This window comes from Aedes albopictus, chromosome 2, assembly GCF_035046485.1.
Source record: "Aedes albopictus strain Foshan chromosome 2, AalbF5, whole genome shotgun sequence".
NCBI lineage: Eukaryota > Metazoa > Arthropoda > Insecta > Diptera > Culicidae > Aedes > Aedes albopictus.
The window spans coordinates 391,957,429-392,029,517 of NC_085137.1; the positions used below are offsets into that span (position 1 = coordinate 391,957,429).

At 37.4% G+C, this 72,089-nt stretch overlaps 1 protein-coding gene across 1 annotated transcript; it reads right to left on the reverse strand.

The window, feature by feature from the left end:
• Window positions 1–32,353: 32,353 nt before the first annotated feature.
• Window positions 32,354–44,250, reverse strand: LOC115257872 (uncharacterized). The gene is made up of 4 exons (XM_062853209.1): window positions 38,929–44,250; window positions 38,659–38,872; window positions 33,477–33,980; window positions 32,354–33,407 (listed from the first exon to the last, which is right to left on the reverse strand). The coding sequence occupies exons 1-4, from the start codon at window positions 39,037–39,039 to the stop codon at window positions 32,440–32,442; spliced, it is 1,797 nt and encodes a 598-aa protein (XP_062709193.1). The 5' UTR covers window positions 39,040–44,250; the 3' UTR covers window positions 32,354–32,439.
• Between the last annotated feature and the right edge of the window lie 27,839 nt (window positions 44,251–72,089).

The window sequence follows — 72,089 nt, forward strand, 5'->3', positions numbered from 1 at the left end:
ATACCTGGTGATCAGGTCCAGACGAGACTTACAAATTCATGCCGAGGAGTGTGCACGGTACACCTCCTCTTAAATTTCGTGGCAATTGATTGCCAAAAATGATTGCCTCGTTTGTAGCCACAAAAACTATTGGACATAAGAGTTGTGAGAAATTATTTGTTAAGCAAAAGAACTAGTAGACTTGCCCAATTGGCTTCAATTGGTAGGTAATTGCTTAAGCCACTAGGTACAGCAGATATATTTATTGACGAATTCACATTTAAACATCGTATTCCAATATGCAGGGCCCATGGCGCAGTAGTCACACGTTCGCTTCATAGGCGGATCAGGTATCAGAAGGCCGGCTCGAGAGGCACGTTATCCTCCATTTGGGACATTTGCGCCATTGCCAAAATAATAGCCTATTTCATCATCTACCTGAGGGAAAAGGAAGGAAATAAGGACTGTTCATTAAAGAAAGTGGACACCTGTTTTTCAATAGAAAATATTTATTTTCGAATAAATTCATAAGTTTATTTTTTATTTAATACAATCAACATACATGTGGCCGAATTCACGAGAGTTTGAACATTTACTTCGTATTTCTGAAGAACGCTCGGACTTTCCTCTTGATACCTCCCATTAGATTCTGCACAACTCCCTCCGTAACATTTCGTTGTGCCGCAGACCAAATTTTCTTGAAGTAATCAACAGAGCTTACTTCTCTTCCATCTTTCTTGAGATGCCGCTTAATTATTGTCCAGTATCTTTTCACAGGACGCAGTTCAGGGAAGTTTGGTGGATTTTGCCATTTTTCGACAAAATCGACTTTTTCCGTCTTGAGCATCTCTAGTGTAGAAGAAACGTAATGAGCGGATGCCAGATCCGGCCAAAACAATGGAGGATCCGTATGTTTTCGATAGATGTGTAGAAGTCGTTTTTTGATGCATTCCTTTATGTTATTTTCACCGTTGATTGTTCCTGTTGTGAAGTACAAAGAACTGTTTAAGTCGCATGAACAACTGACTTGCCACACCTAAAACTTTTTTTCAAATTTTTGGTTCTGATGTACCCTACATCATCCAGCACATCTGTTCCCTGCTCAGCGTTGAAAAATTGCAGTACCGGAAGTGTAATAGTATGCCAATTCTCAAAACGACAACTTTTTGGAACACCATTTGTGCAGAATTTATCTGCTAGTCGCTATGCTAATCCAACCTATCGCTCAAAATTTCTCACTTTTTTCGTTTTCTCTGAATGTGATGCCGAAGTAAACAATGTTTTTACACACTGAGCAAAAATTCACAATTTTTTGTTTAGTTTTAACTCTAAACTATTGGTAAACAGATGTCCACTTTCTTTAATGAACAGTCCTTAAGGATAGGGATGGATATAAGGACAGGTAGGGAAATAGAAAAAGTATCCTGGAAGAGGATACTAACGCATAAGCGTACCACAATAATGGGTTCAAACAGCGCCCTGAAAAGGGCAGTGTAATAACGCATAAAGCGAAAGAGAGCCTATATCTCTTTACCACAGCGGGTTGAGAACAACAGAATATCCTGAATATTCAGGTTTCTGAAGTCAGTTTCACTTAATAAGTGTTTACCGAATACTCGGAAACGCAGTTGCGCGAAAACTGGACAGTTACATATCAAATGATACGAAGTTCCATAATCGGATTCACAGCTATCACAGGCAAATGAATCAGCTTGCTGAATATTTGCCATGTGATAGCTGAGTCGGCAGTGGCCAGTCAATGCTTTGACTAGAATGTTGCAATTCTGCTTTGACAGATTTGTTAGATACTTTGCCACCACTGGAGATGGCTCAGTACAATACAATTTGGTTTGACGACATGACTCCAATCTATTCCAGTATTGTCTGTGTTGAGTAGCAGCCCAGGTGTGAATCTGAAGCTTTACCCAACAAATCGATATCGGGATAGCTGGCTCAGGGCCAATGAAGTCATGTGATGCTCCAGTGCGAGCTAACTCATCAGCCAATTCATTTTTAGAGATGGAAGAATGGTCAGGTACCCATACAAGGTGAACAGCGTTTGCTGAATTCAGCTCCTCGATTTGAGTTCGAAAAACGATAACTATCTTCGAGCTGGAGTTGGCCGAAGCAAGTGCTTTAATAGCAGCCTGGCTATCTGAACAGAACCCAGCATACGCGCCAACTTGTAACGTAGTTGGGGGGGCGAGGCCTCTCAAAATCAACCAAATTCGTAAAAATTCGACGCAGTTCATCTAGTTTAGGCATATTTACGTGAAAACTAGCGCATTGAGCTGAAAAAAGTTGAATTTTGTCCAATTTTGGGGAGCTTCGCCCCCCCCCCCCCCCCCCCCCAACTACGTCAAAAGTTGGCGCCTATGGAACCCAGCCAGCAATTTGGTTGCTATATCGAAATTGCAACTGAAATAGTCACACTTATATAGCACCAAAGAAATCGTATGCAATGCACGAAACCGGCATAAACATACTAAAGTGGAGGCCATATCGAAACATATATACGATTACTGCGATTCCATCCAACATGATTTACGATTTCTCGAAAAACTTCTACGATTTCGCTGTTTTTATCCGTCTAAATATACGATTTGCATGATCTTATTACGATTGAATGTACCGATATACGACTCAAGATTTTCAAATAAAAAAACAAACCGTGTTCGATGGGAATCGAACTTAGGTCCTTTGATTGAGAACTGCGCGTTGTTGTGCATTGGGTGGCAAGTGGTGCCGTGCAAGAGGCCCGGAATTCACATCGTTGTTGGAATCTATACATCACTTATTGTAAGTCATCTGCTAATATGAATGGTTGGAATGTGTCAACAACAACAAAAATACAAATTTGTGATAAATACCATTTTTTTTTTCTCCATCATACAAATATGTAAACAAAACCATTTACGATTTCCGAGATTAAGATTTGACTATTAAAAGTGCAGTAACAATCATATGCGACTGTAAAAATGAATATACGATTTCAACGATTTCATTCATTTCGTATACGACGCAAGTGTGACGCAAACGATCAATATACAACATTGTTATAGTTGTATACGATTTCACCGATTTCCATCATACCTTTAGGTAGCAAGCTCGATTTAGCGGATTCATATACGATTTGAAGCGACGATTCCCACGATTCAAAGAAATCATGTATACGATGCTAGCGAACTTGCAGCTTGACACTAAGAATGTATGTTTTTTCACGATTCTATCCGATTCTGTGCGATCCTACCGATAGTATCTCGCACCTTTTATGATCGGAGACGACTATATGAAACAAAATCGCAATTGAAATTTAATTTGGCATGGAATGCGATTTTACGCAATCATTGTCAACAGATATACATCTATATATATAAAAATGCAGTGGCATACGTGGGACCGCGCATAACTTGCGAACGGATAGTCCGATTCGGGTCGTCTTAGTTTTGTTCTGTTAGTTTTCACCCAAGGAAGGTTTATGAGGCAAAAAACATGGAAAAAGTGAGAGTTTTTGAATACTGATCTTCCACACATTTTGGCCGGGGGTTTGGTCTTGGCTCGAAACTTGAAACGTCAAAAAACGCAGTAGGCAAGACAAAGTTTGCCGGGTACAGCTAGTATTATTATACAATTCTGATTAAATATATGAAAATATACGATTTTTTCCACACAATGATTTACGATATGTGGTTGGCTGGGCCTTTGCTCACGAGAATAAACACCAGCACCTGCTCGACCTTCGAGAAGGGAGTTATCAGTGTAACATACGATGCCGTCTGTGATACTTCTTTCCAGATATCCAGTTGCCCACTCTTCCCGGGAAGGGAATTTCGTGGAAAATGTCCTATATGGAAAATTACAAGCATTTAAGATCACTTGGAGCAAGGACAATTTTGTCCCAATTCACCAAAAGTGGAAACAACGAGGTGTGTGTTGATGTGCGATGTGCGGCTCACAGAAGTTTACTCTAGTAGACCGAGTACCCGTAGACGGTAAGTGCAAGAAAGTGCTTCTTGTTTGAGATGAATGTGTAGTGGAGCAATGTCAAAGAGAACTTCGAGCGCTGCCGTGGGAGTTAAAGAGAACGCTCCAGACATCGCCATTAAGAATATCCTTTGGAGATGGCCTAACTTTGATTGGACCGTTTTTATTTCGCCCTTTTGCCACCACACAAGACATCCATAGGCCAATATTGGCTGAACAACAGTTGTGTAGATCCATTTGATATACTTGGGTTTTAGACCCCAAGTTGTACCAAAGGTTCGCCGGCATTGCCCGAAGGCCATACAAGCTTTCTTGATTCTGAACTCAATGTGAGGTGCCCAGGAAAGCTTGGAATCAAGAATGACTCCAACGTACTTTACCTGTCCAGTCACATCAATTTCAGAATCAAAGAGACGCAAAGGTCGAACGCCATTATGGTTTCGCTTTTCCGTAAAAAGCACAATAGATGTTTTACTCGGATTAACCGAAAGGCCATATTGGCGACACCAACCCTCAACTACCTGAAGAGCGTTTTGCATCAGGTCGAAAAGGGTGCTGATGCACATACCGACTAACAATGTTAGATAGTCGTCGGCAAAACCATAAGTAGGAGACCCGCTATTATTGAGTTGCCTCAATAGCGTATCTGCTACGAGATTCCACAAAAGTGGTGATAAGACTTCCCCTTGGAGGCATCCACAAACACTCCACTTCCAAATCGCTGCTTTACGTAATGCCGGATTTTGAGCATTTTGTGAATCACTGAAGAGATACCTATTATATGACTCCATGCGGCTTCTCCTAAGACATCGAAAGGCACGTTGTCAAAAGAACCTTTGATATCTAAGAAAACACCCAAACCAGATTGCTTTTGAGTGAATGCTTTCTCGATATCGTAAACAACTTAGTGTAAAAGAGTCCCAGTGGACTTACCAGATTAGTAGGAATGTTGATTCACATGAAGAGGCATGTTAGCCGAATGCGTTCTAAGCGTTTTAGAAGAAAAGAGGTCAAACTGCTAGGCCTGGAACTCTATGAAAGGTCAAAATAACTGATATTGATTATAGAGTTATGATCTGTCAAACCGAAGGCATTTCATTATCCTAAAACAAACCAATAAATGTAGTAGAATAGGTCATCCGATAAGTGTTGCAACGGAAGATTTAAGATTATAATTTTATGAGTATTTAAATCAGATCATAAATCAACCGTGCCATACTAACCTACCTCTCGCAGGTACTCGCCACAGTTCTGCATTTTTAATTCACGCTCAGTTCGGTCGTTGCGAGAGTCGGCGAGTGCCATGCTTTCAGCACCACTAAGCAAATCTCTCATTCCGAAATCAAATCGACTACCATATGCATCGGCGTCTACTACGCGTACTAGAGAGGTGGATGTAAGTCACTCATTCGACTAAAAGTTTGGCCGCGCGGAGTCTATCACTCTGCTTCCCCTCCCTGCTCCGACGACAACGTGAGTGGCCCAGGAGGCGAATCGGATCGCGTGGAGAAACGCAACCGAAAATAAATTATACACGCAGTATACCTACCAAACCAACAAACGCTCGCTATAGTAGAGACACCACTGCAAACAACAATCCATGGAAGAAAAGCAGAACGGCCAACAAAACGAAGCCACCTCGCTTCGCAGTCAGCCCGTCAGCCCTCTCTCACTCGCCTAGGCCAGGCCCGAGGCCCGACCGACGATTGCGCAATCTCTATAGAGAGTGAAAATTGGCCAAGTGCAGTAGGACAGCGAGCAGCCCGACCGCCACCACCACCGGCGACGGCAGCCCGTCCCGGCGCGGCCACGCGGCGCGCGTTGTCAGTCCGATTGGTTGCGCCGCGCCGCCGCGCGTCTCCACGCCGCGAGCGCGAGTGAGTGCGATGTGAACCAACAACCACTCTGTCCGCGCGCCGGTGGTGGAACACCCCGCGAATCAACCCAGTCAGGGTAGGTTCGGCCGCATTCGGCGGCATACCTACCACGACACCGACGAAGATCGAAAGTGGGTCGCACACATGCGAGCTGGCACGGTCTTCATAGTAGTCGTCGTCGTCGTTGTGGATGTTGGATGTTGCTGGTAAGCGCGTGTTGAAGTGATGATGGGGTAAGATTGCGCGGGGTACTTCCAACAGACGTGGACCGAATCGTCATTATCATAAAGGTGACGCGATTGCCAGTTTTTTATTTTATCTGGAAGAAATTGAAAGCGGATTAACTGCAGAATTGTATGATATACTGTAAAAAATATTCGAAGAAGCATAATTCCAGAATAAGATGTGTTATTAGCGATAGTTTTTCTCTTGACAATTACTAACTCATGATAGAGGATAGACTTTATTATTACTACATCGTTTATTAACAAAAGGACAACCAATAATGTGGAACAAAGAGGAGTAAGTCACAAAATCCTACCTTCAAATAAATGATGTTTAAAGTTTTTCACCAATTTTGCATCCCATATATTGCGGATTTTTAGAAAATTTTCCACTCTGCGGTAGCCGCCAAGTTCTACCGCAGCTGTCAAAGTCCTACCGCAGCCATGAAAATGATCGTATCATTGAAAAGTTTGGTCAAATCAAAGCATGCTTGCAAAGTGAAATGTTCTGAAAAGCAACAACAAACAATGATCATCGGCGTCGTATCCAAGGCTCGATCTAAGGTATCCTTGGACTGATTGATGATGAATTGGTGAAAATCATCAGTCTGACAGCTGCGGTAGCTTTTCAATCTTCCGTAAAGTGGAAAATTTTCTCCAAATTAGCAATAAATGTAAAAAAAGCGCAATCTTGAATTTTCAGCCACCATTTTCGATTTAAGTCCGCCATCTTGGAAATTCTGATCACCATTTTTGGACTCCAGATGTCTTCCCCAGACCCTTGAACAGCCGCCATCTTGGATGTTGGACCACCATCTTGGTTATTCTGGTTGTTATTTTTGGACTCCAGAACCCAGGTAACAATGTGATGCTGTACAAACGTTTCTTCAACTCTTTTTAATCAGCCTTCAACAAAAGCTGAGCACAAGAGGTACAATCCTTTATTCAGCTCCTAAACATCTAACTTTGAAGATTTTATTCAACCTTTAGCTGATTTCAGGTTCAATGGAAGGCTGATTTAGGGCTTAATATTTAAGGCTTAAAATGAAAACACTTTCGTGAGCCTATGTTGACCATTAGCTGCGTCTATTTCCAGAAAAGATATTAGAAATGTATAAAATAATCTGTGGGAAAACTGGGAATTGAACTCGAACCTCCTGATTTATAGTCACTCACCTTATCACCTACACCACACACAATTACATATGTATACAATTCATCGAAAGCAAGAGCATTACAGGTTGTATCTGAATAGACAAAAACATAAGTTGAACTAAGCCTGTATTGAAGCTGAAGAAGCGATGTGGACTTCACGAAAACCATGAAATTGTTTCATTAAAGGTTGAACAACAGATGATTAATTTTGCTGGTGTATGTTTTAAAGCTGGTTCCCCAGATGAAAAATATTCTATTCAACTTGATATTCAGCCATCTATGTATTGCTGATTAAAGAGGCTGAACGTGCCATAATTCAGACCAATATTCAGCTATCGTTGTTTTCAGCCATTAACACCATTACCCAGCTATTGTTCAGCTAATATTCTCACTGTTCAGCATTCATGTTACTTGGGAAATCCTTCTTATATCAAATATAAGCCACCATCTTGATTTTTAGAACGCCATCTTAGATTTTGGATCACCATCTTGGATATTCCGGCCGCCATTTTTGGACATAATGCATGATTCTAGAGCCTAAAACTCCAATAAACAGACGCCATCTTGAATTTGGAATCGCCATCTTGAATTTATACCACCATATTTGATATTCTGGTCACCATTTTTAGACTCCGGACAACTTCCCCATACCAAATATACCCCATATTGACTAACACTCTAATAACACTCTAATAAACAGCCGGCATCTTGAATTTTGAGCCGCTATCTTGAGTATTGGGCCGCCATCTGGAATTTCGGGTCTCCAGTGTTGATCTTCGCACAAAGTCCGTCAACCATGTTAAAGGTTACAAAAATCTCCGCAGTTTGATGTGTCGCATGATGGGGCTTGGTTCAGTTTTATATACGGCCAGTTCTACCGGTGCTGGTTCGGATCACTGAAATGGCAATAACTCCGGAAAGCCTTGACCGATGCGGACCACTTTTAATAGCAAATAATAAGGTAAAATTCCGGTTAGATTCGTGCTAAAATCCGAAAAATAGGATTATGGGAAGAGCCATATGATATTTTTCAAAAGAATATTTTGGAAAATTTAACATGGATTGGTTCAGATATTTCTGAATAAATTTCTTTGAGAAATTGCTTCATAAATTTATCGAAAGAATTATTTATAAAACCATCCTCCGATATATTCAGAAACTCCTCCATGTATTTAAGAAAAAAAATCTATTACCAGAGAAACTACTCCGCCGGTTTCAACAGACACCGACCAAGGAATATTTGAGAAATTTCGCCAGGAATGCCCTCGGAGATTTTTTCTAGGAATTTCTTTAGAAACTCTTCCAAGGTTTCGTTTACTGAATTCATAGTTTCCTCTCAAATTTTCTTCAGAGTTTTGTAGAGATTATTCCTCAAACTAATTTGAGAATTCCATTTCAAAGCCTTCCTTGGATTCCTCTAGAAATTGCTCCATGGATTTCTTTAGAAATTTCTTCAGGAACTCCTTTCACAATGTCTTACACGGATTTTTTCAAAGTTCTTTTAAAACACCTTACATGGACTCCTTAAGAAAATTCTTTAAAATTTATTTTTTATAACATCTAGATGGGTTATCCAAGAATTCCCCTATTCGTCTAAGAGTATCCTAAGTTTCCTCCTCTATAAATTCATTCAGAAATCCGTACGAGAATTAGTTTTGTAAATCATGACACGGGTTTCTTCAAAAATTCTAAAGTTCAGAATTTCTCAAGTAGTTACTTCTAGAATTTATTTAGAGAATTAGATTGTTTTTCCTGAAGATTCCAAATAACAAATTCTGCATGAAAATCATGTATGTTTTTTTTCCAAAATTGCTCCATGAAATTCTTCAGAAATTACTCCAGTAATTTGATCCTTAAATCTACCACGGCTTTTTAAGAAACTCCTTCGACAGTTTCTTCGGACAGAAATACTTCCAGGGAATTTTAAAGATCAAATCGAATTTCCAAGAAATTTCCTTCAAGAACTCTTTTGAAAAGGTTTCCATGGGTTCCTTCTAAAATTTCACCGGGGATTTCTTTTGAAATTATTTTTGTGATTCGTTTTAAAAAATCTTCTGATAATTCTCCAAAATTTTCTCCTGTGTTCTTTCAAAGAGTTCTTTCTGCAAGAACTCTTTAAGAAATATGTTTACAGGTCGCTACTTCCATAAAATCCTCCAATAATTGTATCAAAAGATTTCGATTCGTGCTAAAATCCGAAAAATCGGCCTATGGGAAGTGCCTCTAATATTTTTCAAAAGATTTTTTTTTTATTTAGTTAACATCAAATTCATGATAACACTGAATCAACAATTAGCCGCCATACTACTCGATTTGCAGCTGCAGCTCTCCAACGTCGGTCACGCCCAACACTCGCCAGATCACGCTCCACCTGGTCCGCCCATCGTGCTCTCTGCGCTCCACGCCTTCTTGTACCAACCGGATGGTTAGCAAACACCAACTTTGCAGGGTTGTTGTCCGGCATTCTTGCAACATGCCCTGCCCACCGTATCCTTCCAGCTTTGGCCACTTTCTGGATACTGTGTTCGCCGTAAAGTGCAGCGAGCTCGTGGTTCATCCTTCTCCGCCACACACCGTTCTCCTGCACACCGCCGAAGATCGTTCTTAGCACCCGTCGCTCGAAAACTCCGAGTGCTTGCTGGTCCTCCTCGAGCATCGTCCATGTCTCGTGTCCGTAGAGAACCACCGGTCTTATTAACGTCTTGTACATGGTACATTTGGTGCGGGGGTGAATCTTTTTTGACCGCAGTTTCTTCTGTAGCCCATAGTAGGCACGACTTCCACTGATGATGCGCCTTCGTATTTCACGGCTCACGTTATTGTCAGCCGTTAGCAAGGAACCGAGGTAGACGAATTCTTCTACCACCTCGAAAGTATCCCCGTCTATCGTAACATTGCTGCCAAAGCTTGACCTGTCTCGCTCAGTCCCACCTACCAGCATGTACTTTGTCTTAGCCGCATTCACCACCAGTCCGACCTTTGCTGCTTCACGTTTCAGGCGGGTGTACTGTTCTGCCACCGTTCCAAATGTTCTGGCAATAATATCCATGTCATCCGCAAAACAGACAAATTGGCTGGATTTCGTGAAGATCCTACCCCGGCTGTTGAGCCCGGCTCGTCGCATAACACCTTCCAGGGCGATGTTGAATAGTAGGCAGGAAAGTCCATCACCTTGTCGTAGTCCCCGTCGAGATTCAAATGAACTGGATAGTTCACCCGAAATCCTTACGCTGTTCTGCACACCGTCCATCGTTGCTCTTATCAGTCTAGTCAGCTTCCCGGAAAAGCTGTTCTCGTCCATAATTTTCCATAGCTCTGTGCGGTCGATACTGTCGTATGCCGCTTTGAAGTCGATGAACAGGTGGAGCGTTGGGACCTGGTATTCACGGCATTTCTGGAGGATTTGCCGTACGGTGGAGATCTGGTCCGTTGTCGACCGGCCGTCGATGAAACCGGCTTGGTAACTTCCCACGAACTCATTTACTTTAGGTGAAAGACGACGGAAGATGATCTGGGATAGCACTTTGTAGGCGGCATTCAAAACGGCGATCGCTCGAAAGTTCTCACACATTAACTTGTCGCCTTTCTTGTGGATGGGACAGATTATCCCTTCCTTCCACTCCTCTGGTAGCTGTTCGGTTTCCCAGATCTTGACTACTAACTGGTGCAGACAGGTGGCCAACTTTTCCGGGCCCATCTTGATGAGTTCTGCTGCGATACCGTCCTTACCAGCCGCTTTGTTGTTTTTGAGCTGGTGGATGGCATCCTTAACTTCCCTCAGCGTGGGAGTTGGTTCGTTCCCGTCCTCTGCTGCACCAACATAGTCATTTTCTCCGCTGCCTTGGTCCTCCGTGCCTACATTCTCTTCGCCATTCAGGTGTTCGTCGAAGTGCTGCTTCCACCTTTCGATCACCTCACGTTTGTCCGTCAGGAGGCTCCCTTCCTTATCCCTGCATATTTTGGCTTGCGGCACGTAGCCTTTGCGGGATGCGTTGAGCTTCTGGTAGAACTTGCGTGTTTCCTGTGAACGGCACAGCAGTTCCATTTCCTCGCACTCCGCTTCTTCCAGGCGGCGCTTTTTCTCCCGGAAGAGACGGGTCTGCTGCTTCCGCTTCTGTGTGTATCGCTCCACATTCTGTCGGGTTCCATGCTGCAGCATTACCACCCGCGCTGCATCCTTCTCCTCCAGAACCGCTCTGCACTCCTCGTCGAACCAATCGTTTCGTCGACTCCGTTCTACGTACCCGATAGTGCTCTCGGCTGCGTTGTTGATGGCTGCTTTCACATCGAGCACACCCTCGTCCGGCAACGCTGCCTCGAGATTCTGCGCGTATGCGGTGGCGACATCCGGTTGCTTCAGTCACTCTAGATCGTACCGGGGCGGCCGCCGGTAATGTACATTGTTAATAACGGAGAGTTTTGGGCGCAGTTTAACCATCACCAGGTAGTGATCCGAGTCGATATTAGCGCCACGATAGGTCCTGACGTCGATAATGACGGAGAAGTGCCGTCCATCAATCAGAACGTGGTCGATTTGCGATACGGGAGGCTGTGCTGGAAGAAGGTGCTACGAATGGCCATGTTCTTGGAGGCGGCGAAATCAATGAGGCGTAGGCCATTTTCGTTCGTCAGCTGGTGGGCGCTGAACTTTCCAATCGTCGGTCTGAATTCCTCCTCCTGGCCTACCTGAGCGTTTAGATCCCCTATGATGATCTTGACGTCGTGGTTTGGGCAGCTGTCGTACTCGCGTTCGAGCTGCGCGTAAAATGCGTCTTTGTCATCATCAGTGCTTCCGGAGTGAGGGCTGTGCACGTTTATTATGCTAATGTTGAAGAATCGGCCCTTGATTCTCAACCTGCACATTCTTTCGTCGATCGGCCACCAACCGATCACGCGCCTCTGCATGTCGCCCATCACTATAAAAGCTGTTCCCAGCTCACGTGTGTTGCCGCAACTCTGGTAGATGGTATGATTACCTCTAAACGTTCGCACCATAGATCCTGTCCAACATACCTCCTGCAGCGCTACGATTCCGAATCCGCGGTCCTTCAGCATATCGGCGAGTATACGGGTGCTCCCGATGAAGTTGAGAGATCTGCAGTTCCACGTACCGAGCTTCCAATCGCAAGTTCCTTTTCGTCGCTGTGGTCGTCGCCATTGGTATCGGTTCGCATTCTTCTCTTGTTGATTTTCCGGTGCTAGTCTTTTTTACGGCTGTCTCGCAGGGCCTGACACCAACCCACTAACCCAGGGAGCTGGGCTTACCTTCCCGGAAGCTACGGGTTCTGCATTGGCATTTCCTCCAACTACAGTGCTAAATAGCTAGGCTCGAGCGCCAGTCTTCGCCGGGCGTGGTGTTTTTAATGGGCGCCCAGGAGATAATATTTTACCTGAGCTTCCACCCCTCGTCAACCATGTTAAAGGTTACAAAAACCGCCGCAGTGATGTGCGCATGATGGGGCTTGGTTCAGTTTTATATACGGCCAGTTCTACCGGTGTTGGTCCGGATCACTGGAATTGCCTTACCTCCGGAACGCCTTGACCGATCTGGACCATTTTTAATAGCAAACAATAAGGTAAAATTCCGGTTCGATTCGTGCTAAAATCCGAAAAATAGGATTATGGGAAGCGCCATATGATATTTTTTAAAAGAATATTTTGGAAAATTTAACATGGATTGGTTTAGATATTACTGAATCAATCTTCCTGAGAAATTGCTCCACAAATTAATCGAAAGAATTATTTAGAAAACCATCCTTCGAAATCATCAGAAATTCCTCCATGGATTTCATTTAAAAAAATCTATTTTCTAAGAAACTCCTCCTGCAGTTTCAACAGAAATCTGCCAGGGAAAATTCAAGAAATTTCGCCTGGAATGCCTTCGAAGATTTCTCTAAAAAAATCCTTTAGGAACTCCTTCAAGGTTTCGTTTGCCAAATTCCTAGTTTCCTTTGATTTTTTTTTCAGAGTTTTCTAGGAATTATTCCTAAAAATACTTCAAGAACTCCATCATAAAGCCTTCCTTGGATTCCTCCTGAAATTGCTGCATGGATTACTTTAGAATTTTAGAAAATCTTACACGGATTCCTTTTGAAGTTGTTTTAAAACATCTTCCATGGATTTCGTAAGAAATTCTTTAAAAATTTCTTTTAGAATATCCTCTAGATAATTTAAACAAGAATTTCACTGAAAAAGCATCAATAGATTTCCTCAGAAGATCCTCTAAAGATTCATTCAGAAATCCGTACGACAATTTGTTTTGGAAATCATCCACGAGTTTCTTCTGTAAATCTGAAGTTCAGAATTTCTCAAGAAGTTGCTTCAGCAATTAAGATAGAGAATTTGAAATTTTCCTGAAAATTCTTTCGCAATTTCTTCATAAAATCTCTCTCAATAAATTTGTCCAGGACTTCTCTAAGACATCTTGTATGCTTTTTTTTCAAAATTGCTCGATGAATTCCTTTAGAAATTACTCCTGGAATTCGGTCTTGAAATCCACCAAGGTTCCATTAAAAAATCTTTCAGTGGTTTCTTCAGAAATACTTCCAGGGAATTTTAAAGAAACTTCTCCGGCGCGTTTTTCAATTCGAACTTCCAAGAAATTTCCTTTGGATACTCTTTTGGGAAGATTTCCTTTGGTTCATTCTAAAAATTCACCAGGGATTACATATTATTATTATTATTAGCTCTTTATTATGGGGAAATTCAGCCCGAGGCTGGTTCATCCCCCCCGGAGATTACTTTTGAAATTCTTTTATAAAAATTCGTTTATAAAAATCTTCGGAAACTTCTTAAAAATTTCCCCATTAAGGTGAATCGGGACGCTGTGTTATTTTTCCTATCTTCCCTCTTTTTCTAACAATTTGCCTCGCGATTTTGAAGATGGTAATCTCGATTTCTATCGCACAGATGAGGCTGAAAAACAATCAGCATATGAACTGCAAGTGAGCATACACAATGATAGATTTTTGTTCCATTATATGAAGTAGAATCTGAGATTACCATCTTAGAAGAAACAGAGCAATGGCGGATATTTCCTCGACCGTCCCGTCCGCCCTTAATTCATTCGAAGAAGACTGTATCAGAAATTTCTTCAAGAAGTCCACCAGAGATTTGATCAAAAATTACTTCACAGATTCTAACGAAAATTGTTGCAAGAATGTGCCTAGAAATTTCTTCAGGGAATCATCAAAAAATACTGCAGGAATTCCTCCAGAGATTCTTGCATTATCATTTTCAGTGATTTAGGCAGGAATTTCTCAATATGTCCTTCAAATGTCCCTCCATGTATTCACCAGATTCTCCGACATTTCTTCTAAGGATAACTCCACGAATTCTTCAAGGAATTTATTCAGATATATTTCCTTTGAATTTCGTCAAGAATTCTGATTTTTTTTAGGAACATCTCAAAAGTATTTTTGAGGGATCTTTACAGAAGCAAACCTAGGCATTTCTACAAGAAATTCTGCAGGAACTCTTTTATGAATACGTCTTCAGATCGCTCTAGGAATACTTTCACGAAATCCTCCTAAAATTCTATCAAAAGATTTTTTTTATGATTTTTTCCTAAAAATTCCACAATAAACTTTTCTGGAAATTCCACCTACGTTTTCTCACGAAGTTTCATCATAAAGTTCTATGAAAATTCCTCCTGGGATTTCTTCAGATCTTCTTCTTCTTCCTCTTCTTTTATGGCTCGACGTCCCCACTGGGACTTGGCCTGCCTCGCTTCTACTTAGTGTCCTTTGAGCACTTCCACAGTTATTAATTGAAGGGCTTTCTTTGCCAGCCATTGCATGAATTTGTATATTGTGAGGCAAGTACAATGATACACTATGCACAGGGAGTCGAGAAAATTTTCCCGACCGGAACGGGGAATCGAACCCACTGTCTCCAAATTGGCGATTCATAGCCAGTGTTTTACCAGAACGGTTCTAACTTCGCGAAAAATTATTCAATCGAGCCCAAATTTGTAGCAATGATGCACATATAACAGGTTGATAAACAGTGGCCATCCCCTGTATCTACGAATGGGTATTTTTCTGGGAATTTCTTCAGAAATTCATTCAGAGATTTTTTTTCAGAAATTATAGGAATTTTAGGATTTTTCAGAACTTTTCAAAAGTTTTTCCATGTAGGTTATTTGTTCAGAAATATATCTTAACGTTAAAAAATCTGCAGAGGTTGCTTCGCTAAATCTTCAAATAGTTCCAAGGTTCCGTCAGAAATATATTCTGGGATTCCATCAAGGGTTCATGCAAGAATTGTTTCAGATATTGAACCAGGGTTTTTTTTTTTGAAAATTTTCCAAAAAAATGCACATGAAATCCCTGAAGTTATGCCTTTGAAGATTTCCTGAAACAGTTCTTGAAATTTATCTAGAGAGGTTGGACGATAATTCCTAAAAAAAACTTGCAAATGTAAGCTCTGGATGAATTTCTGGGTGAATGCCTGAGAGAATAGATTCCTAAAGATATCCGCAGATGAGTTCATTTCAAATATGTCTACAGAAATACCAGGCAAAGGTACTTGCGAAATTCCTAAAGAAATTTCTTTCTGAGGATTTTATTTTATCTCGTGAAGATACCTCTGGAGGATTTTAAATATAATTTATTAGAATTTCTAACGTAATTTCTGAATAAGAATTTTCCTTAATAATTAAAAAAACAAATACCTAATAAAATATCTGATCATATGTAGTAATACTCGAACGAATCTCTGAAGAAATTCTAACAATAATTTCTGGAAGAGTTCCTTAAAAAATTTGGATTTCTGAAGCAAAGTTTCTCAAAAAATCCTAATTTCCATGAAAAAAATCTCCAAAAATTTCGATGTTTGAAGAAATGTTTGTCAATTTTTTTAGAAAATGAATTTGTAAAAGAACTCCGGGAGAATTCCCGAAAAAAAAAACTATTGATAATATTTCCGAAGGAAAGCCTTCAAAAATGTTTGAAAAAATACATGCACTAACTTTTGTAGTAATCCTTGAAGTAAATTCCTATAAAATCACTGAAGGAACCTCAGGAAGATTATTTTTTTTAGAAACCCGTGGACTAGTTTCAGAATTAAAACTTTTAAAAAAATTCTTCAAAAATTCCTGAAGAACCTGAAATATTTATGGAGGAATTCCAGGAGAAATTTTCAAAGAAATACATGGGTGAGAATGTATTCTTAAGGAATACCTGGAGGAATTTCTGAAACAATTCTCACTGAAATTATTCTAGGAATTCCTCCAAGAATTACTTTTCTATAAAAATTCTTGAAAAAATTGATAAACCCTTAAAGAATTCCTGAAGTAATCTATACCAGTGTCCCTGGAGATTACCGAGTAGGAAATCTTGAAGAACTACATGAGAAGGAATACATTTAAAAGTATTCTCAGGGTAATCTTCAGATGGATGCTTACAAAAATCATAAAAAGAATATATGCAAGATAGTTAGAAAAATTTAGTGCTAAACTATTTCATGGTTTTCATGGAGGTGTTTTTCAGGAATAAATCTTAATATGGCGCAATATTGAAGTCACTTCCAGCGAAGTCACTGCCAGTATAATGGCGCTGAAATTTGTAAACCTTGAGTAACAAGCTCTAATCTTACCATGACAGTACTGCGTATGATCCTAAACGATTTCACCGGTGAACCATTAACAAGCTCAATTCTTTTTAATATATCGTACGCTGTTCTGAAATCAATTGTCTTGGTGGTTCTGTAAATAATACTCCTGGATTTAGTCTACAATTATCCGCTGGGTAACATCTGACCCATCCTTGATCAAACCTCACGAAAATGGCAGCATGGTCTTTGCCGATTAAGGATTCCTTAAGAGGTCTTAATCTGTTGAATATGACACGCTGCACTATTTTGTATGCCGAATTTAGATGGGTAATTTTACTGTACACTGGAATCTCTTTTTATGTCATGAACTGGGGGTGCATAAATTAAAAAAGGCATGAAAACGAAAATTCTGTTCTTAAATTAAGCTTTAATGAAAAGCATATCTTGTTCTTGGGAATAGATCATGAGATGGGACCAGGAAATTCCCAGGTAGGGATGGGAAAAGTCTTAAGAATGTAATTTTATTATTTGTTTATCTCTCTGTCTATAGTAAGAAAGGTTTATCGATGTCATTATTGACTTTCCATAACTATCCACTATTATGTATTGATTATGTCAACGGAAATTTCCGGTGGTGGAAATATTAATAAGCTCTGACATTTTTTTCAGAGCTTAAGGAAAGCTTAAAGAAAGAGGAATCCTAGAATTTAGGAAAATTTCATGGGGAGTCTCAGGTGCCTTACGTTAATTTAAATACACATTAATACAAATACATATATATAAAAGCGTTACAATAGATTTTAGGAGCGTTTCAAGGCATTTCAGAGAATTTAAGGGGGTTTCAGAAGCGTTTCAATGACGTTCCAAGAAGTTAAGGGAGCGTTTGAAAGCATTTTAGGAACACCCGGGAACCATCTCAAAAGCCCCGAGGACTCCTTGAAACGCCCCTGAGACCTCCTGGTACCATCGGAACCTCTTGAAACCCTGAAACCTCCGGGATTTCCCCTCAGTCTCTCTTGGACTTCCTGAAACTCCCCCTATGACCTCTAGGAACCCTGAAACCCCCTGGAATCCTCTGAAACTCTCTTGAGACTGAGTGAAGAAAAATCTATATGTAGTTAAAATTCACAAATCGATAGAAATTTAGAAAAAAAAACCTGAGAAATCTGTATCCTATACAAAAAAAAATAAAAATCTCTATGAAAATGCTTCTGAGACCACTTTAAGCGCGTTTGAGACCTCCTGGAGCCCCATGAAACCCCCTGAGACGACCCTGTGATTTCCTTAAACGCTTTTTAAGTCCTCCTGGCACCCCTGAAACACCTTGGGAGCCCCTGATTTGCCCTTGCAACCTCGCTTTGCATGGGTTTATTGAAGCTGTTGAAGGCTTTCGCACCCTAGTTCGCGCCTTATTAGTTCGACTGGGATCTTGGCATTTCTATTTTTTTTTTTTTTTGTTTTTCAGCTCACTTGGGGCCTTTTCAACCTAATCCGGTGTTGCTAGTCTCACTGCTTGATCGTCATTAGCTTTGTTAATTCTCTCCTAGGTAGTGATACATATAGGGTCGAATTGAAAGATATCCTCTCCATCATGGGTTTGATATAAAAAAATCTGTGGGTTTCCTTAAGTGTTCTCCATTATTTCTGTTGAGTGTTCTCCACTGATACACAGCAAATTTCACTTGCGTACAGCAGCACAGTTTTCACGTTCGAGTTTAAAATTCGGATTTTGGTGCCTCGACTAATCTGTTTGTTTTTCCATACATTTCTTGAACTCGCAAAAGCAGTCCTCGCCTTCTTGAGGCGCTTGAGGGCTCCCCACATGTTACCATAATTGAGACGATCGAAAGCTTTTTCGTAATCAATGAATACCAGGTAGAGAGACTCTTGGAATCCATTGATTTGCTCCAGGATGATACGGAGCGTGACAATATGGTCCACACAGGGTTGTCCGGCACGGAATCCTGCTTGCTGCCATCGTTGAAGAGTTGCGTCAATCTATTCTTGTATCTGGATAAGGATCACTTTGCAGAGGGCTTGAAATTTTAAGAAAACGTTTACATTGTACGGTTACGTTTACTGCTAGCAGTAGAAAAATTCGAGAATTACAATGTCTCCATAACAAGTAAATACAGGTTACAGCCAACATGTCACGAACGAACCCAAAAAAGCAAGCTCCAAAATGCTATGTAGTCATCAACAATGGTCGTGTCTGTCTCTGTCACAATCCACCCAAACTCGGACCGAAACCCATTTGGGCATGGAGCGCGCAAGTGACAACGCAACGACGAGACTACGACGGCAACGCAACTAGTGGATGGTGGGCGCATGATAGCGATCACGATCGCCAAAACTAGCCCCGAAAAAAAAAGTACGCCGATCGCGTCGCGCGTGTTTGCTTGGCTCATTTTCGGCGTTGTTCAGCTCGACGAATCCGCACAGCCAGCACAGCACCACCGAAAATAAAACGGCGGCAGCACACCACACACATGATGTGACACAACCTCTCTGGAAAAGTTTCACTTTTCCCGTCGTGGTCGCCGTCGTCGTCATCGTCGTCGCTCTTCTTTGTTTAGTCAGTGCGATCGACTACCAACCAGCAACGTTGGTCCTACCTACGGAGATCCGCTCGCTCACATAGCATGGCACACCACCACCGCACCGTGCCGAAATGAAAGTGAAACCTCTTTCAATTCGGCAAGCGTGTGATCAGTCATTCGATACGGACTGGTGGTCCCTCCCTCGCGTCTCGCCGCTTCACCTGTCCCTCCGACCTTTCACAAATTCACTAGAGCCCGAGCTTGGGACCTACTATCATCATCATCACCACCGCAGAGTGGAGTGAGGTAGCGATTTTGGACGTGGAAGTCTGTCTGATGTCCGGTTGTGCTAGTGGTGGTGGCCCGGCCAGCCAGTCAGCCATCATAGTACGTAATTTTGGAGCTCTGTTTCGAGTTTATGTAATTTTTGGAAAGACCTGTAATCGAGCCGTGATCGTGCAGTGTGACATTTTCGATGTTTGTTTGGGTGCGCGGTTTGGAATTGGGGGCTCCGTTGTCTGGCTGAAGCGGTTGAAGCATATTGGATGTATTTAGTTCACTGGAAATGGGGTAGTATGGCGGGTTGCGAAAGTTTTCAAATTTTGAACCAGTGAAATACAAATTAAACAGCTGGTTTTTTGTTAAAGCATTTTAAAGGATTTTACAACTCTTTTGCCCACTAGGGCACTGCGTGAGCGTTTCCAATAGAAGGCAATCAGTGAAGTACTAGATTGAAAGTAGTGAGCTGGATTTTTGTATGGCGAGATGATCAATTCACCATTTCTGCAATGAAATGGTGCAAACAGCGTGGGTTATATGATTTATTGACTAATTTGATGCTGTTTGAGCAAAAGTTTGGGTAACTGTGTTGCTGAAGTTGCAGGAAAAAATAATACAACAACACAGTTATTCAAACTTTTGCTCAAATAGCATCAAATTAGCCAATAAATCATATAACCTACGCTGTTTGCACCATTTCATTGCAGAAATGGAGAATTGATCATCTCACCATACAAAAATCCAGCTCACTACTTTTAATCTAGTACTTCACTGATTGCCTCCTATCAGCAGCAACACTTACACTTTTTACAGCGCCCAAATGTATTCTATTCTAAATCTACTATATCGAACTGGTTGCCCTTGCGCTACTATCACTTTCTACCATGTCTATGGTAGAATGATGAGCATGAGGATGTTGATGTGTGACTCTTGTTCCTTTTCCAGTCCGATTGGGGGTCCATTATGAGTTGCCGTTAGCCGATATCCAAGTTTCCGGGTCCGTTAGAGCATACCCAGGTAACCAATAAGCAGTTAAAATGGCATTAGTTCGGCACTATATGCGCCTTTACAGCAGGTCATTAAACGCTAATCTGCAGTATATGCGCCATTAGTGCTAGTAAAATGCAGGTTTTGGCCCGATATACGGCTGAATAAATGCTTATCCCTCCTATCCCCCAGATTGTCAAAAATAAAAAAAAATCCCCTGCCCATTTCACGGCTCCCTATCTCTTCTTTTTTCTCCCTCTTCTGCTGTGGAATTTTTGAGGCTTGAGGCACGTTCTGAACTGCTGTTAGTGTTTTTTTTTTTGCTGCTTTCGGCCAAATTGGGATTCGATCCCTCGATCCTCGGGTTGACGATTGTGTTGAACCGCGCTACAGGGTAAACTATTGATGATCTGATAAAGCGCGTAGGATTTGTGATCTATTTAAGGCATGATTATTACACCGGCAGTTGCTATGAGCTTGGTTATGCTATGAGCTTGGTGGGTGCTGATAATAAAATCGATTATAGAAAATCAACCATGGCATTTCTTTGCCAACGAATGTTTTCCCATTGATTTTATGTGTTGTAACCTATGATTGTCTGAACATGCGAATGATGATGACTTCTACAGCCGTGGCACGTAAATTAGAAAGTGGAAATGTGTTGTCACTGATCTCTCTTAGCAGTTTCATACCAATAAAGTAGCAGTTCTGATGCCTGTTGAACAAAATATACCGTGCATTTGAAATGCTACGAAACTGCTGTCAGATTTTGACTAGCATTTGAATTGTTAATATAGGGCAGTTTAGCAGTGAAACTGCTATGATACGGTAATAAGCAGGCCGAATGCAGATATAAAACAGAAATAAGGCTTATTCAAATGTTTATTGGTTACCTGGGTATGCTCAGAAGAGGGTCAGGTGTCAGCCGCTCTCGTGGGCAACTGACGAAAAATTGTATGTGCTGGGGCTGGGATCAAACCCATGACCATCCACTTATGAAGTGAACGTTTAACCACTACACTGATAATATACTTTCGTTAAACCTTAACCAATATGACATTAATTTGCGGTTATCTCAGTCATACAATTTATTGGACGTTACTTGTTTATTTTAACCGACGTTTCGGCCATTGGGTGTGGCCTTTTTCAAGGGAAAAATGGTTTGTCGTCTTCGCAAATTAAAGTCAATACCAAGTTCCAGTCGCAACTTAACGAATATGTTTCGTAAAACCAGTTTTCGTAAATTGAAAGCAATTTGCTTAAAATGTACGGTCCATTCGTACCACCATACTGAAACAGTACAAATGTAGTTGTATCATGTACGAAATCACGAATTCAACAGACGGTGAAGTTGTTCATTTGTAGATTTTAGCTCCTGCTTTGTAGAATGAAACAAAATAAACAAAATACACTGAGCAAATACGCTGTTTATCTAGAATTATGTCAAGCGTAAAGAAGATTCCGCACTTTTTTTTTATGTTGAATTGCCTGTATTGATTGAGAAAAAATTAAAAATATACACGAACAACGGTTTTTAAAATTCTTCAAAAGTTCCTGTTTCCGTAAATCTGTTGAAAGTTTTATGGGCAATTTCTCAAGGCAATTTTTAAAAATTTTCAGAATTTTAAGAAATTTAAGAGGCAATGTTTTCGTTTTTTTACCCTTCCTTCGAATCCCATTCGGAAATTTATTTGGAAATTTCTTCATAAAATATTTCGGCAAATCCTTCAAAAATTTTTTCGGTAATTCAATTAGAACCTGCTTGAACTTAAGTTTATCAGTTGGCAAGCAAATTTATCTGCAAATACTTGTGATGTTGTTACCTAAATTTTGTCAATTATTTTGGGAATTTCTCAAGCTGTTTTTAACTGTTTCAGCATTTCTTTTCATATATTTTTGTTTTTGCAAAAGCATTAACCGTTTTATTTTAGGAGTTCAGCCCTTCAGCAATCAATCTTAGAAATCATTCGGTAATCAATTCGGCAATGCTTTTGGAATTTTTTTTTTGGCATTTGGCAACGTTAATAAGACCGGTGATCCTCTACGGGCACGAGACCTGGACCATGCTCGAGGAGGACCTACAAGCACTCGGAGTTTTCGAGCGACGCGTGCTAAGAACGATCTTCGGCGGTGTGCAGGAGAACGGTGTGTGGCGGAGAAGAATGAACCACGAGCTCGCTGCACTTTACGGCGAACCCAGCATCCAGAAGGTGGCCAAAGCCGGAAGGATACGGTGGGCAGGGCATGTTGCAAGAATGCCGGACAACAACCCTGCAAAGCTGGTGTTTGCAACTGATCCGGTTGGCACAAGAAGGCGTGGAGCGCAGAGAGCACGATGGGCGGACCAGGTGGAGCGTGACTTGGCGAACGTCGGGCGCGACCGAGGATGGAGAGCGGCAGCCACGAACCGTGTATTATGGAGAAATATTGTTGATTCAGTTTTATCTTGAATTTGATGTAATACTAAATAAATGAAATGAATTGGCATTTTTTTAATAACCTAAGCCATTTTTATGGGCATACATTCTGGAAATCCTTTGGGAACTTCTACATCAACGCCTTTTGAAATTCCGTAGAAATTTTTTTGAGCAATCCCTTTTGAAATTCATTTCAGAAGGAATTTACAAAATTCTGTGAATTTCTTCTGCAATTTCTATGACTTCTTCAGACAATTTCTTCATGAATCCTCTAGTGATGCTTTTGAATATTTCTGTGGAAGTTTTTTGAGAATGAGCTCGGCAATTCCTTTCGAATTTGCTTCGAAACTTTTTTTTGGGAATTTCCCAGACAACTTTGAGTTATTTTTTAAGAATTGTTTTGAAAAATTCTTCGGAAATACATTTAAAATTCCATTGAAAATTCCTCGGGAAATTGCTTTGTAAATTCATTGACTGTTTCCTTACAATTTTTTTTTCGAAAATTCCCCCAGTTTTTTTTTTTTTAGAAGTCCTTCAACAATTTCTTTCCAAAATTCAATCAGCATATTCTTTGGGAGGTTCTTTCATTTTTTTTGTGAATGCTTGCGGATGATGATATTGAAATTTGTTCGACAAATCCATGGGAATCTTTCTCCAATTGAATATTTCTGGATTTCCAAAGAAATTGTGAAAGGAAATCCCAACACAATTGAAATTTGAAATTTCCAAATGGACAGTGAATGAAGTTTCTTATTCAATTTCCGTAGGAAATGATTTCAAAAATTTCGAAAAAAAATGAAATTGAATAAGAAGTAGCCGACGGACTCCTGAAGGACTTTATTAATTATATAAGAATTATCAAAGCAAATCGCAAACAAAATGTTTGAAAAAAAAAAATCAAACAAATTCCCAGAAAGTTTGACGAAGAAATCCCTAAAATACAATAAAATACAAAGGACGTACAAAATAAATCTCAATGAAAATTTCAAAGAAACTCTCAATGACGTTGCAAAAGGAATTTACACACAAATTCCACATGATTTTACAATTGAATGACTGGAAATAATACCAAAGAAATTTTAATTTCCAGTGAATTTTAATTTTCTTGCTAGTTCTTCACAAAGAAATTTCAAAAAAGTTAAATTCTTAAAAAAAAAGCACAACAAATTTATATAATAATACAGAAGAATTTACAATTTCTTTTCCAAAGGAATTTTCAAAGAAATCGTCGAAGCAATATCCGAAGGTATTACCAATGAAAATCCAAGAGTAATTGACGAAGGAGCAACAAAGGTATAGCCGACATTTTATCTTTTCTGAAACTTCTCAAGAAAATAAACTAACCAATTTTAAATACATTACTGGAGAAATTCACAAGAGAATTGTAAAAAGATTTCTTTACAAATTTACAGAAGGCATTCCCAATTCGAGTAGTCGAAGTAGTTGAACGGAAAGAATGTTGTTTTTTTGAGCTTTTGGTAGAATATCAGAAGAAAACACACTTTTCTTTATTTATTTTTAACAACAACCCTTTCGACTTTTTGTTTATTTAATTGTTTTCTTGAACAATTTCTCCTGTAGCTATACTAGAAACGTCATGAAAACTGTATAGCGGAATTCGACCATGAATTGCGTTGTAAGTTTTGATGTTTTTCTTTTTCAAGAAATTTCACATTTCCAGTTCAAAACAATAACAAAGGAATATGTTTTGGTAAAAAAAAATCGAGAGTATTGGGAATGTAGCGGTGAAATTTCCCAAAAAAAATATGAAGTACCTGCATTTTTAATGTCTGGATGATTTGATCCCAAGTAACACAACTTGTTACAATAGTGTATATAATACATGTTTCATACAAAAGTCTATGTTCTGTTTCGAACATGGAAAACGTATTTTTGTACGCTTATATCACCGAAAAAGCGCAAAAAATGGCAGCTTATAAAACATCATTGATGGTACTGAAGATGTTTTTCAATACATTATTGTAACATAAAATTAAGTATAGAATATGTTCTCAACAAACATCGTAAATACTTACTTGTTGTTATCAGGAGAATCATAATTTTCCAAACGCAAATAAATCTGACACCTATCATGAGCTTCCAAGTAATGGCTTAAAAAAATTTACGCCTACAATTTATCGCCAAACAACGTCACTATGCCTTAATTCCATGTGCCCTTTAAAATTTATGGTGTAATAAACACATTTGCTTCTCATGCATTCATTCGCCTTCCGTCGGATTGGAGACAAGAAGGAAGGTTTTTGTTTTTTCTGTGCTTTTTGTGAGATTTTCAAACAAATTTACAGACTTGCAACATAATGGCTTCTTGCTACGGTACCGTCAGGATGTTTCGGAATTTTATTTTCAATAATGTTATATTGATGATGGTCTTTAAGTCTGTAGAGTTTGTATTCGTTATCATTTTGCAAATTATATAATTTAATTAAATGTTTAAACTGTTTCAGATGTATAATTATTGGGGATAACATCCGTAGATGAACATCAACAGGCTGTATATAGAAATGGTATTGTGAAACTTTTTAGTAGGCACTGTAATTTGTCTGACCTGATAGGGAAGAACTCAAACTATTTGAAATACGTTTAAATTACAACTGTTGTACATCTACATAACATGTTTATCGAATACCACTTGAATTGATTGACATACATTGGAAAAACATCATAGTAACGTATTTTAAACATTCATTTCCAATGCTGCACACACCGATGTGAAGTTTGGTTTTGGATAACCTGTTTTGAACATAGGTACACTGCCGTTCTACGCCCGATTGTCCCATGTTATATGGGAATCCCATATAACATGGGACAATTATGCGTAGAACGGCTGTACAACAATAACAAAGTTAGAGTGAAATTTCGGTATCTAATGTAAATAAATTACACAAGTTTACAAAATAAAACGAAAGTCGTGAACTTTTGTCAACGACCAAAATTTTTGAAGCACAATTTAGCGCTGATTTCGAAACCGAGCTTCAAAAAATTTTAAGTAGAACAGTTTTTGAGTTTTAGCTAAATATCGAGTTTTACAACTTTTTAAAATATGGAATTTACTTAAATTCAAATATCTTGCATTTTTTTCAACCAATTTTAAATCTTTTTCCATAAATTAAAAGCTGAATACAATACCATTCGATCATCTGAAGGGAGGTTTTGCGTCAGATTGATGAAATTCAAGATATTGACGAGTTTTAGGGACGATCTCCTGAAATTTTAGCAAAATTTTCAAAAATTTGTGAAGAAATGTATTTTTTTCAATAAGAAATAAACAATTTAAAAATTCTTTCTCAACGTTAATTTGGCATATTATATGTAGGCGAGTTACAGTAAAAAAATCAGCGCAATCGGATCAACGATTACGGAGAATGACATGTGTGGAGTGTGCGACATTGCTTAAAAACACTGCTCGACAAAAAATGAGAAAAGTTCACGCTATGGAATGAAATTAAAAGTAACAGGGGTTTGGGACCCCAGAAGTGTCATAGTGAAGGAATTTTTGAAAAATAATGGACCGCGGCCCCACAGTTCAAAACCGAAATTTGTATGGGGAACTAGGGGTGTTCATTTCTGTAGGACAATCCTTAACCAGCCGGGACTTTGTGGCTTCAAATGGCTCGTTCTCCGAAACTAGGCCACCAAATTACAATCGGTTTGAAGCATCATCAAGGGGAAGAGTATATCTAAAGAATGATATGGTGGGGATCCCCGCTGACCCTCCCCCTTTTTGCTGCGGGCGGATCTAAGTGTGACATGATACATAATTTTCGCACATCATAATAATTTCGACTGGAAACAGTGTTTTTGAATCGCTGTTAGTGACAAATCATTATATAAATGTTGTTCCGGACCTGATGAGGCCATTTGGTTGGCACGGGTTATCCGGTGGCCACGGAACAGGTTCTGGGGACCACAGGGTCTCAGGCGGAAATGGCCAATTTTTTATTTCAAAAGAACACCATCATGCGACAACTCAAAATCTGCAAAATTCCGTGTGTAATCCAATAGAACCAAAAATTATAGATTTACCCAATGCTGGACACCCGGTGGCCATGGACCAGGTTCAGGGGACCCCAGGGTATCTGGCAGAAATGGTCAATTTTCGATGATAAAAGAACCCCATCATGCGACACCTCAAAATTTGCATAATTCCGTGTGTAATCCAGTAGAACCAAAAATTATAGTTTTACCCAATGCTGGGCACCCGGTGGACACGGAACAAGTTCTGGGGACCACAGGGTCTCCGACAGAAATGGCCAATTTTTGATTCCAAAATAACCCCATCATGCGACACCTCAAAATTTGCACAATTCCGTGTGTAGTCTAGAAGAACCAAAAATTTTAGTTTTACCCAACGCTGGGCACCCGGAGGCCACGGAACAGGTTCAGGGGACCCCAGGGTATCTGGCAGAAATGGTCAATTTTCGATGATGAAAGAACCCCATCATGCGACACCTCAAAATTTGCATAATTCCGTGTGTAATCCAATAGAACCAAAAATTATAGATTTACCCAATGCTGGACACCCGGTGGCCATGGAACAGGTTCAGGGGACCCCAGGGTATCTGGCAGAAATGGTCAATTTTCGATGATAAAAGAACCCCATCATGCGACACCTCAAAATTTGCATAATTCCGTGTGTAATCCAATAGAACCAAAAATTATAGATTTACCCAATGCTGGACACCCGGTGGCCATGGAACAGGTTCAGGGGACCCCAGGGTATCTGGCAGAAATGGTCAATTTTCGATGATGAAAGAACCCCATCATGCGACACCTCAAAATTTGCATAATTCCGTGTGTAATCCAATAGAACCAAAAATTATAGTTTTACCCAATGCTGGGCACCCGGTGGCCACGGAACAGGTTCAGGGGACCACAGGGTATCTGGCAGAAATGGTCATGTTAGGGACGCAACTTTCTCGGAATGTAATCAAACCTCTCGACAGCAGCTAACGGTTTCGAGACTGCAAAGAATTGGTATTTTATTTCAATAATTCACATTTTACTTTGCTTATTACTTACATTATACTCTCATGCCTGAATTCTCCGAGACGCGGCTCTCCTAACCCTTCTAATACTGTAGTTCGTTACATTAAACTCTTACACTACATGTTCTCGTAATTTCAACTGACTCCGTACATTTAGATGGTTAAAGGGAACTCGGAACTCATTAGGCACGGAAGGAAATTAGTCTACAATTTCCAACAGCTCAATTTTCTATGATAAAAGAACCTGCGACACCTCAAAATTTGCACAATTCCGTGTGTAATCCAATAGAACCAAAAATTATAGTTTCACCCAATGCTGGGCACCCGGTGGACACGGAACAAGTTCTGGGGACCACAGGGTCTCAAGCAGAAAAGAAAAAATTCCATATCTCTCGAAGAAATTTTTAAATATTTGGTTTTCTGTGAGAAATTCTTAGGAATATCAATCTAAGCTCCAAATATATATCTCGCGTTAAGTTTCATAACGACGTGTCTGCAATGATCGATTTCTTTTCATCGATTTTCTCTTTCTATTTTTACGGGAAGTTCAATAAGTATACTTTCACCTTTTTATACGTTCATCATTGGCTGAACGATACAAAATTCTGCCATTAAAACAATGGCTTGTTTTAACAAAACTTTTATATGTTTTAACACTTCTCTTGAATATGTAGATGTGTCAAAGAAATGTATAAGTTTTGAGTTTGCCTATTCTATTAGCGACAGATTTTTTATCAATCAGCCAATGATGGACGTAAAAAGAGGTTTAGGTAATTCAGTAGGAGACGTTACTGGCTTGCAATTTGAACAAAAATTACCATGGAAAATGTTTTCTCGTCTTTCTGATACATTTCAGTCTCTGCTAAAAATCCCGTTAAATTTTGTGGTATGCTAACGTATGAACCTCATCTACGAGTACAAGAAAGCAAAACATATTGTTCTTACAAACCTGTTGCAAATATTGGGTTGGAGTACCATTCTATATGCTAACTTGGTATGATGATACTTTTTCAGCAACGTGAATGCCGAATTAACCGTTTTTTTTACTATTTCAAAAATGCGAGGCAAACTATTAGAAACAAGCATAAAAATCATTGATTTGTATTAAAGTTCAATGGCACAGCATGTTACCTTAAGCTTCATGAATTGCTATTCAGAAATTCCAAACAAATTTACAAAATCTGGTTTTCTATGAGGAATTCCTAAGAAGACCAACCTCAAAACAAAATATTATCAAAATCTATCTGTTTTATGAAACAAATTCGCAATATTCGTATGATAATTAACAAACTACACAAGCTTATTCAAAATATTTTTATAATCTATATTTATGATCAAAACTTCGAATTTTCATGAAACAAATTCACGTAATTCCGTAAGTTCAAATCAATCGTAAAAAATGTGTTTCTCAAAACTAACTCATATGCACTCTTTACCGTATCATAAAAATCTTTATTTTTGATCTAAGGTAAACAAATCCAATAAACTACCGCATTTTAATTAATTCTTCATAAAGCTCGGAAGTTCATATGAATATTAGTCTGATATTCTGAAAATGTGGGAAATGTGTGCAGATGGTTTTAAATTTTTTGTTTCCTGAAAAAAGGTTTATCACACAATACCGTATTTTTACAATGAACCTCACAAATATTATATTTTCGTTGGTTGTTCGACCATGAACTCTGCCTGGATTCGAAGGTCTTTCTTCGCTGCCTTTGCAATCACCGAGAAGTGCACAAAGTCCGGGAAACAAACCGGGGGCTTGGGTCGCCAGGCGATTAGCGACAGTATCATTTTTCTGAAAACAGTAATTGAAACCAATCACATTACACTAAACGCCAGAGTTTCTCTTCATTACATTGAAAGGCCCTTCAAAAACTACTTGATTAGAAACTCCAGAATATCTTTCATAAATTCATCCAGATATCCCCCTTTAGGGTTTCTTTAGTTCATGGAATCCTGTAACAGTTGTCGATTTTTTGCATGGAACTTCTCTATTTTATTCTAAAGTTCTTCCGAGATGAAACATTCGATATTATTCCAGAGAACCATTCACGCATTGCTTCTACCGGTTATACCAAAAAAGTATTTCATGATACCTCTATTCTATGTTTTTTCATTGATGTTTACAGGAATTTCATCATAGTTTCTTTAAAGATCCAAGATTGTTCGTAAAATTTTTTTTAACAATTCTCCTTTAACTTCCTTATTCCTATAGAGATCTAGATAAATAAATAAATAAATAAATATATATATATATATATATATATATATATATATATATATATATATATAAATATATATATATATCCCTAGTTAGAAGTATATTGGAATATGCCATTCAAATTTGGGCTCCTAGACAAATTATACTCGAAAGTGTCCAAAGAAGATTCATTAGATATGCGATGCGATCTCTACCTGGAATGATTCCATTGGCTTACCGCCTTATGCAAACAGATGTAGGCTGATCAATCTAGAAACTTTGAGCGAAAGAAGTGAAATGTTACGTATATTATTTATTTTTGATTTGCTGCAAGGAAATATAGAATGTAGTCCTCTATTGGCAATGCTGAACATTCATGCTCCATCCAGGACATTGAGAGAGCATGATTTTTTAAGATTACCAAATGACGGCCATAGGAGCTTTTTTAACCCGTTTGTAGAATGTTGTCGATTAGGCTGGAACAAATTTCCATTTCTTCTAATGTCACCCCCCCCCCCCTCGCAAAATTTTGACCAGATTTCACATTTTTGAGGGGGGGGCAAAAATAAAATTTTAACGAAAATGAAATTTTTTTTTACGAAATCTGGGCTACTCACAAAATTCCTTAACAAATCCGATGAGTTTTGTGATTTTGCCTAATTGTTCGGGTATTTTCTCACAAAATCCATTTATTTATTATTGTCCCCCCCTTGACGAGTCAAACAGCAAAGTGACAAAAGAAGAAAATGATATTTGTTCCGGCCTTATTTAATTGTGATTATTATATGTATGATTTTAGTATTAGCAAAACTATATTTAAGAATAGAATAAGAAGCAATATTCACTGTTTGATAGGAATATCTTAGACGGTGTCCAAATAAATATATATATATATATATATATATATATATATATATATATATATATATATATATATATATATATATATATATATATATATATATATATATATATATATATATATATATATATATATATATATATATATATATATATATATGTGTGTATATACAGGGGGTAGACAAAATGTTTGGGATAGGCAAAATTTTTTTGTCTCAAATAATGTTCAATGAACTGTAACTTTTTGCGTAGTTTATCAAAAATTCTCAAATTTTCACTGCAATTTGTCCAGCTAGTAAACTATAATTTGTACAGGTTTGGGTTTTGTTGGTTAACCCTACATTGAGTAAGAGCAATTTCAGCAAAATGCTTCTTTTCTGAGAGCTGTTTTTAAAAGTGTTATATCTCAAGGTACAGTTAACGTAATTTAACGAAATTTTGAACATTCATTACTAATTTATTGGTCTTTGAAAAACATTTGACTTATCTGAATTTTTTTTATAAGAAAGAAAGTTAAAGCGGATTTAATTTTCAAGTGAGAATTTCTAAACATTATACGATTTTGACATATTTGCATTACCTTTTCTATATTATGGATGGCCGTTTTGTTACTTACGTTTCAAATATATTTATATTAAGATGTATTGGAGGCTTTTCAAGTAAACAAAAATCACTTTCATAAATTTTCATACGATGTCAAAAATTTTGCTTTGGTTGTATATATTGAAAAAAATATTTCAATCGCTTTAACTTTCCTTCTTGTGTAAAAAATTCAGTTGAGTCAAATGTTTTTCAAAGATCAAGATATTAATAATGAATGTTCAAAGTTTCGTTAAATTACGTTAACTATACCCTGAGATATAACACTTTTAAAAATAGCTCTCAGAAAAGAAGCATTTTGCTGAAATTGCTCTAACTTAATGTAGGGTTAGCCGGCAAAGCCCAATTTTGTACAAATTATAGTTTAGCTGGGACAAATCGCAGTGAAAATTTGAGAATTTTTGATGAACCATAATAACCAAAAAGTTATAGCTCATTGAAAATTTTTTGAGACGAATAAAATTTGCCTATCTCAAACATTTTGTCTACCCCCTGTATAAATATATATATATATATATATATATATATATATATATATATATATTTTTTTCTTTATTATCGAGATTTTCAGCCCTTGGCTATATATAATATATATATATATATATATATATATATATATATATATATATATATATATATATATATATATCTTAAGTGATTTCTTCCCAGTAATGTAGCTATTTGGATGCGAATGAGACATTTTAGGAAATATATTTCGAATATACACATTTTGCACACATTTTTATTTGAAAAATAACATACTATAATATACTTAAAAATGCAATTTCGAAATAGGTTGACGCGTATACTCCGTTGTTGTGTCTCGCATGAGACTCCACACATAATCACCCATCATTTTCGATGTTGCTTGGCACTGATATCGTTGCTCCATATGTTTTATATCTTGATGAAAACGTTCGCCTTGTTCCTCTGAGTATACACCCATATTTTCTTTAAATTTATCCAAATGAGAATGAAGAATGTGCACCTTTAGTGACATTCGACACCCCATGGTTTCAAAATTTTTCATCAGTTCATGTACTATGGCCTCATATCTTGGATCACGATTATTCCCTAAAAATCCTTGAACTATATCTCGAAAGCTTTTCCAGGCTGCCTTTTCTTTCTCATTCAATAATTTCGGAAACGATTCCGATTTTATAAGTTTTTTTACTTGTGGTCCTGTAAAAACACCGGCAGTTATTTTTGCCTCGGAAAGTTTCGGAAACAGTTTTGTTATAAACTTAAATGATTCCGAATCCTTATTCAATGCTTTCACGAATTGCTTAATCAAACCAAGTTTTATATGAAGAGGTGGCATTAAAATTTTTTCCATGTTCACTACTGGATCGTTTTTAACATTTTTTTCGCCGATTTTGTATTGGGCTCTGATTTCCCAATTTTTAATTTTATAGTGGTTCTCTGTGTCTCTGCTGTCCCACAGGCACAGGAAACAAGGGAATTTAGTATACCCTCCTTGTAATCCAATTAGGAAACCAATCATTTTAAAGTCGCCTATTACCTCCCAACCAAATTTTTCATACTGAATTTTGTTGAATAACAATTTTGTTGTGGCATAACTTTCTTTCAGGAGAATGGAGTGTGCAATGGGTAGAGATGGGTACTGCTCGCTTTTTACGCGGTTGTGCAGTAGCACAACCTTCAAACTTTTTGAAGAGCCATCAATAAAGAGCCGCCAGTCTCTTACAATCAATGGAATGCCGATTTCAGAAAATAGACCTGCAAAAAAAGAGATACAGTTTTCTTCGTTTTGATGCTGTTGTCATCCGAATAGATAGAAATACCCACCCTCGATATCTCTACAAAAGCAAATTCCATCTTCGCTGGTGTAATAGGAGGAAAACTCTTCATCGCGAGTTCTCTGGGATGTTATTCTGACGGATTCATCCAGCAAACTCCATTGCTTCAGCCTAGATAACAATAATTCGCTTTTGTTTTTAGGGAGTGCAAGGTCACGAATCAAATCATTTATTTCCGTTTGATTCGGATAATGTGGAATATTGAGCACTCCTCCTTGAAGTTGTAAAGACTCACTACTTGGGACAGAACTTCCACTAACTGTCGATATTGTAGTGGTACTAACAGCCGTTTCACAGGTACGTTGAGGTATGGGGCGTTCAGCGGAATGTGGAATTGGCGCACGTGATGAAGGGATATCAGGGTAAGTTGACTTTTTTTGACCACTAGCCAAATTCACAACACAAAAATAACAGTCGGTTTGATGATTTGAAGGTGAATGCCAAATCCGAGGCACAGCAAATTCCATTAATCTGTTTTCTCCTTGGTACCAACCTGAAATTTGTTTGAATATTTGTATTTGAATAATTGAGAATTTAAAAGGAATCAATAAATAGTAAATATAACATAAACATTCTGCTAACAGTTTTTGATGGTATAAAAATTGTACAAGATTTTGTTATGACAAGTATGAAATAGTTTTCATTCTTTCCTGAGTAAATCTATAATACAACACATAGAAATATTTAAAAATGGTAATGCTGCTCAGAGAAGATTTAAGTTTTACAAATTTCTAAAATGACTAATAAATAATACCTTTTCTCCCAAAAATATTTCAAACCTGAAGTGCTTATCTTGATATACCATATTGCGTTGAAAATACATGTTTTACCATACTAAAGTTTTACGATACTTGATACATTTTGTATTCATCCAAATAAAATGTGGGTCATTCCATGTCAAATCGACAAATTTTTCATATGTTTTTGCCACTAATCTTTCAAATACTAATTTATATATTCTAGTTGAATAGAGCCTGCCTTAAAAAACTCTCAGCTCGATTTCTAACACTCGGAGATCATTCGTTCAATCCACAACAAAATTTGAATTTTTAATTATTTTTGAAAAAATCTCGTAAAACGCAATATGCATTCACTCATATCTGGTCAGCCAGAAGTCACTCTGTTTATCTTTTTATGTCCCTAAAAAGCTTTTTCTGCGTAGAATCTGATAGAAATAATCACAACACGGATTTCTTGAAATTTATCTATCATTTATGTGTTTTAATCCTATTTTGAAAGATTTCTCAAAAACACCCCTCTTTTTTGTCGATTTTTTAATTTTAAAAGATTTTTTTGACAGTTTCCCATCTTTTCCGCTTCTTTGTACAGAGTAATATTTGTATTAACAACGATAGACAATTTTAAAGTAGTGCTTCGAGTATTTAGGGAAATGTGAACCTACAGTATGACATTCATTGGTTAATATTATTATCGTCATGTATTACATATATTATATCACCTATCGAGCATATCATTCGTAATAGTAAAAAAACTAAATTACATAAACATTTAATCAATATAATTAATATACTACCCTAAACAAGTTTGATATTGTTGTGGGATTGAATTTTCAACTTACTAGACCAACATGTGAGAGGAGCACCTGTTGGTCTAGACTCTAGATCTTATCAAAAATTCACTCTAATACATGACAAATGTTTAGTCTTTGAAATCACCATAAAGAAATGTTTTCCATCCTCCACCCAACCATTCGAACAAACGCTCTAGTCGTAATTGTACATTGATTCTCCTCTGAGCTACACTGCCTGTAATCGCTGAACAGTCCCAACGGACTCCTATAATGAACTGGCATAGATAGAACAATGATAAACAATAATAAGATGTTGTGCTTATAGTTCTACCGTAGATAAAGTAGAAATAAAAGTCAGTATTGTGAACTATCTGTTTCAATTGAGGGGCCCCCAGATACATAGTGGCTTAAGTGACATTTTGGTCAATTTTTAGTTGATTATAGACAAATATTCATCAGACTTCATGCTTTTCAGCACTATTTTTAGATGTAACGTCAACTAGAAAAAACAGTAATTGGGAGAAAATTTAGTTAATTTTGGAACTCTTAAACAATTTGTATTGGAAGAAAAACTTTTGAGCTTAGTGGGTTTTGCGCAGAGTTTGGTGCCTACACGGTACAGTTCCTACCTTTCAACATGGTGCTCCCAGTTTAGTCCTACTGAAGGCAAAGTTTCAACTGTTGTTTTGTCTTTTTTGTACTTTTTTTCAGGAGTGAGCACCCATGATGTTAAAATGAACTGAATTAATCGGTGCCGTAACAGTCTGTTTACGGTTAGGATAAATTTAGGCGCGTAAGATTTTTAATGGTACGCTGATCCTATAACTTTTCTCTAATAACGAAGATTTCTTCATGATGAAAATATTTATATTTATATTGTTTTTTATTTATTGGTCTGTTTTTTAGACTACTGTCATCTATATATGTAAGGGATTCTGATTTTGAAACAGTTAAACGCAATAAATGACTATTATAAGTAAACAACTGAATATTATTCAATAGGAGCTAATTTTTCTGATAACTCGAAACCCAACTTTTACAATATCCCACGAAGGTTATACTTATTTTACTCTGTACAAATAAGCGAAAAAAGTGGGAAACTCTCAGAAAAATCTTTTAAAATTGAAAAATCGAGAAATAAAAGGGGTGTTCTTGAGATATCTATCAAAATCGGATAAAAACGTATAAATTTGAGAGAAATGTCAGGAAAACCATATTGAGATTATTTTTATCAGATTCTACACAGAAAAACCTTTTTAGAGACATAAAAAGATAAGCGGTATGATTCCTGGCTGATCAGAAATCAGTAAATACGTAATGCGATTTACGGATTTTTTTCAAAAATAATCAAAATTTAAAAATAGTGTGTAGGTTGAACGGATAATCTCCGAGTGTTACAAATCGAGCTGAGGCCATTATAAGCCATTTCCGACCTGCTGAAATTACTTTGAACATTACTTGGAATATCATGTGCCAATCGATTTGTCGATTTGGTATGGAATGACCCATGTTACATTTCATTTTATTCCTCTTTCATACAATAATTCTCTTTCATTGAAACATCACCCTGGTGGTTTTCTTCGGAACTCCAGTGGCAATCACTTTACACCCACCGAAATCTCTGGGTTGCCTTTCAATTAATTTTGCTGAGTTTAGGATGGAAGTTAGCTTTACCTGAAACTTATCACAACCAAAAAATCGGCCCAATCAAATACAAGGCAGCTAAAAATTTGCGGTGTGCAGAACATCAAAGTTACTTTAGGAATTCAATTGCATTCATCTTCAAAGTGTATACAGTCGAAACTAAGTATGTAAAATTTTCTAAGAAATCTCAGGAAGAATTCCTCAACAATTCTCTAGTAGCACTCAAGAAGACATTTCTGTGAAAGATTAAAAATTATCTTAAAAAAAAAATAAAGACATATATGAGAGAATTAAAAAAATGGCTGCCTTGTAAAAACCGAGAGCATGCATCTTGACTTCTTTGTGGTATTGTTGGAAAATACATTAGAAGTAGGGTAGATGATGATGAATGGGCCAGTCCAAAAACTGATCATGGTTGGACCAATTTTGAAAACCCAAAATAATGTATTGTTTTCTTAAAAACTCAAACTACACTCTCACTAATGACAAAATATGACTCTTTCTTCATTGAAATCACATCGGTTTTAATTAAATTACCGCCAAATATTTAAATTATTAATGGTTTTAGAAAGGCTTTCTAGAAGCCCTAGTGGAGCACCAAAAATGCTCAGTTTGTAGCATCGAGAACATAGAAATTCTTTTTCATTTCCTGATCTTTTTTCGTTATTCTATTGCAAAAATATCTAACCTTCTTTGGCGGTTGACCGACATTTGTCCGAAAACCAGTACCCCGAAAGAAGTTTCTCCGAAAGTTTTTCCCTCGAAAAACGATTCCCCGAATGAACCGTTTCCCCGAATGGACCGTTTCCCCGAAATATTTTTGAATGCAGTTTATTTATGAAAATACCGAAACGGTGTAATCTTGGTTGGACCAAACCATTACACCGTTGGTTACTAGGTCCGGCTTAGTTTGTTTACAGTTTTCTTTGCGCGCGATGTCAATTTCAAAACGTTCGTCGGTCTCAAAATGAAGTGGAAGAGTTTTGAAATTGCAAATATTTGATCTCTACGTACATTATATCAAATAACAGAGCCTTTGCCATCGCGCCCCGACCGTATGGATAGCTGCTCGTCCTGAAATTCGCCCAGTACACCGAGGCTCCCGAAGTTTCATCATTTTAATATCATATCCGGATTCCGTGCGCGGTATCTGCGGCCCGCTACCGATCGTTTGGCCAACCGAAAGCCTCGTACATTAATTGGTTATCACTTCTTGCAACACCGATTCGTTTCGGAACGACAATGCTGACCTGAAGTCCAATTTTCGCTGCGATTCACAAGGAATAAGAAAAGGTTAGTCGAAAAAATGTCTTCATGTTTCGTTGGTTCATCCATGATCATTTATTTGGTCCAACCATAAGCAGCAATGGTCCACCAAGATCAGAATCTTTTGCTCATAAAAGTTAATTTATAAAATAAATGTGCTAGTTATTTCATGCTTCTATGTCGTTTTTTGAAAATTAGATGAGTAAAGCTTTCAGCGAATCACAACTTGGCTGTATAAAATTGGCTACTTTATATATAAAAGAGGCTTCTATTATGACTAAGTGTTGGAATCAACGAAATTGGTCCATTCATCATCATAGACCCAACTACTGTTTTGTTTTTGGTTCAAATACCAGAAATTTTTCGAGTGAAATAAAAACAGATTTCTGACACAACCATTTGTTAGAAAAAGCAGTAAAACGTAAACATATGAATAAGTTATAGAACGTCTATTCTGCCCTTTTAAGCATATCTGAACTATGTTGAATTCAATGCAAGTAGCATTTTTCTCAGTTACAAAGCCATTTAAAATTAATTGGATTTTTGTTTTCATCAGGTTTCATAGCTTAATATAGCACAATAACGTTATGTATCTTTCTGACATTGATTTTAAAATATTGTTTTTGTTAGAGCGAATGGGTCAACCTCGTTGAAAAACAACATGGTACAGATACGCTTAGAATGGCAGTATTGTATAGATAAAAAAATCATTCTAAATTAAATACTGTACCATGCAACCGTCTTGTGCAATTATGACAGGCATAATGTGGCACCCACTGTTTATCTTGATGTTCGACTTCGATGTTGAAATATTGCTTGTATGCTTCATATAACTTGGTATCTTTTCGCAATGTATGTTTGGTTGTTGTCCTGGTAATAAAGTAACCACAAATGTAACAAAAATCATCTGGATGATGATTGCAGTCATCAGATCGCCAAAGCATCTGAAAAAGTGAACAGAAATTTAGCTAAAGCTTTTCAAGCACATTTAGTAATTTACCTCTGGTTTGCCATTGTCAACAGGCCGTAATTTCTGATTAACACTTGATGCAACGTTTTCTGAAGTATGATCGACGATCTGTTCAGCTGCTGCCACTTGTTGTTCTTCCATATCTGAAGTTGAAACCCTTCGAGCATCACCAGTTGCAGAGACATTTGTGCGACTTAGACCAGATCCGCTTGGTCCAGCATACAGGGTTGGAGCTTGTGATGAAGGAATATTTGGATAAATATTTAAGTTCCTCCCGCGAAAGATTTTTGCCAAACAAAAATAACAGTCATTTTGATGGCTAGTTGGCTGACTCCAAATTCTTGGCCTGTCAAATTTCAACCTTGCTGATCTATCTTTTGCTGGTTCTTTGAAGAGAAAACATATTATATTTTTTTTTGTTTCTATTGAAAAATAAGCTAGAAAGCTCAAATGCGGTATCAAAATTTCAACAGGGCATAATTGCTTTTGAAGACGGCCTTTTCTGTCAAGTCGTATTTCAGTCCTACCTAAAATCCATAGCCACTATATAAAAGAGGTTTATACTAATTCTAGTAGAAAGAATTTTTAAATAAATTCATTATTTAGATGGCTGAAAGCATCTCTACTTTTCAAATAGTGAATTGTATAGTAGGGCTAAAGTACGACCTACGGCTTTAAAATAGAGTTGTTTTCAAAAGCAATTGGTCAGGGTTCTGCTAAACCGAACTATTTACCATATGAAAACCATCGATGGTGGCAAACATACTAGACCTAACTGATAAGAAAGTTGTTCATCCCAATTAATTGTGAACTATATTACTAACATTCTGTAGAAGAAATTCGTACCCACAACACATACGGAAATTGTTTTCCGGCAATTTACGGATAAAAACAGTGGAAATTATTCAAAATGGCAAATAGTTCGGTTTATCAGAACTCCAACAAATTACGCGCGTTTGAAATATTGTTACTAATAAAATTGTCAATTTATCTAAAACCTACTAAGCAATCCAACAGCACAACTCTGACAAACGAAATGTGGAACCCAATATTTGTCTTGGTTTTTGATTTCCAGGCCAAAATATTCTTGGTATGCTTGTCTTAATTTAGCTCCATCAGAAATTGAACACTTTTTCACACGGGAGCTTATAAACTCTCCACAGACGTAGCAAAATGAGTCAGGTGAGTGGAGACATTCGGTCGATGACATTTTTTTTTGTATTTCAGTTCTAGGCACTTTGGATTCTTATTACTAAGCACACTTGAACTCAAGTACAACTACTGATTCAGAAACAGAAACTGTAATTTTGCCGAGCAAAGCATTCGTATAAGGACTGTATCGAAAAGTTATTAGCAATGATGAAAACGGCTTCAAAAGATTAGGTTCAACATACAAGTAATTTGATGTTTAACCTTTCGCTGATCGCGCTGTTGTATTGTGTAAAACTCGCTTAAAAAAGCTCGTTCGTTGTACACAGCAACAGCGCGGTGCTGCAGAGGACGGCTGATCGCGCGATAGCTGAACGGTTAACTGGATGATCGACTGTACGTTGGATAATATTTTTGGGTTTTTGGCATCTCAGTCTGATTTATTGGACCTTAAGAACCGAAACGTCGGACTAAGAAAACATATAGTTGTTTTTGATTGACCAAATCAGACTGAGATGCCAAATACCCAAAAATAGTAATTTGATGTTTAGAAATATAGTATAAATCATTGAAAAAGAAATCGAACTGCAACTTTCTAGAAATAGTCATTTTACTTGAGCTTTGCTCGAAAACTAAACACATGTTTTAAAAATTCGGCACAAAAAAATTAATTTGCAAAAAAAATGTGGAAGCAAGTATAAGAAAAAACAAAAATCCGGCTCATTAAGCAAATACATACATAGGTACAATTCTCACGATCACCAAGGACAATTTCCTCTGAATTTTAAAGTATTTCGAATCACTGAAAATAACGCATTTTTCAGGTATTCAGTTTGATGGTGTTCCATCTAATCACGTTGATGTCAATTAAAATTATACAAAGCGAAAAAACCTTTTTTTATTATTCGATGTACATAATAGAGGAGTAGTTATAGCAAAGAACTAAATTTACGCTTTTTTTACAGTCCGATAATAAGTTGATGATGTTTTTTGTATAGAAAATATCTATTTCGAAAACCGGTGTTATGTAATATATAAAGTGTGCGTAATCCCCAACAAGATGTTTTTTCCACATTTTTTTCATTACAAATTTTACTCGCTACAAACTATTTAATTGCGAGGAAATATTTTAAGAAACCGAATTTTGATCAGATTTTTATTTTGTGACATGCATTAATCTATCCATACTTCAATAATACTTAAGATTCTAAAATAAAGAAATGTTGGACTCATATTTAACTAAATCGTAAAGATTTGCTAGTAGAACCGAAATAAAAAGACTTATTTAATTCAGTGTTGAGATATAACGTCATAAACATTGCTAATTATTTTACGATACAATCCATATAAAAGCTTTTTTCTTATATAAACTGGTTTACTTAACTTTACTTAACAATAAAAACAAATCAAATCGTAAGTGGGGTGATAAATCTACTTTTTTGTGTTTAATAATTCAGTCTTAAAATGTAGAACTTCAGTTGCTGATTGGATTTAAATGGTATTCTGTAAGTCATAACAATTCGAATTTTAATTCTCGAGTTGTTTCTGAAAAGCAGGTTTGGAAAAATGTGCAAAAATGTTGTTTTGTAAGAAATTTTAGTATTTTCTATCTGTTCCTAGATTCCAAACCAGGCATGCATTGTGTTTTTATGTTGTTTTGTACAATTCACTATTAAAACACAATTTTTTTGAACTAGAAATCAATTAAAAAAATATCTGTTTTTTTATTCGGACGCAGTAACGTTTTGTGTTCAACGTTTGATTTCAGCGTTCTTTTCGAATACTTTTTATATTAGCGACGCACTTAGAACAGCTAAAACGACATGGAATATTAGAAGTAATCAGCCAAAATAATTCATAACAAACACTGCGCAACATTTTTTAGGCTATCGAAAGTAAACAAAATTTTATCATTGGTTCCTGAGCATCAACCAAACAGCCCAAAGTATCAAATGCAACAAAACCATATTTGAGTTTTAAAAGTTTACAACGGAATTTTGTTTTAGACAAAAATTATTTTCTTTAGATGAAAGTTGGCCATGTCCAGTAACATTTTCATTCTTTCGGAGTACTGTTCGGCTGTCTAAATCTCGGTAGAAATAAACCGAGATTAAGCTTTTAAAAATAATTGTATCTTTTTCTGTAAAAAATAAACTTTTTATGATATCGACACGCTTGAATTAATTTAATGTTAAAGAAAATGATCAAAACTTTAAAATATTCGCGTATTTTTTGCACTGTGAAATAAAAACAACCGTAACTTTGTTATCGGCGCGAAGAATCACGACCACGAGTCCGACTGAGACAAAGATTCGAATAGCACTAGGCAGTGCGGTGTTGCATTGTTGATCTACTCGTAAGCCATTATCACACACTATCGCATGATTCCATATAGGGTTGGTGTTCGAGAATTCGCCATGTAGCAGTATTCGCCACCCTGTATTATTCAGCCTTTCGCTGTATAGATCGATATGAATGATTTTTTTGTAAAGTAAAACACATCCAAATGATATGAAAACGCTGGATGCTTTGGATGCTTTAAGTTTACTCAAAAAAATTAAGAATAAAAAAGTTTTCATAAAATTTTAGCTCCATAAATCAGTATTGCCACTCCTGCTCCAGTATTCACCACCCTCCATAAGAATTGCTTGGGGGCAGCGAATATTGGAACACCTACCCTATCGCATTATTCTCTACCATCTATATCGAATTCTTGATAGGGAGAAGTACCGTAAAACGGGGTAACATTGATCAGCGGGGAACCTTTGATCACCTTGACTATTCTTCAGGAAAAATCAAATCTTGAACATTCCACGACAAAAATCAAGGTGAGTTACACCGCTAATCAATGTTACCCAGTTTTACGGTAATTATTGCTGCATAATTGTGTGACATCCGTCGTAGGAAACAATCGCAGCACATTTAGTGATGATATTAGTAATGGAAGGAAATAGAAGAAGAAAGGGGGGATCCATAAAGTACGTCACGCTTATAAGGGGGAGGGTGGGCTCGGAAAATATATCAAATATACGAAAACCTCGCACGAATGGGGGAGAGTGGCTAAAAGTCCTAAATTGTGCATGACGTACTAAATGGATGCTCCTTAACATAAATCATGTCCATTTAGAATCCGTACACACGGAATCACGAATATCTCTGGAATAAACTGGCTTGTGAAAATGTCAACCTTTCAAAACATGCATATTTTAGAGCGCCTTCATGAAAAAATATCATTAAAATTATTACTTTTATTTTTTAATTTTACTAATGTAAACTTCCTTCAAAAGTTGTCTAACTGTAAAATTTGTAGTATCAAGCTTTTTTGGAAACATATTTTATAGTGCAGTGTCCGGAGTCGGTTTTCCTGTCTTTCTTAGATTCCTAATCGTTTTGACCAGTATTTTTTTCAGTTATGGAAATGGGGGCGTTTGAATGGATGTAGTATATTGGAGACTATGAAAGAGTTATTTTGAAAAACACTACTCAATTTTTGCGTTGCCTCTGAAAATCTTTCGACTGTAGTGACAACTTTCGAATCCAAGCCAAATCTTCTTTGGTCCTTTGCGGTGTTTTAAAAATTGCTAGTGATTTCTGAGGCTTTAGATCTTGTACAATTTTGAGTTGATCATCATGTTGTTACTAAAACGGTGTCCAAAGGAGGACTACCCGCCATGCCATGATATTCGTAGTAAATTTCTCCATGAACACGAACTCCAATCGGCAGGGGACATCTTCTCATGTCATGATCAATAACATTTGAGCGCGTAACAAATGATAGTTTTGGCGATATTTAAGCTTTTTGCTATAGTCGCGCTTGAAAATGTTGAATTTTCAAGGCGTTTGTGCTAGATTTTTTTGTTCGTCTTATTTTCATTCTGGTATATCTTTTGATTCGTTGTACGAAAACCGGTGAAATTTTCACCATTAAAAGAGGAATAGTTTATGAGTAAACTAAGCGTGTCACTAGAAAATATGCAGCGCGTACGGATTCTAAGTGGACAATGCAAACACTTACACACTTGATCTTCCGTAGATTTTCTCACAGAAAATCAGAGTTTTGTTACATGAAACTTTAAAGCTTAGAATGAATATTTAGATCTTGAATACATTTTAGAGAGGATTCCGTTTGGCGTGTTTGGTGTTTGTGGTGACGTTCCAATGAACTTCTCGTATATAAATTCCAACTTTTGAAGATATATATATATATATATATATATATATATATATATATATATATATATATATATATATATATATATATATATATATATATATATATATATATATATATATATATATATATATATATGAAGATACGGTATTTTGTGAATTTATTTTATGTTTTTTAAAAACTTAAAAGAAGCGAATACACCTTGAGGATAAATTCAAGAAGACTGTTCATATACTATGATGTATCCGGGAGATGCTTTTCTTGAAGGCATACTGATTTTAAAATATTTATAGGAAGATACAGTATTTTCTGAAAATAGATCTTAAAAATATAAGGTAGAATTCAATTTCATTATACTTACAATCCCAGATACTATTTAAATTGCATACTTGAAAAAAGAAGAATCGGTTGAGAGACAACTAAATTAAAGTGGAAAGTTGATAAGCTTGTTTTAACCCTTAATCACAAGGGACAAGACATTTCTGCCAGAGATCCTGTGGAGTTCCGTGGCCTCCGGGTGCCCAGCGTTGGGTAAAACTATAATTTCTGGTTTTACTAGACTACACACGGAATTGTGCAAATTTTGAGGTGTCGCATGATGGGATTCTTTTGGAATCAAAAATTGGCCATTTCTGTCGGAGACCCTGTGGTCCCCAGAACTTGTTCCGTGTCCACCGGGTGCCCAGCATTGGGTAAAACTATAGTTTTTGGTTCTATTGGATTACACACGGAATTGTGCAAATTTTGAGGTGTCGCATGATGGGGCTCTTTCACCATCGAAAATTGACCATTTCTGTCAGATACCCTGTGGTCCCCTGAACCTGTTCCGTGGCCACCGGGTGCCCAGCATTGGGTAGAACAATAATTTTTGGTTCTACTGGATTACACACGGAATTATGCAAATTTTGAGGTGTCGCATGACGGGGTTCTTTTATCATCGAAAATTGACCATTTCTGCCAGATACCCTGGGGTCCCCTGAACCTGTTCCGTGGCCACCGGGTGTCCAGCATTGGGTAAATCTATAATTTTTGGTTCTATTGGATTACACACGGAATTGTGCAAATTTTGAGGTGTCGCATGATGGGGTTCTTTCATCATCGAAAATTGACCATTTCTGCCAGTTACCCTGGGGTCCCCTGAACCTGTTCCGTGGCCTCCGGGTGCCCAGCGTTGGGTAAAACTATAATTTCTGGTTCTACTAGACTACACACGGAATTGTGCAAATTTTGAGGTGTCGCATGATGGGGTTATTTTGGAATCAAAAATTGGCCATTTCTGTCGGAGACCCTGTGGTCCCCAGAACTTGTTCCGTGTCCACCGGGGGGGGGGCATTTACCCAGCATTGGGTAAAACTATAATTTTTGGTTCTACTGGATTACACACGGAATTATGCAAATTTTGAGGTGTCGCATGATGGGGTTCTTTTATCATCGAAAATTGACCATTTCTGCCAGATACCCTGGGGTCCCCTGAACCTGTTTCATGGCCACCGGGTGTCCAGCATTGGGTAAATCTATAATTTTTGGTTCTATTGGATTACACACGGAATTATGCAAATTTTGAGGTGTCGCATGATGGGGTTCTTTCATCATCGAAAATTGACCATTTCTGCCAGATACCCTGGGGTCCCCTGAACCTGTTCCGTGGCCTCCGGGTGCCCAGCGTTGGGTAAAACTAAAATTTTTGGTTCTACTAGACTACACACGGAATTGTGCAAATTTTGAGGTGTCGCATGATGGGGTTATTTTGGAATCAAAAATTGGCCATTTCTGTCGGAGACCCTGTGGTCCCCAGAACTTGTTCCGTGTCCACCGGGTGCCCAGCATTGGGTAAAACTATAATTTTTGGTTCTACTGGATTACACACGGAATTATGCAAATTTTGAGGTGTCGCATGATGGGGTTCTTTTATCATCAAAAATTGACCATTTCTGCCAGATACCCTGGGGTCCCCTGAACCTGTTTCATGGCCACCGGGTGTCCAGCATTGGGTAAATCTATAATTTTTGGTTCTATTGGATTACACACGGAATTATGCAAATTTTGAGGTGTCGCATGATGGGGTTCTTTCATCATCGAAAATTGACCATTTCTGCCAGATACCCTGGGGTCCCCTGAACCTGTTCCGTGGCCTCCGGGTGCCCAGCGTTGGGTAAAACTAAAATTTTTGGTTCTTCTAGACTACACACGGAATTGTGCAAATTTTGAGGTGTCGCATGATGGGGTTATTTTGGAATCAAAAATTGGCCATTTCTGTCGGAGACCCTGTGGTCCTCAGAACTTGTTCCGTGTCCACCGGGTGCCCAGCATTGGGTAAAACTATAATTTTTGGTTCTATTGGATTACACACGGAATTATGCAAATTTTGAGGTGTCGCATGATGGGGTTCTTTTATCATCGAAAATTTACCATTTCTGCCAGATACCCTGGGGTCCCCTGAACCTGTTCCATGGCCACCGGGTGTCCAGCATTGGGTAAATCTATAATTTTTGGTTCTATTGGATTACACACGGAATTATGCAAATTTTGAGGTGTCGCATGATGGGGTTCTTTCATCATCGAAAATTGACCATTTCTGCCAGATACCCTGGGGTCCCCTGAACCTGTTCCGTGTCCACCGGGTGCCCAGCATTGGGTAAAACTATAATTTTTGGTTCTATTGGATTACACACGGAATTATGCAAATTTTGAGGTGTCGTATGATGGGGTTCTTTTATCATCGAAAATTTACCATTTCTGCCAGATACCCTGGGGTCCCCTGAACCTGTTCCATGGCCACCGGGTGTCCAGCATTGGGTAAATCTATAATTTTTGGTTCTATTGGATTACACACGGAATTATGCAAATTTTGAGGTGTCGCATGATGGGGTTCTTTTATCATCGAAAATTGACCATTTCTGCCAGATACCCTGGGGTCCCCTGAACCTGTTCCATGGCCACCGGGTGTCCAGCATTGGGTAAATCTATAATTTTTGGTTCTATTGGATTACACACGGAATTATGCAAATTTTGAGGTGTCGCATGATGGGGTTCTTTCATCATCGAAAATTGACCATTTCTGCCAGATACCCTGGGGTCCCCTGAACCTGTTCCGTGGCCTCCGGGTGCCCAGCGTTGGGTAAAACTAAAATTTTTGGTTCTTCTAGACTACACACGGAATTGTGCAAATTTTGAGGTGTCGCATGATGGGGTTATTTTGGAATCAAAAATTGGCCATTTCTGTCGGAGACCCTGTGGTCCCCAGAACTTGTTCCGTGTCCACCGGGTGCCCAGCATTGGGTAAAACTATAATTTTTGGTTCTACTGGATTACACACGGAATTATGCAAATTTTGAGGTGTCGCATGATGGGGTTCTTTTATCATCGAAAATTGACCATTTCTGCCAGATACCCTGGGGTCCCCTGAACCTGGTCCATGGCCACCGGGTGTCCAGCATTGGGTAAATCTATAATTTTTGGTTCTATTGGATTACACACGGAATTTTGCAGATTTTGAGTTGTCGCATGATGGTGTTCTTTTGAAATAAAAAATTGGCCATTTCCGCCTGAGACCCTGTGGTCCCCAGAACCTGTTCCGTGGCCACCGGATAACCCGTGCCAACCAAATGGCCTCATCAGGTCCGGAACAACATTTATATAATGATTTGTCACTAACAGCGATTCAAAAACACTGTTTCCAGTCGAAATTATTATGATGTGCGAAAATTATGTATCATGTCACACTTAGATCCGCCCGCAGCAAAAAGGGGGAGGGTCAGCGGGGATCCCCACCATATCATTCTTTAGATATACTCTTCCCCTTGATGATGCTTCAAACCGATTGTAATTTGGTGGCCTAGTTTCGGAGAACGAGCCATTTGAAGCCACAAAGTCCCGGCTGGTTAAGGATTGTCCTACAGAAATGAACACCCCTAGTTCCCCATACAAATTTCGGTTTTGAACTGTGGGGCCGCGGTCCATTATTTTTCAAAAATTCCTTCACTATGACACTTCTGGGGTCCCAAACCCCTGTTACTTTTAATTTCATCCCATAGCGTGAACCACTGTTGAACGGTGAAATAGAACAAAAATCGATTTCAAATCATCAGCCTTGTATGGAAAGTCGAAAAAATTTCCGCTCTACTGTAATTTTTTTCCTTGTGGTTTTCGAAATCAGGGCATGATTCTACACTAAAAACCATCATTAGCTTACCGAGTTCAAAAATGCTGTAAACTAGTGTTATTGTAGAATGATTCACGGCATCAAAAATAGTGTTAAAGCCTAGGTTAAAACTGTGCTTGTAAGCGAGATTTAGCCGACACGTAAGTACTCACAGTGATTATAAGGTGACAAGTGACATTTAAGCGAAGTTGAATGGTGGCTTCTATCTTTCGAGCCATGGCAACAGTGGCATATGCCAAGTTTTCTTTAGATAATATACCCGTTTAGCATACTCGTAGCGGGATCAAAGCAAGCATAACATAAAAATGTCGAGTGCTATTTTATTTAATTTGCGTTGTATTTTCAAGAGCAAGCAAGTTTCATAAATAATGATCAAGTGCGTAACATGATAGCAAACTGATAAACTTGTTAGTTAACGTATTTGGTACGTAAAAATAACGTATTTATAACATGTTTGCATCCAAAAGTTATAACTAAGTGTTGCTAATATCTTATTTATTTCAAGGAAGATAATGGTTCAAATATCTTGTTTAATCAATGTTAAATTTACGTTATTCTGGCTTGTAGTGAAGACGATAAGATTGTTCAGTAGCTTGTTATTGCCAAGCATAGTTAAAACATGATTTCAACACAAGATGTGTACAGATACAGATATAGTACTATACTACAACATCTTTCTCAAATTCTGTTTTCAAAGATGTTTCCTGTGTTACTTGGGATGTGAGCATTACTGATGAAAGTATGTATTGAACTGATTCTTAGTTAAAAAAAACAATGAAAAAATTAGGTCTAAATTTCCATTAAGTTTATTAACTGTTTGAAGCCGGAATTTTTCCAAGCGATATTATGAAACTTTCTCTACGTTTTTCTGTTGTTTTGGTGCTCAATAGCATTAAATGTGTAGAATATCATGCAGAATATTTTTTCTGGATATCCTTGGTCATCCAAACTATTCTTGAGTTTAGATCCTAAAGTCTACTGGTGTAACGGTAACTTCTTTCATTATACAAAGCTACGATTCGTAATCTATCATGCCCAGTGAGTCTTCTGAAAATTCAATAGACAGTATCAGGTCAGTCAGGATATCCTAGGTCATCCAAACTGTTCTTGAGTTTACATCCTTAAGTCTACGGGTGTGACGGTAGCTACCTTCATTATACAACGCTACGATTTGTAATCTATCATGATCAATAAATCTTTTGAATGTTCAATGGACATCATAAGATCGGGGCCATCCAAACTATTATGATGTTCAATATCTAGTATATACAGCAATTCAAGTTTCTGTTTTGGCTATATAGAGTTATGTTGCATAATCTAATACACATACTGGAGCTCACAGAATACCACCAGAGACTACGACATGGTTAAATTATTAAAAAAAAATATTGTGTTACATTATCAAAACGAAATCGCCTCATGTCACAGTGGTTGTTTTTATCAACAAAGCTTCATAACAGTTAGGAAGCCCATAATATCCCAAAATTATATAATAACGCTTATTGTTCTTCTACCTACTTTGGTAAGCACAGTGGATTATGTAACACTACATAACGTAGAGACAAAAGCTATTATCACAAGTGTAGGCCTGAAGCTATGGTCTCCGGAATAATGTTGTTGATCTGGAATATCTCAAAACCATCTTGAAATGACTCATGATATGCCAGGCGGATTACAGAATACAGTTTAAAGTTTATTGTGAGAATAACTACTGTTACTATCAAGAATTGAACTTAAGAATAGATTGGACGACTCTCAATGTCCCAAAGGTTCATAATAATATATATGTAGTAGACTTCAGGTTGGTCCAGTCACCGCGATTGATTATGAATCGTTACTCAGTATATCTGATAAGCTGATGTTACGAGTGTAGACTTGAAGTTCTGAACTCCAAGATAGTTTGGATGACCTGGAACATAGCCATAGTGTCTTTAAATGACATTTGAGATTTCAAAAGTTTCACGGATCTCAGCAGATTATGCTATGCTATTATTTATGGTGAGAATACAAAGTTTTTCTCGTATGTTGGAAGGACTTCATTATAGAACAGTTTGGACGAACCTGAATGTCCCGAAGGTTTATAATAGACAAGTAAATTGGTAAAGTAACCACGGATAAATATGCAACGTTACTCAATAGCGGATACGGCTGTTTTTACGAGTGTAGACCTGAAGTCCTGAACTCCGAGGTAGTTTGGCTGACCTGTAATAACCCTGTAGTGTCACTAAATTACATTTGAGATTTCAAAAGCTTCGCGGATCCCAGAAGATTATGCAATGCTATTACCGTGGATACACAGTTATGGATCACACACGGTTACGGATCAATTCGTTGTTTACGGTCAAATGTCGCCTCACTGCACAGCATGACATAACACAGCATAGTCTTCATAGCATAAACATTATACTACGCCACGCCATGCCATGCTAAGCTGCAACATGCAACCGTAAACATCGAATTGATCCGAAACCATGTGTGATCCATAATTGTGTATCCACGGTATTTATGGCGAAAACACATAAAGTTATTCTTGTAGATTTTAAGGACTTCATTATAGAATAGTTTGGACGATTCTGAATGTCCCAAAGGTTTGTAATAAGCTTGTAGACTTCAGATTGCTCCAGTATGATTATGCAACGTTATTCAGTATAACAGATATGACTCTTGTTACGAGTGAAGACCTGAAGTTCTGAACTCCAAGGTAGTTTGACTGACCTGGAATATGCCTATAGTATCTATAAATGACATTGTAGACGTCAAGAGCTTCACGGATCCCAGCGGGTTATGTAATGCTATTATTTGTGGCGAAAATACAAAAAAAAAATTCTTGTGCATTTGAAGAACTTCACTATAAAACAGTTTGGAACACCTAGTATTTCAATTATTTCATTTTTCCAAATTTCATAGTGTTCAGGATGTTCTAGGTTGTCAATGAAGACCCAAATACAAATAAGCCCATTTCTCCCTAATAAAAAACTCCATTTGCAGAAACTTTGCCGAAGACAGTATTCTGATTTGTCGAATGAATGAATGTATACAGCCGTTTCTATGTTGGGGTCATATATGGCCATTCCGGCTCCAGAGGGTTAACTAACTAATCTCAAATTACCATCGAAGTTTTTGATAAAATTCCTAATACACCCGAACCTCCATTTACGTAACGAGTCGGGACTGCCTAAATAGAATCTTTACCTAAATGGATTCATCAACTAAATGGATTCAGTTCATTACCTTAATGGATTTCAAGCTTGCAAAGAAGTTTCTCTCTCTCTTATTGGCGTAACGTCCTCATTGGGACAAAGCCTGCTTCTCAGCTTAGTGTTCTATGAGCACTTCCACAGTTATTAACTGAGAGCTTCCTCTGGCAATGACCATTTTGCATGCGTATATCGTGTGTCAGGCACGAAGATACTCTATGCCCAAGGAAATCAAGGAAATTTGCTTTACGAAAAGATCCTGGACCGACCGGGAATCGAACCCGTCACCCTCAGCATGGTCGTGCTGAATACCCGTGCGTTTACCGCCTCGGCTATATGGGCCCTATGCAAAGAAGTTTGAGAAGGGCAAATGGCTTGCAGATGCAATGGTCAAGGCCAGTGCTGAAAATTTCATTTCGTCATATCTAAGTTCAAACACCTACAGCTCATTTTAGAAGCTGAATCTGAGAATATGATATATGGAAAACTTGTGCGGCTAGACCAGTTCTGCAAGAAAGTCACGGAAAAAATGATGTTTTTCGAATATTTAAGGTAAATGTCACGGACCACCTTCGAAAAATGCAAATGATATTCACGGTGAATATCATTTGGCATTTTTCAAAGGCAGTCCGTGACATTTACCTTAAATATTCAAAAAATAGCCGTTTTTCCGTGACTTTCTTGCAGAACTGGTCGAGCCGCACAAGTTTTCCATATATCATATTCTCAGATTCAGCTTCTAGAATGAGCTGCATGTGATTGAATTTAGGCATGACGAAATGAAATTTTCAGCACTGGTCAAGGCTTTCAGATGTAAGAGATTTCAAGGGAGTTTTCAGGGGGGTGTCAGGGGCGTTTCCAGGCGTTGGAGGCGTTGCAGGGCGTTTCAGGACTATTCAGGAGGTTTTAGAGGTATTTTAGGGGGCCTCAGAGGCTTTCATGGAGTTGTGTTTCAGAGGTGTTTTGAGGCGTTTCAGGAGGTTTCAGAGAGGTTTTGTGGGGCTTCTGAAACTCTCAGGTGAGATTCACGGAGGTTTCTTGGGGGTTTCAGACGCGTTTTAAAGCGTTTCAAGTTGTTACAATGATTTTCAGGGCGTTTCATGGCCTTTGAGGAGGTTAAGGGGGGCCTTGTTTCAAATTTCAATGCATTTTAGTGCATTTCAGGAGGTTTCCAGTGAGTTTGAGGGGGCTTAAGAGGCTCGCAGGTGAATTTCACGGAGGTTTAATGAGGGTTTCAGAGCCGTTTCAAGGCGTTTCAATGCGTTTCAGGAGGTTTAGGGGACTTCAGAGGCTCGCAGGTAAATTTCACGGGGGTTTCAAAGGCGTTTTAAGGCGTTTCAATGCCTTTCAGGGCGTTTCAGGGCATTTTAGGAGGTTTCACAGGGTTTTAAGGGGCTTCAGAGGCTCTCAGGTAAATTTTACGGAAGTTTTGTAAGGGTTTAAGAGGCGTTTCGAAGCGTTTGAATGCGTTTTAAGACGTTTCAATGGTTTTCAATGCGTTGCAGTGCGACCCTGGAGGTTTAAGAAAAGTTTTAGGGGGCTTCAGAGGCTCGCAGGTTAATTTCACGCAGGTTTCATAGGATTTCAAAGCCTTTCAAGGCGTTTCAAAGCGTTTCAAGGCGTTTCAAGAGGGTTAAGGGGCCTCAGAGGCTCATGGGGTTTCATGGGGGTTTTGGAGGTATTTAAGCGTTTCAAGGCGTTTCGAGGCGTTTCATGAGGTTTCAGAGTGGTTTCAGGGGGCGTTCAGAGGCTCTCAGGTATATTTCATGAAGATTTCATGCGGGTTCTAGAGGCGTTTCAAAGCGTTTCAAGGCATCTCAATGGTTTTCAGAGCGGTTTCAAGGGAATATAGAAGCTTATTTAACTTTTCCTTTATTGCTTAAATCTCTTAGAGACAACAAAATACGTTAGTAGATCCGATGACCTATTTTCAAGGAAGTTCTTGGAGATCTTCAAACTGACAATGAACTCATCACTTGATAGCACATAGCTACATGAGGCTGTGTAAGCATAAATTTCATTCATAATGCTCCAACAGATCACTGATTCCAGTTATAGATCAGATGGCCTTAACGCCAGGGAGTTCTCGAATACTCCTATACAATCATAGAATCCACCACTTGATAGAACATAGTTGCCTGGGGCTGTGTGAGTGTAAACCTCATTTTTAATGCTCTTAGATACAACTAGTAGCCCTCGTAGACTCGATGACCTAAGGGAGTTCTTGGAGAATCTTAAAGTATCGTTGGTAAATCCGATGACCTATACGCAAAGAAGTTCTTGGAGATCCTCAAACTGACAAAAAAAATCTACATTTGACAACACATAGCAACATAAGGCTGTGTAAGCATAAATTTTATTCATAATGCTCCAATAGATCACTGATTACGCTTGTAGATCAGATAGGCTGAACTCCAAGGAGTTCTTTTAAAGATACTTTTAAACTTTTAACCCTTAAACACTCCGTAAACGTCTCTTAACTCTTAATTCTCCTTTTTTTTTCGTAAACCTACTTAATCTGTAATCTTGAGTACACTAACTGCTCTGAATACAATCAAATTTCATTTAGGTAACGTTGCCTAAATGGAGGGGCCTAAATAGTTTTTTCCAAAGTGGATCCTACCTTAATGGAGGTTTCAGTGTATAATGGAATAATTACTTATCCTCTGATAAATACCTGTACTTCAACTACCAACTGTGGTGCTTCCTTATTATCAGTCAACAAAAAAATAGCATACAATTCTGAAAAAAAGAAGATTGGAATGACAAAAAGACCCAATAGCTTGCTGAAAGGTTTCTTATAAAATAGAAAAAAAAACTGTAACGGAATTATAAAAAAAAATATTAAAAAAAAAAATAATGTGGAAGTGATAAGCAGTCTCCGCATGTATTTTTTTAAATCATTCCTGGTGAAATCCTTGGAGAAAAACGGCAAAATTCCTAGAGAAATTTGTACAAAATAGTTTCTGAAGTTTAAGCAGAAATATTCGAGATGGAATCAACAGTTACCAGCATTCTACCTTGTGAATTGTAGTGCAATTTATGGAGATTTATTTTAAAAAGAAACTAGACAGTCTGAACAGCTGAAAATCCCGGGAAAAAATTGTATACATTCTGTTGACGTTGAATTTCTGATGTAATCTGTAAGTTTATATGAATGAAATAAAAATAATGAAAATTTTAAAAAATCATGAAAAACTAGTTAGAAGCATTTGACCATCCTGGGCTTCTTGGCAAATTTTGCGGGTGGAAATCAGCTTTCTAATGAAAAATATTAAAAAAAAATGAGGATGAGGTTTCTGAAAAATCAAATTTATATGACATCTAACATAGATGCGCAATCAATATTACTCTTAGTGTAATTTCAATAAAAGTTCCTTTCCTTTATTTCAACATGTTGTACAAAATACAACAGTGCGATCGATCGAGGGTCAAGAATATAATATTTTACCACAAAAGTTAAAAGGAAAATAAAAGGAAATCCCACAAAACATTTCTGTGTTCAATACTGCAAAGAAATTTCCAAACATTTTTGCTTTCATGTTCAGTGAACGTGTTATGAGAATAGTCTATTTTTTTTTTTTTTAATTCTCAATCACTTAACCTAATTTACAGCTCTATTGTCCACTGGGGCACTACGTGAGCAATTTCAATTGACAGATGCACTTACATTTTGTACAGCGCCTAGATTCTATTCTACTTTATCGAACTGGTTGCCTTTCTGCTGCTTTCACTTTTTCTACTTTATACGTAGTAGAATGATGAGCACAAGGATGATGATGGATGGCCGTTGTTCCTTTCCAGTCCGATTGGGAGTCCATTATGAGTAGCAGTTCGCCGATGTCCAGGTATCCGGGTCCGTTTGAGCCATGGGGCTCAGAAGAGGGTCAGTGTCAGTTGCTCTCGGGGGAAAAGCAACTGACGAAAAATTGCAAGTGCCGGGGCTGGGAATCAAACCCATGACCATCCGCATATGAAGCGAACGTGTGACCAACTACGCCACGGGCCCCGGCTAATAGTCTATTTGTATAGCAACAAATAGCGAATTTCGATCATATCGGCACTTACGTCAGCTATGCAATCACGGTCAGCATAGTTGCAAAATCTTCATTTTTTGAGCTACTTTTCTTTTGAGAATGTACACATCGTAAACATTTAATAACACCAAATTATCTCACCGATCGATCTCAAAGCCTCAGCCACTGCTTTGCAATTTCTTTTAATACTAATCATCAACAGATAAACACCTCTGGCGATTTGCAATTACCCGGCTAGCTATTATCCGTGCAGCATCTCCTCTTCGTCTGTCTGTCTGCCAGTCTGGCTACCCAATCGGTTGACCCAGCCTGCGTGCGCTACTAATTTGATCAAATCAAGACTCCCAGCCCAGACAGACGGGCAGATAGACAGACACTGTGCAGTGCAGCGCGGTGACGTAAAATTTAACCACCGCTCGATTACATCACCTTAACCGACATTTCATCACCTCTGGCCCATCCAAAAGCTCATCAAACAAATAAAATGTAGAGGAAAAAAGACCCATTATCTCGGCTGGAAAATCGATAAACTAGGTTTTTTTTGTTGTTGTCTGTCGGTGAACAAGAGCGAGTCCGAGGGGAGGCAACCCATCGAAGCTCAACAACGCACTTGAACACAAACGTCGTCGTCGTCGTCATTAATCAGCCCAACGTGAACGCATAAAACCATCATTACCCGCCCGCCAGACGGCTCTCTCTATGCGTCGTGCAGTGCCATGTCAGTCAGTACCAGCGCCAGTGTCAGTTTGCAATACAAATCCGAGCCCATAAATGCAAAATAAGCCCCACGTAGCCGAAAAAGTAGGTTAATTACACCTGTACGAAAGAAGTCAATGGCGACGAATCCTCTCGGTGTTGAGCGCGGTGCTCACGTAGTCGATCGAGAGGCAGTCAGTCAGTCAGTCAGTTGATCAGTTCAAACGATCAGATGTAAAGCTGCGACTTTGACTAAGGCCAACTGTTGCATGCTGGGGCTGATCTAGCTGGAATTACTTACCAACCGTCATGCGATCCGTGACAGAGCTGTTAATATCAAATCCTTTTTGAAAGTGAAAACCTCACAGCAGAAAGTGCAAAGTGTACTGGTTTAATCGGAAAGCCGTATGAGCGATCTATCGCACAGTTGAGTATTTAGTGAATTTGTGTGGTCAAAATCGGGTATGGAATAAATCATGACATTTTTAAGTTCACTATAATTACTGTACGAAGTTTTGTCCAAAACAACATTTCTTGAATTGACAAATCACAAAATGACGTTTTCCATCTGGAAATCTGTTTTCTGGAACAATATAACTATTAAAACAAGGATAAATTTACCAGCAGTTTATCATCTTGGTGGCAAAGTAAATAAATTTCTTCGCACAAACAGGATGCAACTTCCTTGGATTTCGATAAAACTATTTTTGAACAGTTAGGTCCATTAAACGCCTACATATCTGTGGCACAGTACTACACGTGCTCCAAGTTTGACGAATCAGCCGTCTCGTGGAGTACTGTGTCACTCGATCTTGCTCTTGGATCCGTCGTCATCTCACACCACTGCCACAGCGCTCCGCCACCACCAACTAAAATAGACGAAACTATTGCGAAATAGTACAAAAAGAAACGACACTCTTTTCTATTTCTAGTTTTGAATGTCAAGAGAAACACGCTTCGGCTCGCCACAGCAGCCAGCATTAGCAGCAGCAGACAGTTGCACGCACCGAACCACCCCGTCACGTCGTCACGACGCTTCTGACCTCTCGAGCCCCCAATCGTTGCGCCACGGCGTTGGGTTGATTTATGCACGCACGCACTTTGTAGGGTCTGGTCTGTGAGACCCCTCGCTGTTTCCCCTATACGTCTGTACCCTTTTGCCATTTTTGGGCTGATACGCGTGGTAAGCGATTGCGGCACCCAGTCTCCGTCTCCGGCACCGAAACAGATGTTGACAGAAGCGTGTTCAGATAAGGGACGGATTCGAATGACAATCTATTGTACAAAAGTAAGCACTGAAAATTAGGCTAAGTTTACCAAAACAAGAGGGTTTTTTTATTATCGTACAAATTTGTACGAAGGTTCTCAGAATTTAATGATTTTTTTTTTCTCATAAGTAGGGTTCATATATGTATGAACAAAAACTAAATAGAAAAAATCTGGGTCGCCTAATTTTCCGGAAAACTCCAGTGAAAAACAAGCATTTTCCACAGACACCACCCACTTTGAAAAATCATAACTCAAGAACGCAACATCGTAGACACATTTTTTTTTTGTGAAATCATAAGCAAATTTTTCAAACAAAAAAACTAAATGAAAATTGTGTTCCACAAAATTTTCCACTGTTGAGGAAAATCGGTTGGAGAAGTCGAAAAAACAATTTTCGAAATCCAGAAAAATTCCCAAAAAAAAATATTTTTGAAAGGAAATTTTATAAGCTATATTCTGTAAAATTTTCACGATGTGGTTTTTCTCCGTCCCTGAGTTATAACTAATTTTGGAGAAATTGATGGTTGACTTTCGACCGTCTCTATTATTAATTTGCACAAAATCGGCCATAACTCAGGACGAAGAAAAACCACATCGTTGAAATTTTACAGAATATAGCTTATGAAATTTTCTTTCAAAATTATTTTTTTAATTTTACCGGACCTCGAAAATAGTCTTTCAGACTTTTCAACAGATTTTTCCCAACAGTGGAAAAATTTGTAGAAAACAATTTTCATTTTGTGTTTGTTTTTTTTAATTGTTGAGAAAATTTGCTAAAGATTTCACAAAAAAACATTGTGTCTTCGATGCTTCGTTCTTGAGCATCAAACAGCTCATATAGCACATCTGGACAATTTCCTCAAAATTGGTCATAACTCAGGAACGGAGAAAAACCACATCTTGAAAATTTTACAGAATATTGCTTATAAATTTTTTTATAGATTTTTTTTTTTGGGGAATTTTTCCGTACTTCGAAAATAGTTTTTCCGACTTTTCCAATCCAACAGTGGGAAATTTTGTGGAAAATGTTTATGATTTTACAAAAAAAAAAATATGTCTATGATCCTTCGTTTTTGAGTTATGATTTTTCAAAGTAGGTGGTGTCTGTGGAATATGTTAGTTTTTCACTGGAGTTTTCCGTAAAATTAGGTGAGCTTGTTTTTTTTTTTAATTTAGTTTTTATTCATATAAACCCTACCAATGAAAAAAATAATCATTAAATTCTGAGAACCGTCGTACCAATTTGTACGATAATGAAAAAATCCCCAAGACTAAATCTTACCGTGGTCAAAGGTAAATATTATTTTTCGTTATCTGAAATCAATTTAAACATGTAGAAAAATAAGTAAAAAAAAAACAAAATTCACCAAATCTAGGATGAAAAAAATCACCTTCCATTCTTTTGAATCCTCGATTTTGTGAATTTTGTTTTTTTTTTTTATTTTCTAGTTTTTATTTATGAACATCCCTACACATTGATATTTTTCCTGCCAGCCCATTCGACATACAAACATTTTAAGACGAAAACATTTTGTGTTTTTATGATAATTCGACACTGATTTTTCATTTGGGCCTAACTGACATTTTCGAGTTCATCGATCTTCTCTTTGTGTCATCACAGAATGTGTATTGAGTTTTCCAAAGATTTTTTGGTTCAAATGCGAAGAAGACGACTACATGTTACTATAGAAACAAAAAGAATTATTATTTTGTTTGTTTTGATCAAGTTATTAGCGAAAGAGAGAGTCATCGAAGATAAATCGATCAAGTCAGGTAGGCCCTTATGAAAAATCATTGTTGAATTGTTAAATTATTTTTTATTTGTTTTCATGAAAATTTTTATTTTTTGTGTAATTTTTAAGAAAATCATTTAAGTGTGTATTAAACTCCCTTAAACTCTTACTATAATAGAATTATTGAAAAAAAATAAACATGGTAATTTATGCGATTACATACAAAAGAAACAATGACATCTAATAAGTGATCAAAAAATAATTTTTTCAATGATTTATTAACATATATTAATACGTTTTAAAAACACCAAAAATCATTTTGAAATGTACAGAATAGTCCTAAATATCTTACAAAATTTTTGATTGCCCAGGCAAGAAAAAATACAAATATGCTCAAACTATACCACGTCTAGAGTCGTGGTTGGGTAATAGGGGGCATTTCTTTAAATCTTAAAGAAAATCGTAGGCTAAAATAAAAACAAATGAGATATCGGAATTCTGAATGCGTTTGGAACTCATAAGAGTTCCAAAATCGTCGATTTTATTGAAATCGGGTATTCTTGTCGGAAAAAAACATGATATTTCACGAATAAAAAGGAACTAAAAAAAATTGGCCATTATTTTCATTACTTTTTTTAATTAAATTCCCTTAACTTGAGAAACAGATTTGAAATTTAAACATGATTGTTTTTCTTCCAGACACAATTATTCTGAAACAATTAATATTTTCAATTTTTACGAAAAATAAACGACCAGGAATCCTTTAACGATTTATTGTCGAGATTCCTTTCGCATTTTTCAAAAAAAAAAAAAAAGATTTTTCTCCGAGTTTGCTGCTACGCTTCCTCACGGAATTCTGACCAGGCTTTCATCAGATATTCGTTCATGGCTTCCGCCAGAGTTCCTTCCAGGGATTCCCCCAGGGATTCCGCAATGATGCCCCTAAGAATTCATACGAAGACTCCTTCAGCAATACAGGTTCCTCCAGGCATTCCTCAAGGGATTTTTCGAGGTGTTTCACCTGATTTCTCTGTTATTCAAAGATTCCTTATGAGATTCATCCAGAATTTTCTCTCTGGAGTTATCCACGGATTTCTGATGAAATTCTTTCAAAATGTTATTTCGACATTCTTCTGTGGTTTTCCCCAAGGATTGGATTCACAGTTCTATGGAAATCATTCGCGATTTTTTAAGACAAATTGCTTGTACCTTTTATAGTTTATATAATACATTTTGATCAGGTACAACCGTTAACCTGATCAAAATGTATTATATAAACTATAAAAGGTCGTGTTACGATGTCTTTTATAATAAGGGTTATTATAAAAACTGTACCGATAGCGGTACTATAATAGGCAAGAAATATTTGTAACTCAACAATATTTAAGAGGAATTTCTAGTGGATTTCTGCTAGAAGGCCAATAGATAGAAAAATAAACCTGGTATAATCTCTAAAACAAATCGGGAAGCAATCTTAGAAGTAAATGCAAAAGAAATTCTCAGAAAATAATCTGGAAGAAATACCCGAAAAATTCGGGAAAACCTGATGGATCTTACTGTTTGGATTTTTTGTGGGATATTTCCAAGAAAAGGTTATGGAAATCTTTCGATAAGCGTTCAGAATGAATGACATGAAGACTTCAGATAAAGGTTTCGAGAGAATCCTTTGAATAATTTTCGGAACAATACTTGGCAGATTTCCGGGAAATATTCTTGAAATAATGTTGGAAGGCAATGAATAATGCTTGGAAAAAATCTTTGAGAAAATGCGGAAATTTTTCCGGAAGAAGCCCCTGGAAGAATTCTGGTAAATATCCCCAAAAAATGTCCTAGTGAAATGCCTGTGCAAAAAAAAAAACCAGGATAAACACCGAAAAAATGAGCAATTCTTGTTAGTAGAACTCTGAAAAAAAAATTGCTTAGAAAATTATGGTAGAAAATCCGAAATAATTCCGACACAAAATTCAATACAATCCAGAATGAATTGATAGACACATTTTGGAAGGCATCTTTGCAGTGACTTGGAAAAGAAAATAGCGGAAGTAATGTTTGGAGGAATTCTGAAAAAATCTGTGTTGATAAACGTCTACGCAGTCTTGGGATTAAAAAAACTAATTGTTCGAAAGAATTGACAACAAAACTATAGTAATTATTTTCCCCCTGAGAAAGACACTATCCCCGTGTCGAAACGTCGGGAGAATAAAACAAATCCCAAGACTGCATAGCCGTTGACCAATAGAGTCAACCAAGATCTATATAAATCTAAAAATCTGGGTGATTTTAGGGAAAAATACCAAGAGAAATCGCTGCAAAAAATAACGTGGAAAACTTTTGGACATGATTCTGGGAAGAATCTTTGGAAGAACTCCTGGGAGAATCCCGAAAGGAATCCCTGGAAAAAAACAACAAAAATTCAGGAAAAATTCCTATTTAAGAAGCCGTAAGATGTCTTTGAAAGAATTACAGAATGAAATTTTGGAAGAGTTCTGGTAAAAATCTGTGGAAGAACTTCGGAAACAGTTCAGAAGAAATTCCGATGAAGCCTCTGGATTTTTTCCCAGAAAAAATCTTAAGAAAGCTCTGAAATGATTCTCTGAGTGAATTAAAAAAAACTTTGATACATTTCAGGACAACTTTTGGCTAAATCTTTACAAGAATTCTGGGAGAACTCCTTGGAAGAATGTTGATAGGAAACTCTGGCAATCTTGGAAAAAAATCGAAAGGAATTTTTGAAAGAATTCGAATAGAAGTTCTTGTATTGACATCGGGTAAAATCCGATAATTTCTTGCATTTTCAGAAGAAATTCTTATGAGAATTCTTTGAATTATTTTCTAAAACATTCTCTGGAACAATTTTGCAAAGAAACCTAGGATCCATTTCTGGGAGAAATTCCTAGAATTTCGGGAAGAAATTTGTAAGAAATTTCGGACAAGAAAGGCGATTCCGGGTAAGATTTGTAAGCAAAACTGTGAAAGAAAAGAAATCCGGGAAAATGCTTGAAATGAGGTCCGGAAAGAAACCCTAGAAGAGCTCCAGAAAACATCGCTGAAAGGATAATTCTGGGGAGAATCCGTGAAAGAGGGAAGAAATCGTTGAAAACATACCAGGGGGAGTCCCAGGAGGAATCCTGGGGAGAACTCCGGAAGAAGTCCTTGGGAATAATTCTGGGAAGAATAAATGATAAATTTTCAAGTGGAAAATCTAGAAGAATTTGAGAAGCCAAGCCAATTAAGTAAGAGTAGAAATTTCTATAAAATTTGTGCAAGAAATTTGTATAAAATTTCGTAAAAATGTCTCAATTCCAGAAGAAGCTTCTGGAAAAATTCCAGGTGGAATCTTTGTAAGAACTCTTCGGTAAATCTTATTACAAGTTCCATAATAAAAACCTAGGAAGAACTCCAAAAGGAATTGTTGAACAAATTCCGATGCGAATCCCTCACGCAGAGAAATAAATTATTAATCGAATCTATATAATTCTAGTATGAATTTAAGTTTCCCATTGTTCGATAAAACAAATATTTTTGTTTGTCGAAATTTGTTAGATTGTTAGAAGAAACATTGATTGGGTTATTTCAACATAAGATCGTCTCAAGTTGCGACTTATTTAACACTAACAAAGCCGGAATATTATTGTATTAGAGTTATTGTTTTTGTGGATGTTGTCTTAAGAACCTGCGCGTTATCTATCTCTGCCAAAACTGTACTTGGAAGTTGCTGCGCTGGATTTGCTACATCTTTCGCATTGTGGCGACGCTCGGGTAACAGTTCTGAATATGTGTGAGTGCTTCCGAATCATGTTTTTGACACCCATTTTGTGGAAACAAATATAGGTTTATTTATTTGTTTTTGTTTTTATATTGAGGGCACTTAAAACGGGTGCATTGATGTCACATAGAAAGGACATCGTGTTTAAAATCAATCAATGACAATATTAATTATATAATAAATACCTATTGAGTAATATGTTATGTATTGGAGGAACTCTTGAAGGAATCGTCCCAAGGATTCACTGGGAATCCTTAAAGAAATTTCTGAACATTTTTTGTGGATTTCTTTGAGAAATCCTTGGAAGAAATAACAAAGAATGTCTTGGATAAATTCTTAATTAAAAATCGGATTTTTTGAAGGAATTCTGAGAGCAGTTTTGAAAGGTATTCGTGAAACAACATTTGGAAGAATTCGTGGAAAATTGCTTGAAGGAAATCCAGGAAGAATACGAGACGAAATATCTAAATGATTTTTGAAATTATTATTATTGACGCAATCCTTGAAGGAATTTTTAAAAAATATCCTCAGTAAAAAAATCTGAATAAATCCTGAGTTGCTGAAGAAATACTTAAAGCATTTTTGAATCGTACGAGGTGTTCTTGGAAGGTTATATGAAGTTGGAGGACTTTCTTAAGGAGTTCTTGTAGATATTTCTGTTGAAATCATTGGAGAAATAACTGAATGAATCTCGTATAAGGTTACGTCTGGCATCCACTCATTAACGTGAACCTCTGCCAAATAATCGTTTCCCAAAAATCACTTCGAAACTTGCATGAAATTCAGCAGACACAGTGAAGTTAATGGTCGGCCGTGGGCAACGGATTCTTTGCTTTTCAAACAGTATTCAAGGCTGAAAACAGGTTTACGACGTTTCAACACAAAGTTTGTGTCTTCTTCAGGGTTACTATTTTTTTCTGTTTCGTCTAAATTTAACTGTCCTGTTATATTTCATGAAACATGACTTGGTATGGTTTGTCAGGTTTAGCTTTAGACTGTTCGTAACTGGTGAAAATGTACATCGAAGTGTCTAAGTATCTACAACTTCCTACTTAGATCAGATCGGACTCGATTAAACACAATTTTAAACTTGACTATGGAGTATATATTGATGGTTTTGACGCCAAACTTGAAATATCTAAGATTTATAATGCAGTGATGACCCAATTATGTGTTCCTCCTATTCATCTCTCGATTTTGTCGGCTTTTCAAGGAGAAAAAAAAGTGCCAGATTGTCAAGGAGAAAAAAAAGTGCTTTAAATTCAGCTTTATTATTTTATAACCAATCTTTGTAGCGGTTGATATTTTTGGCATCAGATACAAATAACGTAACGAACAAATTGCGTGAGAGTCAAACAATTTTGAATCTCGTCACATTAAAAAAAAAAACAAAATTTGCCTTTTTTAATATGTTGTGAATCGTCCAGTGATTTCTCAAGCAATTCGTGCTGGAATTCCTCCAGATATTTTCCGAGGATATTTTACAAAAATTTCATCAGTAGTTCTTGTTAAGATTTCATTTGGACATCTTACTGGAAATCTTTCGCGGATTTTCCTGCGGGCTCTCACGAGCGATTCCTCCTAAGCTCAATCGTAGAATTTTACCTAATTTACCGAATTTTACCTAGCCGGGATTCCTCTAGGGATTTTATATGAACTATTGTTTGGGGTTTCATAAGGATTTTGACGTAAACTACGTTTTACGGGGAGTACTGGGTGTAAAATGAAAATCTAAAACTTTGCGAATGTCACGAAATCCTCTAGGTTTGCAAAAGTTTCTATGTACAGAAATTACCCAGAATTAAATAAAGCTCATCAACCCAGCCTAATGCACAGGTTCAATTTTACCCAAACCGTACACTACGTCAGCGAAATGCTTCCAACGTGATGCATTAGGAAGGTTAAGGATTTGTGTTTGAATTCATCTAAAATCTGTATTATGGTCAAGATTTTTAAGAAACTTTCGCGAAAGGAAGTTGGTTCTTATAATAACTTCTCCATGACTTTTTGCAAGATGTTTGTGCAGTTGGGTGGGTCAAGCTTTTTTGGAAAAAGTGTTTAGTTTTTGTAAGACGTTGTTGCAAAGTTGAATAGTCTGCTCAATTCATTAATAGATGAGTGGTACGTTTTTGCGTACGTTGATGTTTTTATAAAATTCTACATTCAAAATTATTGTATTTGCATGTTTCTGTTGAGGGACAGATAAGGCCGGAACAAATCTCATTTTCTTCTTTTGTCACTATAATCATTGACTCGTCAAGGGGGGGGGGGATGATAAATAATAAATGTATTTGATGAAAAATTACCCAAACAATTAGGCAAAATCGTCAAACTAATCGGATTTGTTAAGAAATTTTCTTAAATTGAAATTTTGTTAAATTTCATGAATAATTTATTTGTATCCCCCCTCAAAATGTCGAAAAAGCTACTCAGTCTATCAATTTGGACAACGAGGTTTATTATTTACCCGACGTCTCGACATTGAGATTTTGTGTCATTTTATGGGGTAGCTATTTTTCTAAACTTATTTACCCCTGTAGATGTCACAAAATCCCAATGCCGAAACGTTGGACAAATAAAAAGCCTAGTTTTCCCAAATGTTAAAACTTCGAAGCTGTTTAAATCGTAGATTAAACTCCCCTGTGATACGCCTAAAGATAGCATTATATGTTTATAGGACATCCATAAATCCAAAAAGCAGCCATTTCGGTTTTGAAACAGTTTTCAAAAACTCTTTTAAACTTAAAGGACTTAAAATTGTTGGTTGGGTATAAATCTATAACTTGCGTTGAAAAACTTTCCCGGAGGCAATGTAATAATCCTCGAGCCTACCTAATGTGGAACAAAAGTTTATGTCAAAACCGGCCAAAGATTCCACAAAAAATCTTCAAGATTTCCAACGGAAGAACCGGTCGCATTTTTTCAGATCCTTTTTCTGGAATTACTGATACTAATTCGTTTCATAATCATGCTGAAAATGCCTAAGGGGCTGTTCATAAACCACGTAGACCAAAATTTGGCCATCTCAGAACCCCCACTCTCCCCCCTCGTAGACTTTTGTCCATACAACATTTTTGTATGGAGCGTAGACTTTGGCCAGACCCCTCCTCTCCTCAAAAAGTGTACGTGCTTTATGAACGGCCCCTGAATATCTCAACTGGTAAACAGACAACCAACCAACATGTTGAAGGTGTATGGATTCGGTTCTAAGTCAGTTCAAGATCTTTTCATAGTAGGTATTTTCTTGTGACTTCCCTAAGCAGAGAGAAACTTCGTTGGGCAAAAAATGCATAAAGAGCAATTGTCAAGGAAAGCTATGAGTTGACACTTATAGCCGTTAAAGTGCTCATTGATCAATAAACTGAGAAAAAAATTGTATTGAGAATTACGCCAGAATCTTAAAAATTGTACAAAATCGAGCAACTCAACGATAACTATTAAGACTGATACCATAATAGTTGCTCGTACTAACCACGTAATTGACAAAGAAGATCCACGTATAAAGATCACTTAAGGACAAACGTCTTTAACTCCCGCTTCAACAGTGCATCAAAACTTCAGACGCACAAATCTCAAAATGCAATCTTCAAACAACAATGAATTTTATTATTTTGTTCTTGCTCACTTGTAATAAGCTGGTTGTGTTTACGAAGAGTTTTGTGCCCTCAAAATCGTGAGTAGGTGCCAAAATCGGCCATTGTGGCGGCCATTTTGGGATTCTAACAAGTCTGTCCTTAAACCAGCACTTTTCCAAAATAGACACAGTGAAGCATAAAATTGGTAAGAAAATCCACTGGAAGCAGACCAAACATTAAAACACAAACACATCAACTGCATCGTTGAATCCCCACAGACAGCCCCCATCCATAGTTGAACGAGGTCCGTCTAACTAAATCTTACGCAGACCTGTCGTGTTAATCAGCGCATAAAATTTTCCCCTTACCCCCGTCGCATCCACCGCTCTTGAACTTACTCCACGCCACCGCACCACTAACCGTCGTCGTCCGGACGGACGCACACTGCACGTCCACACCGGAGACGTGGTGGACCTGAACTTTTCCAGTCCCCCCTCGATGTTGGTTGGTCTTCCTAAAAAAAAGAAGTCAAACCACCTTCCAACCAACCAGCCAACCGCAAAAAGGCTTCATCGCTCGGCGCACACTGTCGATCGTCGTCTCCGTCGTCGTAGTCGTCGTCGCAACATTTCGTTAATTTTTTAAAAGTGCTCTTTCTCTTACATAATCACTCTGCGGGTCTGACGAGATTCATAAAATAACGCAATCCGCAACCACCAAGTCAGTGGGTTGGGGTTAGTGGGGGGAAATGGGCTTCCTTGGAGAATGTTAAATGCCAACAAACGGTTATTCAGATAATTTCTTCAAATTTGATAAAATACTGTTTGTTGGGTTACAAAACTTCATCTTAGTTCTTCTATCTATGAAAAGTTAGTTTCATAGATTTAATGAAGTTTGAATACTTTAATTTCAATTTCAAACTTGCCTTAATAGTCAATAAAACTTTTAAGTTATCTGCGATCACAGATCTCCTTTGAAACATACTGCGTTTCACTGGCGTTCTGCAGCATATTATAGTTTAATAATTGTAATTCAGTGTCTCTGTCTTCAAGAAATAAGTCCTCGCATATCTTGATCTAAAAAATGATACAATCCGCAATAAAATATTTTTTTAGAAACTCAAATATCATCAGTAATTTCACATGGAAACGGACATCATGAGCCATTTTACACTGATCCCCCTAGTTTCCACCGTGATCGGCGTGGTAACACAAGGGAACGGCGCAGTCAGTCAGCACAGCGCCGAGTGTAGTGCAGTGGCACAACTACCAGCCACCACTAGCACTGAAATTCAGCAACGATCGTGCTTCGGATCCGCACATCATGTCGGTGACGACGACGACGACTAGGACGGAAAGGCAAAGGCAGTGTCAGTAGCGCAGTGGAGCGGATTGATCATGCTCTGACACTGACTGTGGTAGCTGGTCTGGTCTGGTCGTCTACACTAAGTAGTAGATGGGGACACGGCCAAGGGGGCCTCTTCAAGAGCTCGTCGTAGTCGTCGTCGTCGTCGTCGTCGTCATCGTCGACCAAGTTAACTAGCTCTTGAAAAGCATGTGAGTCTACCACTGCGCTGCACTGATCGTTTCGAGTAGGGGTACGAACGGACGAAACTAGTTAGTGGTGCGCTTGGCAATAAATCTTGAGCCTATTGGTACATCTAACAACATACAGGTTCAATGGTGATCGGGCAAACGCAGCACAGTGATCGACACCGAAGAAAAATTGTTTCGGATGTTGGTGCGTTCCATTCACGAGACTAGTTGATTCCATTTTTTAATGTTACCGTCTCTCTTGAACCAAATTATCTAGGATGTCAACTTTTTGACATAACTATAACCTAAGGATGTAATCTTAAATTAATAGTTATTTATGTAACGAGTTGCAAAAAGTTGATTTTTTCAGCACGAGTCGTACATTTATCCAACAAGGCTTGCCGAGTTGGATAAATACGAAAAGTGCTGAAAAAAATCGAGTTTTGCAACGAGTTCCATACAAAATTTTATGCAATGATTTTTTCATAATGCAACCCATTTGAGTTGCATAATGTTCATAATGCAACTCAAATGAGTTGCATTATGAACATTATACAACTATTTTTCATTATGCAACTCATTTCAGTTGCATAATGAACCAGTTCGGAAAAATTGGCCATTATGATACCAAAATAAGTTACATAAAATGTAAATTATGATACTGAATTGCATAAAATATTTAGTATGTCGTGTGCCTTAAAATTAAAGAAAGTGAAGAATACCTTTTTCCAACGTTTCGGCGGAATATGTTTTGTTTTCTTTTTAGGATCCCTCAAAAAGCTGCTACAAGAATTTTGATTGCTACTGTTCTATTCGTGTGGCATTTACTTACTTGAAGTCTGATTGGGACCCGATAGCCTATTTCCTTTTTTAATATGTCTGTATAGAAACTGGAGCTTTATTTTTTATAAAACCCTTATTTAAAAAAAATTGGTTTGAAAAATTAAAAAAAAAAGTTTTTTTTGTAAAAATTAGAAATATTTTCCACCAGATACCTTGATTCTTCCTCTAAATGTGTATGAAAACCGATTTTGGATGTTTTTTCGTTATTTAATAAAAAAAACATTCAAAAACCAAAGCATGAGGAAATGCACCCAGTATCGTCTATAGATTGGGTTCGCTTTCGTAAGAGATAAAAAGGTGATATGTCAGTATCTGCATAATCCCAAGTTAATTTCAATTTAAACCAAATTATTTTCGACAGATTTCATTCTGGGAATACTTCTAACACATTGTTTGGGTATTTCCCAGCGTAATCCATTAAAAGAGCGTTGGACAAAGTGTGTCAAAGAGTGGGACATTTTAAGAGACTATTTAATTTTTATCGAATTTAAAACAAAATTATCGACGCAACTGTTAATCAAATTAAGGATTCTTAAAAAAAACTCTTGATTAGAAATGTTGCTCTCTGAATTTCTTCAGAAATTGCTGGTCTAGAAATTCCATCACACATTTCCCGAAGGATTCGTTTATGCAACCTTCCATAGATTTCTTTAGAAATTCCTCCATAGATTCCTTTAGAATTGAAATTTCTTTAGAAACTCTACCAGAGAGGTTTTAAAGAAGTTTTCCATGGATTTCTTGAGAAATTCGTCCAAGGATTCATCCTTAATTTTATCCAAGTATTCCACTACAAAACCTTGCAGAGATTCATGAAGATCTTCCTTTAAGGTTTCTTTCAAAAAAAAAATCAGTGATTCATTCGAAAATTTTCTTCTGAGATTCTTCATTTCTTTAGAAATTTCTGGAGAAATTTCTGGAGAAATTTGTTTAGAAATCTTCAATGAGCTGCCTCAAAAATTCCTCCAAGAATATGTTTTGATTTTTTAAAGAATTTCTTCAGAAATTCTTCCAATAACTTATTTAAAAATGTTTCCTTACAAGTTTCTTCTGATGTTTCTCAAAAAAAATATCTAAAGGTTCTTTCTGAAGCCCTCCAGGTGAAGGAATTTATCACCTATAACTCCAAGAATATCTTCAGATAATTATGGAATTATTTCAGGAATACCTCTTTTTTTTTAAGTTTATCTCTAGGGATTTCATGAAGTCCACCAATTTAAAAAAAAAAACAACCTTCAAATAGATCTTCAACAATTTCTCTCATGTTGTCTTCTTGTGTAAATTTTCAGTGATTTTGATCAGAAATATATCCGTGAATTTCTTCCTACAGGAATTATTTAAAGGATTCTCAGAAAGTTATCTTCATAATTTTGAAGATATTTTTTGTCGTGTTTCCCATTTTTACATGAATGCTTTTCTTTTATTTGGAATACTTTCACGAATTTCAACAGGAATACCACATTGAACTATTTATTCCGGAAATCTTCCAAGATTTTTTTATGGAATACGTAAAAGCATTTCTGTAGCAATCCCTCCAGTTATTTCTCTAAGAATATCTTGAAGATTTTTCCAAGAATACGTTCAAGGATTTTTTTTCAGGAAAAAACTAATCAGAGATTTTACAATTTTTTGTAGAGGTTTATTCACGAACGTGCGACTGGAATTTTCAAGAACAAATTCAAGAATTCGCCAAGCAAGTTTTTTCTGGAATTTCTAAGGGGCTTCAATTGATTGAATACATTTAGTGATTTCATCATAAATGCCTGTAGGGATTTCTTTAAAAGTACGCAGAAGATTTCTCTAGAAATACATCAAGGAATTTCTCCTGCGAATTTTGCGTTGCTTCAGGGATATCTGAAGGATCTGTGGTATAAATAATCTTAAGAATTTCTTCTCGGATGCATGCATGTACAATACTTTCAAGAATTATTTCAGGAACAGTGTTAAAATATTTTCTCTTTAAATTTCTTCAGAATGACGAATAGTTTTCTCCACGAAAATATGCAAGAAATAAATTGTTGTAGGATGAATTTCCAGCGTAATTATAGGAAAAAGCTTCTTGGATGATTTTCATTTTTTCGAAAAATGTAGGACATTTCCGACAAAATTCTCATAATGATAATTTACACAAGTCTGAGTAAATCCGTTTGGGTATTTTTCAAGGTAACAAAGAGAAAACAAACTAATGCGGACTTTCAAAACTATTATGATTCCAATTTCATGTTTATTATCAAGAAAAATCAATCCTGGGTAAGGGATAAACCATCCGCCCAGGAAGCGAACGTGCGACAAACAGCGCCACGGGCCACGGCACTCTGAAGTATGGCACGAAATAAACCATTAAGGAATGTTCGAACGAATTATTGCAGAAATTGTTGAAAGAATCTCTAGAGGACTTCGCGAACGAATTCCAGGAAGAACTCCGGTAGAAATCCCTGCAAAATTATCCTAAAGAATGCATAGTGGCATTACTAAAAGAAATCATGAAGTGTATTCTAAAATCTAAAAATTTTGTGTCAGCCTTAACGAGATTTTTAGCCCTGGGCGAGTTCATCTCGGGACCCACGCATTACTTCCCTTCCGAAGGAAGAACCCACATTTTGCGAGTTTGTCGGGAGTGGGAATCGATCCCAGGTCCTCGGCGTGACAATCACGTGCTTTAACCATCACACCAGATCCGCTCCCGTTATCTAAAAATTTATATGTTTCAAACAAAAAAAAATAAATTAAAATCGTGTAACTATTTAAAGTCATTTTTTTTTAATTTTTGGTTTAAAAAAAATTGATTTTTAGGACCATCCTATATTATAATTGGTCACCCTAATGACGAAACAAAATATATGAGTCTGATTATTTTTGATATACTACAAACTCACCCAATATTATAAAATTCGGAGTTTCATTACATTGATTTTCTATGGAATGGCTGAAATAACATTACTCAGTAAAACTTAAGGGCAATTCCTCAATTTGAAGTATCAGCTCATAGCTATGTGATTTCTTCAGCATCTTCACCAGTGATTCCTACTGAGATCTCATAATAAATCATTCAAGAAAATCT

Excerpts from the sequence above, each read along its gene's own strand:
- LOC115257872 (XM_062853209.1), bottom strand. The coding sequence starts at position 39,039 with ATGGAAGAACAACAAGTGGCAGCAGCTGAACAGATCGTCGATCATACT. Across the intron at positions 38,873-38,928 it reads TTGACAATGGCAAACCAGAG|ATGCTTTGGCGATCTGATGA; the intron begins GTAAATTACTAA and ends TCACTTTTTCAG. Across the intron at positions 33,981-38,658 it reads TTGCACAAGACGGTTGCATG|GTTGGTACCAAGGAGAAAAC; the intron begins GTACAGTATTTA and ends AACAAATTTCAG.